The 70,397-nt window shown below is 53.4% G+C and overlaps 7 protein-coding genes across 7 annotated transcripts in view; 4 read left to right on the plus strand and 3 right to left on the minus strand.

Annotated features, from left to right (window-relative positions):
- Positions 1-7,225: 7,225 nt before the first annotated feature.
- On the plus strand, positions 7,226-7,855 carry VOLCADRAFT_67442 (uncharacterized protein; the record flags this gene model as incomplete). Its single annotated transcript, XM_002956729.1, has 1 exon — positions 7,226-7,855. The coding sequence occupies one exon, from the start codon at positions 7,226-7,228 to the stop codon at positions 7,853-7,855; it is 630 nt and encodes a 209-aa protein (XP_002956775.1).
- Positions 7,856-16,903: 9,048 nt separating this feature from the next.
- On the plus strand, positions 16,904-29,511 carry VOLCADRAFT_119509 (uncharacterized protein; the record flags this gene model as incomplete). Its single annotated transcript, XM_002956730.1, has 16 exons — positions 16,904-17,161; positions 17,450-17,635; positions 18,326-18,396; positions 19,377-19,488; positions 19,943-20,046; positions 20,522-20,577; positions 20,620-20,687; positions 21,063-21,239; positions 22,199-22,411; positions 22,943-23,041; positions 23,516-23,711; positions 24,237-24,307; positions 24,821-27,099; positions 27,554-27,596; positions 28,145-28,579; positions 28,849-29,511. The coding sequence occupies 16 exons, from the start codon at positions 16,904-16,906 to the stop codon at positions 29,509-29,511; spliced, it is 5,031 nt and encodes a 1,676-aa protein (XP_002956776.1).
- A 2,602-nt stretch (positions 29,512-32,113) lies between these two features.
- On the minus strand, positions 32,114-42,605 carry VOLCADRAFT_107389 (uncharacterized protein; the record flags this gene model as incomplete). Its single annotated transcript, XM_002956782.1, has 14 exons — positions 32,114-32,280; positions 32,595-32,939; positions 33,098-33,366; positions 33,723-33,797; positions 34,517-34,602; positions 36,420-36,630; positions 38,960-39,029; positions 39,066-39,198; positions 39,580-39,672; positions 40,077-40,160; positions 40,507-40,793; positions 40,930-40,999; positions 41,380-41,469; positions 42,561-42,605. 14 exons carry the CDS (start codon positions 42,603-42,605, stop codon positions 32,114-32,116), a joined length of 2,025 nt encoding a protein of 674 aa, XP_002956828.1.
- Positions 42,606-46,157: 3,552 nt separating this feature from the next.
- Positions 46,158-48,594, minus strand: VOLCADRAFT_97813 (uncharacterized protein; the record flags this gene model as incomplete). The annotated part of the gene is made up of 6 exons (XM_002956783.1): positions 46,158-46,339; positions 46,456-46,748; positions 46,920-47,202; positions 47,458-47,579; positions 47,750-47,906; positions 48,429-48,594. 6 exons carry the CDS (start codon positions 48,592-48,594, stop codon positions 46,158-46,160), a joined length of 1,203 nt encoding a protein of 400 aa, XP_002956829.1.
- Positions 48,595-49,123: 529 nt separating this feature from the next.
- VOLCADRAFT_97814 (uncharacterized protein) lies at positions 49,124-51,241 on the plus strand (the record flags this gene model as incomplete). The annotated part of the gene is made up of 3 exons (XM_002956731.1): positions 49,124-49,410; positions 50,237-50,425; positions 50,611-51,241. The coding sequence occupies 3 exons, from the start codon at positions 49,124-49,126 to the stop codon at positions 51,239-51,241; spliced, it is 1,107 nt and encodes a 368-aa protein (XP_002956777.1).
- Positions 51,242-55,872: 4,631 nt separating this feature from the next.
- On the minus strand, positions 55,873-61,674 carry VOLCADRAFT_107390 (uncharacterized protein; the record flags this gene model as incomplete). Its single annotated transcript, XM_002956784.1, has 11 exons — positions 55,873-56,410; positions 56,717-57,058; positions 57,537-57,805; positions 58,143-58,217; positions 58,442-58,527; positions 58,856-59,060; positions 59,618-59,862; positions 60,116-60,208; positions 60,592-60,675; positions 61,063-61,331; positions 61,608-61,674. 11 exons carry the CDS (start codon positions 61,672-61,674, stop codon positions 56,262-56,264), a joined length of 1,884 nt encoding a protein of 627 aa, XP_002956830.1. The 3' UTR covers positions 55,873-56,261.
- A 5,067-nt stretch (positions 61,675-66,741) lies between these two features.
- Positions 66,742-70,397, plus strand: part of VOLCADRAFT_97816 (uncharacterized protein) — a gene marked incomplete at both ends in the record, with an annotated part of 6,465 nt that continues 2,809 nt past the window's right edge. The window contains 5 exons of the mRNA XM_002956732.1: positions 66,742-66,778; positions 66,932-67,218; positions 68,308-68,400; positions 68,969-69,213; positions 70,067-70,271. Of these exons, the coding sequence (XP_002956778.1) occupies positions 66,742-66,778; positions 66,932-67,218; positions 68,308-68,400; positions 68,969-69,213; positions 70,067-70,271 (867 nt within the window). The remainder of the gene's footprint in view (positions 66,779-66,931; positions 67,219-68,307; positions 68,401-68,968; positions 69,214-70,066; positions 70,272-70,397) is intronic.

The raw sequence follows: 70,397 nt of genomic DNA on the forward strand, positions 1-70,397 counted from the left end.
TTGACGCTTTCTTCCCGCGTCGCCGCGAGATATCCTTTATATTGGTGTTTATCTTTTATTAATTAATTGTCTTTCTTCTTTCTTTGTTTTCGCATTTCTATTTTGAAGCAGCCATTAAGCAGTTCAATTGTTCTGTGGAGCCCTGCATGCCAAATGACCTGCGGACGCGCCCGCCCCTGTGGCGTTTCACAGTAGCGGGGGCAACCCGCTGGCCGGTCCGCACAGCAGCCAATGTGGCGTCCGTCAACGCACGCCCGCGAATTTTCCGCACGCATGATGCTTATCCCGCCAGCGCACCTGGCTCTTGAAGGTCAGACCCTTTGTTGCGCGGCCCGCTGAGGGCTTCGCATTTTGGGCATGTTAATGAAGCCGCTTCGGCTCCCTCGCAATTTTCACACGCCCGCGAATTTTGCGCACATACGCGTAAAGCCCGCGTCCCTGGCATTTGAGAGCTGGCCTTTGCGCGGCCGACCGTGGCCTTCGCATTTTGGAGTTGTATGGAGTTTTTATTCTGGCAGTCGTACCCTGTAGTGAGAGCTGCTTAAACAGGCACGAGCGAGACGCCAGGAGGTGCTTAGAGCGTTGCCATGGGTCGGTCTGAAGTTGCCGAGCATGAAGGAACCAACCCATAAAGGATCATGCCGTCTGCTTATGAATCTATAATGTAAGGGACATGCAACGACGTTAGAGGCAAGGGCTGCGGCGTGAGGGGAAGTCAAACTCGAAACCATGGAAAGCTATCTTCGCGCTCCGATGTATCTGAATGCTCTCCTTTGGCCAATCAATAAAGAATTGATGTAGCTTTTACATGCAACCTTTAGCGAAGTGAGATATGTAAATTGATCTCACCCTGCAAAAGTGCTGTTCACGGATGACCGGCCCTATTTGCCGTTTAATGCCACTTACTAGCAGGAGGCGATTACCTTGATGGTGTAGTGTTTTAGAAATCTGTTAACATGGTTTTGGAATTTTAATATAATATTGTGAAACTGCAGTGCATTCGGGCCTGTAGGCGGGCCGTATCCTGGCAGTTTTATGACGCGGCCTGTGGTCAAAATAGGGCCGGTCATCCGTGAACAGCACCTCAAAGCTATCTTCGCCCACAGATATATCTGAAGTCGTGTTGGTCTATTATTAGAGAATTAGGTAGCTTTTAGACGCAATTTAAAGCGGGGCGAGATATGAAAATTAATATGTTAGGAAGCTAACTTCGCCCACAAATTTATCTGGATTAATTCCATTGTTTCATCAATAACAGACGCAATTTCAAGCGGGGTAATATAAGATGAAATGTTACACCATGACTGACTGACGGCCTTACGGACTGACGGCCTGACGGACTGACTAACAGCGGTTAAAGTGAACGTAGCTAGGTCCCGGCCGGCCGGCCCCGGCCGGGGCCTCGCCCAAAAATCAACGGCCTACAGTTACTTGGTCTTCGATACTTGCCTGGCTACCTACAGCTCGCGGCGGCCTCGCCTGTCACAACAAAGCAAACAGCTACCTTTTCGGCCCGGTCAGGGCCTAAAAGCCCCGGCGCTCGTCCTTTCTCGGGACGAGCCGCCCACAGTGTAACACCCCAACAGCTACCTATCCACACATCCCATGCGATTTTCCTCGCCCTCGCACGCCTGACGACGCGAACAACGTTTACTGTTCTGCTTGTACATTTATTCGGCGAGAAGAATAAGAATGATAATTAGAATTAGCTCAGTCAAGACCTATGTCATTATGTACACTTATAGCACATCGAACGCCATGCACCACGTGTCATACACATCGCGCCATCATGTAATTGTACGGCAGCCTGTACATGCATGTACGACGTAACGGCGGCCATGGTATGCGTGCACACGCTTCACGATTTGTCACTGTTGTCAGAACTGCTAGACAGAGGACGATGCTCATCGTCGGACGATGCACGTACGGCGCTGCTGTCGTACTCCAGGCGTTAAGTTATATTTCCAATTTTTTACCCAACAGGACCATAGAAAACGAAGCGTAGCATTGTTACAAAAGAACCGACGGCGGTTTTATCTCCATTCCTTCGTTCGTGCTTCACATAGCACCCGCTGCAGTACCTGGCCGCTGAACAACGCCACAGCCTCAGATGTCGGTGGTGAACCACCTTAACGCGTATTCATTTACGGTATGTGTGCCGTACGAACGACATCTACTACACCCGCCCACGCGGTTAACGACACCAACCGCCAGCTCCCAACCGTCGATTGAGCGATGATACTGGACAATCAAAGAATAACGCGGCCACATCGACACAAGCAAAACAAAAACCAACACCGACTTGCCATCAGTGGACATGTTCCTGGGCATTTCACGGCGCCCTTAAACACGTGCAGCAGCTTGCTTTATCATTCGTACTTTCCCCGCGGGCTGCCCCTGCAGCGGCAGTTGTCGCCGTTATTATTACGTCCCCGCACTACTACTAATTATTACAGCCAGCCACACAGCACCGGCATCATGGAGCTTGCGGCTGCAGGTAAAAACTGTTTTAGCCGGAGCTTTGGTTTTAGCTTTTTAATGTACAGATACTGGTACATAAAGTACAGCAAGAGCTGATAGATGAAAATGATGAAAAAGCGCAATAAATACTCGAGAGGAAATGTATGAAAGCGCAACAGAAGATATGACTGAAGTACACTCCATCCACGCTACCTACATACGTACATACATACATACGTACATACAGATGTAGCGAGAAGGCCTTGACTGGCTGCTTTCATCTGGCTCATTGATTGGCCCCCCCCCAAGTTGAAGGTGAAGATGAAGGTGAACGTGAAGGTGGACGTGAAGGGAAAGGTGATGAGGCCTGCTGACTGCTGATAGGTTGATGGCCATCTTCCTCGCGATTGAGAGACGACTCGTCATCCTACTTCGGATACCATTCCACGTCAGATGTAGGCAGTGGACCGCGCACCATCTATAGCTAGCTGGCGCTTCCCTTTTTCACAAAACATTCTAAATATTTATCTAAATTTTTTTCGAAGTCTATAAAAACGGCAAAAGGTGGTTTTAGAGCAGCGATATTCGTGGAGGTATGAGCCCCAGCAGGGCAGTAATTCAGCTCGCCCACATGTTGTATGCTGTGCATGAGAGAACTTGATGCGACAGCAAACCGGCGGCGCCGACGAGACGCTGCATGTTGGCCCGGAAGCAAAAGCCCCATCCGCCTGCACAAGCTAAGCTGGTCTACCTAATAACACACATCAGCGATGACGCGCGAGTAGATCGTGCGCGTCCATCCATCCATTCATCCGTCCGCATCCACATACGAGGAGCGAAGAGGGAGTGAAACTTGCTGACCCCCCCTCGAAGATGGTAATAACGGCGGAGACACATATACACACATACACACATACATACACATATACACACATACATTCTGAAGTCGGATGGGGTGAATGGATTAGGGTGGCCCTCTCGCAGGGGAGAGCAGGGAACTGCCTCCAAGGGAAAGGGGGCCGCTGGTGAAGCTATACCACCCTGTAACAACATCATACATATATACACACATACATACACGCATACACATGTGTAGCAGCAATAGCCGTACGTAGCGAAACTAGCTGGTGTCTGCAGACAGATAGACAGGCACAACAAAACGCAACACGCAGCAGACCTGCAGGGTATCTACCCTACTCACGAACGCGAAGGCGGCTTATGAAGAACATGAAGAACATGAAGCACATCATGGCATCAACATCGAGCCATTCTTAGCTGCGGGAGCCAACACCACAGCAGGGACTCGAGTGGGCATGTACGACAAGCAATCCCACACCATACGGTACGGCATACCCACCGACACACACACACACACATATACAGCGCCAACTGTGAAGAGGCGGCATGTGCGGCGCGAGGGTAGAGCTGGGGGCCCCTCGTCCACTGCCCGGCTGACGGCTGACTCGCCATTTGCAACGACGAACAGAGGAGGGGGGCCGGCGGACGTACGGAAGCAGGGGGCCCCTCTCGGCTATAAGTATGTAGGTATGTAGGTATTCATGTAAGTACTTATGTAAGGCAGCTTCCTATTTCCCGGTAACCACCACAACACAACTAACACAACCACCACAACTAACACAACCAGCGGCCCCCGTCTCCAGAAACATAAGCCCGGGGGATTCGAACGGCACATTACTAGGGCCCCCAGCGGCTGACGCGGCGTCGTACGACATCCAATGTGTCCAGGAACACCAAAACCTGCAGGGTACGGCGTACGACATACACTTAATTGTTGACAGGTTTTACAGCCACGTCCAGGCTAAGCATCCCCCTAACTCCCCATCTCCCCCTTTCTGTTCCTTTCTCTAGTTCCTCCGCGATCGGAAGCCCCCATTCCAATTTCCGATTCAGACGATTCATGCAATCAGACATACGTGTAGCCCCCACCTGCCACACTGCCGTACCTACTGCCGTACCTACTGCCGTACCTGGGCTAGTACCATGATGAATACGAAAGCACCCAGCACCAGTCCCCCGCGAGAGCAGCCGCCGCCGCCGCCGCCAAACAGACGTTGCAGCAGTCCATTATTGGCACCATCGCCGCCGCCGGCACCGCCCCGCCGGCCGCGCGCTGCGCCCTTCGCCACAGCCCTCCGAGCCACAGCCCTCCCCGCGGCTCCATCATCATCGCCGTCCTCACCGTCGTCCTGCTCTTCCTGCAGTTACGGCAATGACAACAGGGTTTAAACGACCTTTTGTTTCCGTCGCAAATGTTTCCGTCGTACTTGTCGTACCTGCTCGACCCAGAAGGTGAGGTTAAGGGTTTTCTCGAACGTACGGAAACGAAAAGACAAAAGCTTCCCGAACGTGAAGCTAGCTTGAAACGAAAGCCGTACATTCCCGTATATCCGTACATTAACCGTTAACCACCCCGTAAAGCCCCCCCAGGACCGTACGGCCCTTCATGTCAACAGACGGCGAACAGACCCCCAACACCCCCCCCCACACACACACAGCCCCCCGCAGGTCAGCTCAGGGAACACCACCGGTACGGCGGCCGCCGAGAGTCGACCGCACAGCTAATCACCAAAATGACCTCTCTCGGAAATATTGCGAGCAGCTGAAATACACGCACGCACACACACACACACACACACCTCGTCTTCTTCTTCGTCGTCGTCCTCCTCCTCGTCGTCTTCGTCATCATCATCATCTCCATCTCCTAGGTCGTCGACATCCACAACTGACTGTACGTACATACACGGCACAATTCGTGGCACCGCAAGTCATGTACTAAATGAAGTAAAAAAGCATGTACGACAAGACATGTAACCGACAGTGGGTACATCAGGATGGCTGTGAGGTGTAGGCCGTACTCTACCGTATATTCCTCTGTTCCATTGCTTACCTGTACAACTAAACGCCGTACTTCAGTTTCCTCAGCGGAAGGTGACGTGACATCGGACACACACACATACATGCATATATACATACACACACATACGCAACGCAGGAGCTGTCGCGTGAACAGCCTTTTCCTCTCTCGCACATACACGAGAACACACACACGAACACACACAGACATACAAACGCACGCACCTGCTCCGCTAACGACCCGGCGAAGGGCACCAGCAGGTTGATAAGCTCCCCAAGAAACGCCTCCTGGGCCTGATGGCGCCCCGGCGTTGGCGGGGGACACGGGGGACACGGAGGGAGATGTGGGAGCTGTGGATGGAAAAGTGGACGACGAACCACAGACGAGTGATGCAGCAGCAGCTGATGATGATGATGGTGATGATGATGATACCAGAGGTATAGGCGGATACTACTCCGCAGGATTTTAGAAGTTGCTTACAGATATACATACTGCATCAGGAAATTACCAACCAGTGGTGACTTGGGCAGTGGTCATCGCGGGAGAGGGGGGGAAGGAAGGGGGGAGAGGCAAAACACCTCCCTGTGGGCCTCCCTGGACATGCAACATGCGGGGTCTTCGTGTGCGGTGACGAGGGGGGGGGAGTGAATGCGGTGGGGAGTTCTTCGAGGGGATGTGTGGCGGTACGACAAGAGGTTGGCGAGAGGCCGAGAAATCCCCCTAATGGGGGGGAGGGGAGCCAGTAGTTTAACGGTCCCACGACTTGCCTCGCCATTATCAACAACCTTCATTACTTTCATTGCGATTATCTATACAGTATATACCCTCAATCATCGTTGAATTTCAAATGTACAAGTACAAACTTTAAAATCTGGACCAACCGCAGCGGCAGTAGCAGCTGCGGATTTTCACGAAATAATATTAACTTGTAAATCAAACAAGACGGGGGTTGTGCACGTGTACAGCACAAGTTCAAATACCTCCCAACAAATGAAAAAGTGCCCATCTGTCGTACAGACACGCTGGTAGTGTACGAACCTGGTTGGCTTCGTGCAATGCCCGGGCGGATTGGCCTCCAGGGAGGGCGAAGGCTCGCGCAAGCGCACCTACATGCCGTACAGGGGTACGGGGAGGGTCAGGAGATGGCGAGGGAAGGGGAGGAAAGGGGTGGGAAGGATAACATGAAGCAAAAAAGAGACAACTGCCAACAACCGCCGACGACCGCCAACAATCGCCAACAACCGCCGACAACCGCCAACAACCGCCGACAACCAAGCATTAACTACCGGCGTCCAAAGCCGACATGAAAGGATGATGATGATGAGGAGGAGGAGGTTAATCCCCGGGGAAGGGAAAGTAGGGAATCCGGTAAGGCTGAGGGGAAACTGAGGGGAAGAGGGGCTTTGGAAAAGGCACGTACATACACACACGCACACACACGCACACAACTACACGCACACCAAGCATTCGCAACCGGTAAGCTCACCAGGCGTGTCGTCGAAGATTGCGAAGAAGGACGGCACCTTGCGGGGGCGGGCGGCTCGGCCGGTAGGAGGCCGCCGGGGGCCCCCCGCCTCCCCCCCTTCGCCCTCGGCCCCCTCCCCCTCCGCCCCCTCCTCCCCCTTCTGGCGCTCTCCGCGCGAGGGAAGTTTGACCGTCAGGTCTCGACCCGGATGCCAGTCGATTGTGTCGGACTGCAGTACGGCGGTACGTCACCGTACATGGTGTTTTGTGCGCGTGGCGAAGCGCGGTGGTGTATTTGTATTTGTAAAATGGGGATGAAAGGGGGTTGGTTGCGTAGAGTACGACATACGGCGTGGCACAACGTGACGTGGCGTGTCGCGATGTTTTTCGTACAAGATTGTGGCAGGCGGTTGATGGTCGTTGGGAATGTTCATTTACTGCCCCCCGGGAAGTGGCATAAAAGACTTCCACGCTCATCCTTGCGTCCCCCCCCCTTCCATCTCCTCCATCCCCGTCTCCCCTTCTCCCTACTTTTCCCTATCCGCCCTCTCATCCCGGCAACGGCAACGGCAAAGGGCAACGGCAACGGCAAAGGGCAACGGCAACGGCAAAGGGGAACGGCAGTGGCAAAGGGCAACGGCAACGGCAAAGGGCAACGGCAGTGGCAAAGGGCAACAGCAGTGGCAAAGGGCAACGGCAACGGCAAAGGGGAACGGCAACGGCAAAGGGGAACGGCAACGGCAAAGGGGAACGGCAACGGCAAAGGGCAACGGCAGTGGCAAAGGGCAACGGCAACGGCAAAGGGGCAACGGCAACGGCAAAGGGGAACGGCAACGGCAAAGGGCAACGGCAGTGGCAAAGGGCAACGGCAACGGCAAAGGGGAACGGCAACGGCAAAGGGCAACGGCAGTGGCAAAGGGCAACGGCAACGGCAAAGGGCAACGGCAGTGGCAAAGGGCAACAGCAGTGGCAAAGGGCAACGGCAACGGCAAAGGGCAACGGCAACGGCAAAGGGCAACGGCAACGGCAAAGGGCAACGGCAACGGCAAAGGGTAACGGCAACGGCAAAGGGCAACGGCAGTGGCAAAGGGTAACGGCAACGGCAAAGGGCAACGGCAACGGCAAAGGGGAACGGCAGTGGCAAAGGGCAACGGCAACGGCAAAGGGGAACGGCAGTGGCAAAGGGCAACGGCAACGGCAAAGGGCAACGGCAACGGCAAAGGGGAACGGCAGTGGCAAAGGGCAACGGCAACGGCAAAGGGGAACGGCAACGGCTCCCAACCTAACCAAAAAGGAACAAGAACATACCTTGCTAGACAACACACACATCCTGTTTAGGCTACCCCCCAGAGCATGCATCGTGAAGCTTTTCCGCAGCACAGCGTTGCCAAAATAGGGGTTGGGCAGAAACTCCAGCTCCCCTACAGTCGGACATACATACGGGCTTCATCATCACATCAAGACATATAACAGATTAAATTCTTATATGTGTTGTACTATGTCCCTAATTTATTGTGCAATCTGTTGTACGATGTGTTGTACTATGTTCCTAACCTAGCTTGTGCAGCTCTCAAGGGGGCTCCTGGGCCTCCGCTGGCTCGTGTGTATGTGTATGGGGCACTCCTCGTTACACCCGTCTATCTATCCGGGCAACGGGTAACGCAACCGAGGTAGGGTTAACACACATACATACACACATACATACACACATCCCTCTTAACCAGCTGCGAACGCCCCAAACCCCCAAACCCAACCCCCCGCTCACGGCTAAGCCGCCAGTGAGGGGGGGGGGGGACTCACAGTCCAGTTTGCGGTACGGGTCCTCGGGGGTGGGCATGCGGCTCGTGTCCCAAACCAGTCGTACATCCGCAAGGTACGACAGTGCACGTTCGTCCCGGTGCTGGACCAACAAGGAGCCGTACGGTACGGCACGTAGGGCCCGCAGCCAGAAGGCGGGAATGGACATTTTCTTTCCCGGGTTGCCTGCGGATATGGTTCGTGGAGTGCGTGTGTGTATCATCACGTCGTACAAATTGACAACGAGGAAGAGGAAGAGGCCACCAGAATTCGAGCGTAAGTACCTTTAGCCTTATTAGCATTGGCAGCAGTAGCAGTAGCAGCAGCAGCTGTAGAGAGTAGCAGTAGTCGTAGCAGTGGCAGTAGCAGTGGCAGCACTGAGTAGCAGTAGCAGTACATGCCGCCGCCGTGCAGACCACAGCCGTGTACCAAAACGAAAACATGACGCCACAACACACACACACACACACGCCCTCCCCCCCCCACTCACCCGCGGGGCCCACCAGCAATGTCCTCCTACGGGCGGTCAGCTGCCCCACCTGCCCCATCTGGGCCACCCACGCCTCCCACTCGCCGCGCTTCAGTTCCGCGGCCAGCTCGTCCAACTGCCGCTGCTGTACCTGGGGGGGGGGGACGGGACGGCGGGAGTAGCAGTTTGATAGGAGGACGAGCAGTTCGATAGGAGGACGAGCAGTTCGATAGGAGGACGAGCAGTTCGATAGGAGGACGAGCAGTTCGATAGGAGGACGAGCAGTTCGATAGGAGGACGAGCAGTTCGATAGGAGGACGAGCAGTTCGATAGGAGGACGAGCACGGCATGAGAGCACATTACTGTTCAGTGTGGCGTTTGGTACGGGTGGGGAGGACAACGCCCCCAGCGGGCTAGAAGTGTCTCCACAACTTTACGCACAACGATACGCACATACATACGCACACACAAGACACGTGGTAACCGCCACTTACTCACACCATGCATACTCACACCATGCATACACATAGCATACCATGCATACACATTTACTGGCAGGCGGCTGGCAGAGGTTAAGGCCTGACTTCTGCTCCCGGCCGACCCGGGTTCAAATCCGCCTGCCGGCTCCTCGGGTGTTTGAGGAGTGTTGAAATGGGAGGTGGCCCCCCATCATACGGACGATGTAGGACGTGATAATATCAACTTGCGAGCTGACCAGGAACTAAGTTGAGGCGCCGTTGATCCGCTAGATTTGGTTGGATGCTGGTGGTGAGTTGCCGAACCCAACGAATACATTCTAAAGTCGGATGGGGTGACGGATTAGGGTGCCCCTCTAGCAGGGGAGAGCAGGGACTGCCTCGGGAAAGGGGGCCGCTGGCGAAGTTAACCACCCTGTAACAACATACATAGCCCTAGCCACCACCCCCTCCACTAACACCCCCTCCACTCACACCCCCTCCACTACCCCCCCCGTTACCACTCACCAGCAGCACGTGCAACGCCTTCTGAGCACCTAGAGCAAGTGACGCCACGTCACCCGCCGGGCTGCCGCTCACAAGCTGGAAGCCCTCCTCCTCCTCCTCCTCCCCCTCACCACCAGCAGGCGCTCGGGCCTCAGCCTGCGGAAAGCATCCATAGCCCCCCGACCGGCGCAGACATGTACGTGTTTTTGTCGACCCTTTCGAGTCAACTCTCCCCGATCCGACCCGACCCGTTTTCGTGAAATTGACACGTTAACATTATTTTGGTGCGCATTCATAGCAAGCGAGGGAGTAGTGAGACGCCGTATAATACAAATTTCGTAAAGTGTCTTTTTGTTTGGTGTTACGGGTCAACCAGAACCCCAGGGGGTACACCGGTGTGACTAAAGGGGGGGGGGGAGACGAACCACACACGATTGAAGCTGCTGCCAGGGCAAGAGAACTGACCGAAAGGCGTCCGTGGCGACCGTGACCTCGGGATGACGAAGTGAAGATGATGTGTCGGAAAAACTACCTACCTAAGCCGCCAGGACTAAAAAAGCGGAATAGAATTGCCAATCCGTAAAGAATCAAAGAATGTCTAGGGAGGGAGGGGGGGCCGCCGTGGAAATGCGAACCACAGACGAATGGTGTTGATGGGGGGAAGGGGGGGAGGGCACGGGGGCCCCAAGACGAAGGCCTGAGAAACCCAGTGAGACTTTACCAGAAGGAGATGGTGTGGGGCAGATGGAAAGGAAATATTAAAAAGCAAGCTCCTCACAATCCATCGATACCCGCCCAGTACTTCATCTGACCAGGCCGGCCGTTGCGCGAAGGAAACGTCAAAAAGGCCAAAGGCAGCAAACCCAAGTCAGCTCAAGTGCACATGCTGCACAAGTGATCACCACACAAAATGTCATCATGAATAGCCGTAAAGTATCATGGAAAAAGACGAATTATCGCTTGCTTCAATTTCATACGGTGTCCTTTCCGTTCCTTAATGCGCGATGAACCTCACGCACATACAGACAGACAGACAGATAGACGCACATACACGCAGACGCACCTTTCTAGGAGAAGTCGTTGTGGGCGCCGGCGCCGGCGGAGTGGCTGTACGGCCGCCGCCCGACAGGTACAGGTGAGCCGCTCGAGGTATGACCCGCTTGATAATGACGTCAAGTACCTGGGCATCCAGCGCCCGCCGCTGCTGCTGAAGCTGGGCCTTGCGCGCGGTGGCGGTCTCATTCCGGCCGCCATCGCCACCATCTCCTGCCTCCTCTTGCTCGTCCTCCTCTTGCTCGTCCTCCTCTTGCTCGTCCTCCTCCAGGGTGGGATCCAGCTAAGTTGAATTAAAAGAAAGGCAACGGCGGAGAAAAGCGGGAACATAAGTAAACTAAATTTTTAAAAAAGTGGAGTAAACTGATAGTAAAATCATGATAAAAGTGCAGTAAATCAATTTTGATGAGTTTTAAGTTTTTTACCATACGTAACTGCACAAAACTTAACGAGGAGGCTAAAGGGGAGTAAAACCACATTACAAAAAGGCAAGGTTGGCGAGGAAGGGATGGAGAGAGTGCGCGAGAGAAGGGGAGCTAAACGAACGGAAACGTGGTGGTGTAGCAGCTGTCGTACGGTACAAAACACAACGCTAAAGTACACGTATACGCTAAAGCTCATTCCCGGCACCTCCAAAGGCCTTTTCAGCCGCGTAAGGCCCCCCATCACCCCACCGCCTCTCACCTCCTTCCGCTGCCGCAACTCGCCATTTGAGAGGGGTAAGAAGAACCGGAAGAATGACGGACAGGACCGCCGCCTGTGTGTGATTGTGTGGGGGGGGGAGGGGAGGGGGAGGAGGTGTTGGCAAGGCCCTCTGCGCGCGGTTATGGTGGGGGAAGCTTGCATATAAATAGTAATTAATATTTTATTTTCGTAATATTTCATTGATAATCTAACTGTTTACATAAGCATTTACATTGTTTACATAAATATTAAATAGTTTCTTTGTTTAAATTGAATTATATTAAATGAGTAACAAATAAATAAATAATAATTGGCTCTGTCTCTTCGTTCCCACCTGGTTCAAGGACAGACAGGGCCATCATTGACAATACAACGGTGGCCCCAAAAAAAAGGACTCAGGGAAGGAGATGTAAAGGAAACTAATACGTGGGAAGGAGATGTAAAGGAAACTAATACGTGTGAAAATAAAAAAGAGGTACAACTAAAAAGGGCAAGGAAGTTCTAAACCAACGACAACCCCCTCCTTAGAAAACAAGCACGCCTCGACTACCTATTCAAAGCTATTCCGCACCTGACGCTGCCAGCAGGCTGGGATGTGGTACCTAGCTCCTCAGCCTCCCGCCCGCCACTTTCCTCCTCCTCCCCTTGTGCTCCTTCTTCCACCTCCTCCTCTTGCTCCTCCTCTTCTTGCTCGTCCACCTCTGCATCCCCCGGGTCGGGCAAGTCGGGGGCAGGGCCCGCGTGCTTGCCGTGATGGCGCTTAGCGCGAGATGGAACCGACGACGAGCCGCTGGTCCCGGCAGCAGCAGCAGCAGCAGCCTGCAGTGAACGATGGTTACAGCAAAATGGTTACAAACCCTCATGTCGCAGGTCTTTACCTTAATAAAGAATTACATTGCGTAGCGTTTCGAAATTATCGTGCATGTGTGTGTGCGTGTGTGTGTGCTGCGGTACCTGGCGATCTGTCCTTTACTAAAAAAATGTTGTTACATAGGTAAATTTCGCACGGGGAACATTCGCCAACAGCTCAGGACTTGGGAGGTTCACACGAGCAGTTGATAACACGACAAGGAAGTAAGAGTACAACGACAACGACGTAAAATAGGGGAAACGATGACCGCCATTGCCGCGTGCGTTCCTTGGTGGCAATGAATGGTGGTTATGAATCTGTGGACCTGTCCTATAGGTCATACACCTGTCTGTGTTCTTTAACTCAGACAAGCTCCTAAACCCAGACGAAGAGACGGATTCCATGCACCTGAGCGCAACGTTAGCGCCACAGAGGCCGTGCCGCTGGCACGGACGCGCACCTTTGGATATAGTTTTTAACTGCATCCCAATAGTTCATCCGTTGGCCCCGAGAAGATCAATCGCACTAGTGGTATAGTGGTAGCATAGGTCCTTGCCACGGACCAGACCCGAGTTCGATTCTCGACTAGTGCAATATTGGTATATGTGTACTTCTTTGCTCTTTTGTTCAGATTTGAACCCGACCAGCAGAAGGTTCTGGGTTTGATTCCTGGGCAGACCCCCGACATTGTTCGTCCCGATCAATGGGAGCAGTAGGTTTACGAATTGCTCTGCTGAGGTGTGGATGAGGTTTAGTTGGTGGACTGAGTTTCGCATGCTGAATTGGTGGCGATGGATTACCAGTCTCTACGGATGTCGGGTGACTGGATGAGGAGGACCAAAAACCACCGTCGGTTGTACGATGGAATCAACTATCAATATATATAGTCTATGGCCTCGACGGACACCCCCGCACTCGTGCGGCACTTGTAACTTATAACTTGTTATGGTGTGAGTATCAAGTCCCCCTCATTACAAGTCTCCCCCATTACACGCTAGCTACGCTTTGCTAGAGCCGTTGCGCCCTCATACCCCATGTCCCCCCCCCCGAACTCACCTTCTTGCCCTTCTTGCCCCCACCAGCACCGCCCGCCTTCGTTTCCATCGCCCCCGCCTCCGCCTTCTTACTCTTTTTCTTCTTCTCCCCCGATGCCGCCGCCGTCTTAGCAGCGGAAGCCGCAGCCGCCTTCTCCTTCTTTCCCCCCACCCGCTCAATCCGCATGAACAAGCTGCGCTCCGGCTTCCAGTCGATCACCGTGCCCTCATCTCGCCAGCTTTCCACACCCCTCATTAGCTCATCCAGGCCCCGTTCTCCGACGGGCGCTGCGGCGGCGGCAGGCCCAGCAGGATCCGCATCTTCAGCTTTGGACTTGATGTAAGTGCCCTTGCGAAGAACCTGTGCATTTTGCACACACAGCGTCACACACACAGCGTCACACACACAGAGTCACACACACAGAGTCACACACACACACCGGACGCGTGCAGAGCAATGCAGACGCCACCGGAGGTTAGGGTCGCGGGGGCTATCGGGGGCCGAGGGAGAGACAGGTATACAAAAACATCCGGACATGGGGATCGAGGCGGGGTACTACAGAGAGGACATGAAAATGTGGACGTCATCTCTGTTATTTCAATTTTTAGTTTATTACATACAAAAATGGTTTATTTCCGGTACCTTGTTATGGAAGTATGGGTTAGTCGCGAAGTGGAACTCCAGCATCAGGCCCATAGGCCCCGTCACGTAGCGGATGTCCTCCACGTACTCCAGTGCACATCGGTCTCGAGGAGTGATGAGCGGCGCCAGCTTCTCCTGGTCATTGTCGTACACACAGCGGGAGGTGTATACCCCATGTCGTACACACACAGCTCTCGGCAGTTCATTATTAAAACATCTGGAGGAGTGGTTAAGAGTCAATAGTTAATACACGGCACAAAAAATGAAAAAAGCCAAAAAAATTCGCCTCGTACCTCGTTGCATAACGCATTGAGCCAGAAGAACGGCACACCGCGCGACGAAGAGCACTTGCCGGCGCCGCCGCCACCACTGCCGGCAGCGGTGGTCTTCACGTCTGGTGTAGCAGACGCCGCTACAACAGACGCCGCCGCCGCCGCCGCCGCCGCCACGGCCGCCGCGCCTTGGGGCTTGAAGCCCTACAAGTGTGGCCGTGGTAAGTGGGCCCAGGATATTACTGAATATGAACAAACGAACGAACTATCTGACGTTTCAATAACTTCCAAGTTAAGTGCGACTGCAGGTGATGCTGGTGGTGGTGGTGGTGAGCTCAGTTTGCCAACATGATCTAGCGCTGACTGGTTAAGAACTTTGGCCGGGGAGCAAACGTCCTAAGGGGGGGAAAAGCGTAAAGCGTGTGTTTCGCCCGTCCCAAACTGCTATGCACATGCAGTATGTCGTTTCTTTCATCCCTAATGACGGCGTGCTGTGATGGGTATTTGTGTATTGTGTATTTTTGTGTGTATGTATGTATGTATGTATTAACAGGGGGGACATACTCCACGCGCCCGTCTCTGATCCTGTCTCCGACCAGACAAGAACAGGAATCACCACGACAAGCCAACCTGGTTCACATTCAGACTTTGGAGACGTGCGCGTACTTCAACACACTGTCCCGCGAGTCGTGGGTCATCACCCGCCCCCACATTTATGGTCTGTCTGCTCGTGCTGTGTGCCATCCCTCTCCAAGTTTACTCTCTTTTCACAAAATCATATAATTTGGCTGCCTTTTGGAATGATGTTTTTGTTTCCCTTGCTTCAGAATCACGCCGTGATAATCCTTCTTTGGCCTTTTTTCAAATTTTCTGTATCCTTAGTCCTGTCCTCACATTCCCGGGGCACATCATCAGGGCCCCATCAGCCGCTCTCATCAGCTCGAACATGGGCATCGACATATATGCAGGAAACCCAACCCGGCGGCCCTAACCCTCCAGACAACCCGCCTTGATGAGCTCTTTTAAACTGTACGATAGACCACGGCAACAAAATACGAATGTACGACAAAAATGCACCATAATGCATCGCACGGACCAACCGCACCTTCAGCTCTTCATCTGTCGGCTCGGATCGACCGGTGACGATCTCAAACCTTCCGTACAGATGCATCGTTGGGATCGCGGCCATTGAGCGTCGCGCAAGGTTGGTGATGGGGGAAGGGGGAGAGGAGAGAAAGCGTCGTAATAACGCTTGCAAGTGCGGATTGAGGCGTGTGAAAGGTGCCATGAGAAGATGGGGAGGGTGCAGCAGCAGCTGCAGCAGCAGCAAAACAGCAGCAAAAGCGAAATGGCAGGGTCAAGGTGGCAAAGACACACTTGCAGTGACTGTCGGCTACCCTGCTGGCGGCAGCGAGTGGAAAGAAGTTGATGACGTGCAGTGACGTGCCATGGCGTTTCAGTTGGGAGCAACAGAACTTTGGTCAAACCCTTGAAAAGAGTGAGCTGTAATTTGGGCTAGGTTTTTCTGGATAATTTTTGCCAAGACAAAAACTCGTCCTCGTCGCCCTTATGGGTAAAGCAACCAGCTAGATGGACGTCAGCAGCGCCCTTTCCGGCATGCCAATTGAAGTTTCGGCAAACACGCATGTAGAAGCAATGTGCCAAGGGTGTCTCATGGCGCGGGCAAGGATTTACACGCGGTGGCGGGCGAATGCGGAACAAAAAGCCCTGGTTTCGGTCATCGCGCATACCGTCGCTGCAGCAGCGGCTCTCGTGCTCGGAGATATTCTTGAAGCAGTTCATACTGGCGTTGTTGCCGTCGTTTGTGCGACGCCTCAATTTCGACCTGTTCGCAGGTAATGTCGGTTGGCAGCTCGGCGGAACGGCTTTAAACAATTCTCGTCAAAGCAGTAACGCCGACAAACCTTAATTTCCTTTATGGCTGCAAAAATCCTCTTTTCCGCCATGTCGACTCTTATGGTTGCTTGTTATTTGTTTGCAGACGTTGCAATTTGCCTATCGAAAGTACAGCATTTTCGCAAGGAGCCCTGGCAGTAAGCTGAAGGCCGATATATGAAAACAAACTAAAAAGTGTTGCCTGGCATATGTATCCAGAAAGGAGGGGCCATCATATCGTACGGCGACCGGTGTCCCAATGTCGCAAACATGCGAAAGTGACTGGGAGTCATGTAAGGTCACTGTAGGTCAGCGAAGTTTTGATACAATGTTTCCGGTCACTGTATATCCCAGACCCATAGGAGGCAGTTAATATGATCAGAACAGCGTTCCGTTAAGACGGTCCGTGCATCGCAGTTTCCCCTCTGAATCGAGCCGCTGATCATGGAGTCCATTAAAGGACGTCCGGAGCATGTGGAGACGGTTTTCGGAGAGGCGATTGTAGCCCGAGACGAGTCTCTTGTAGTCCTGGCGAGTGCCTCTGGCTTAGGGCCACCAGACCTTTGCTGGCTGCAGAAAGCTCCAAAAAACGCGCTCACAGGATCTAGCGGCGAGGCGAAGGGTTACTATCACTGCTGCCTCGGCGTGGATGCCTCATCATCCGCTGCTGTCGCTGCTTATTTCGCCACGCTCACGGCCCTCGTGGAGCCACCAACCTTTCTTCAGGCGAGCAGGCGGGGTTGGAAAGTCGTGCATCATCCGCATCTTTCAGGGGAGCGGGCAAGGCGACAGGCTCCTCCCCCCTCCTCCCCGCGAAGCAAGGCTCATTGCACGTCCACCTTTCCTTTCCCCCCTTTCCCCCGCCCTAAAACTCACAGCGCGGGGCGTGAGGCCTGCCCTTACCAGCCGCGTCCCACGACACCAAGCAACCCACCTTTTCCACCTTCACAGCTCCTTTTTCATGTATAAAAAATTCCACAACACGCGCAGGGTCTGTTCAGCTCATCCGAGGTACGAATAGAGCGCGGCTTCTACTGCTGCTACGACCCGCTCACCCGCCTGGACGTGCGCTGCGAGCTGTGTATTCCGGGCGGAGTTGTGTGCGGGGCGCTGGACTGCGAGGGCAACGTGCACGACGTAACAGCGGAGCTCTGGAGGAACTGCGTGGTGCGGGGGGTGCGTGTGTGTGTGTGTGTGGACGAAAAGGCCGGGGGGGAAGAGGGGGAGAGCCGCTCTAGCCGTGTGTGTGTGTGTGTGTTTAATAATCCTCGGAGCCGCGATGAGGGGAAAACGGCGATGGTGGTACACTGCCGAATAACTCCGTACCAAAGCGACAGCTCCGAAGTACTACAGCGACATGTGGTGTGTGTGTGTATGTATGTGTGTATATAGGTTGGAAGTCAGGTTTTGTTCAAATAGATGCTAAGAAATGCAGAGAAGGATCTCCTTGTTAGCATTGGGAGCGCCGAGTCGTGTGGGAGCTGCGTATCGGCGCAGCTTGCGTTTGGATTGTTGTATGACAACGTCTGGCATGACGTCAGACGGACGCCGCACTCACTCAGTAGTGCTGCGATGCGCCACGCGACGATGCAGCGCAACGCATCAGTTGAATCAAAGGAAGAGTTATGCCCAGCTTGGCTAATTTGCAAAAGGAATTGTTCTTAATTAATCTGCAAGGAAAGCTAATTTGCAAAATAGAAAATGCGCAAATCTTGTTGGTTTGTGGAGTGCACAGTAATATTCCACGGGCAAGGTCTTCCCCGGCTCGAGGCGACCGGCACACAAGCACACGCCCTGCCCTACCCCGTTTGCCCAGCCGCCACAACACCTCTCCTCGTGCACATCACACCCCACGCCGTCCGGCAGGTAGCGAGCTTCCTGCGGGCCGAGCTGTACGACGCCGAGCTGGTGTCGTACTCGGAGGTGCCAGTTGCTCGGTGGGTGCCCTGTTTGTAAACTGGAGGGTAATTCGTCCCCGCGGGTTCGTTGTCCTTGTCCTGAAGGTTGGTTTGGTCAAAACGGTCAAACAGGAGACGCGCCTTTGATGGCGGGGTAGCGGTTCGCCTGGCGACGGCGACATCGCGTCCACTGCCTGTCCAAGAGTCTTTTATTAGGGGGCGATATTGTATGCTTATTAGACTTTAAAGGGATTGCAGCGTTTCTGGCTCCCTGCCTCGAAATTTCCTAGCTTTTTATATCCTTTTATCCAATGTAGCTTTGCTAAGAAGCTTGCTGATGGAAGAATTTGCAATGGGGCGCTATTGATATTGTGTTTTCGGGGGGGGGACTGTCGTACTGTCCTCGGAGCGACGCGAAGCAAGAAGGATTGGCAATCGCGGAAGTGCGAGGCAGCCAGGCATTTCGGCACCTGCCTGTAGGTAGTTAGTGCTGATCCGCCCTCTCAGCTCCTCTCTGGAGCAGGTGGCGAAAGGGGGGGGGGAAACAGTCGTGTTTTTTTTGTTTTAATTGTGTATTTCATGTATAGCTCCACTACCACCTGCATGCCACTCCCTTCGCAGCTCCGGTCTTTTGATCCTTGATTGGCGGAGCAGGTGAAAGTCAGGGGGCAGCACGAGCTCGAATGGATGGCAAAATGAGGGGTGGTTAGGGGGTTGGTACATTTCCTTCGTCCATCTGTCACTACTGGTCGGTAATTTCCTGATGCATTATGTATATCTGTATGCAACTTCTAAAATCCTGCGGAGTAGTATCCGCCTATACCTCTGGTATCATCATCATCTGCTGCTGCTGCTGCTGCTGCTGCTGCACCACTCGACTGTAGTTCGTCGTCCACTTTTCCATCCTACGATAGGAGGAGGCTCACGTTCCCACCCACCTTCCTGGTCATGGGGCTACCGCGCCCCCCCCCCCCAGCAGCAGCTTCACTCGTTTGTGGTTCGTCTTCCCCCCCCCCCAGGTACCCCCCACTCCCCACCCTAGCGGACGAATCGCGGCTGCTGGCGGCTGTGACGGGACTGTACGAGGACGGGGTGCTGCCGGAGGCGCTGGAGGCGCTGACCATCGATCAGGTAGAGCACAGCGCACGGCTTCCATAGATAGGTTTTTGCTCGGAAGGGTTTCACGTGTGCTTTTGTGCGCTGGCTGCTCTTGTGATGCCAAGGAAAGACTGCTGGAGGAGGTATGGGGGGGGGGGTGGAGAGGGACATGAGGGACTTGTTGGAGCTGGGTCTGGAGAAAGAGAGGAGGTGTTGCATGTGGGTTCGTATTTCTTTGGAACCTTTAAGTCCAGGAAGAGTTCATCGAATCCAGAATTCAGAAAGAAGAATTCCCCATTCGCGAGTTACGTGTGCACTTGTGCGCTGGGTGCCGATCACTCCTCCCGGTCGGCGCGAGTTTCCGTTGTCCGGGTTCCCTCCTGCTGCTGCTGCCGCCGCCGCCGCCGGCTGCCCCTCTTTACACATCCCGGGTTTGGGCCCCGCGCTGCCCTCCCCCCCTTCCTTACCCTTTTTGTCCTTTGGGTAGGCTGGCGGTGTATCGCCCGAACACGGCGACCTGGTACTGCACACCTTGCTGCACTACTTTGCCAAGAGGCAGCGCTGGGGAACCGCGATGGAGTTTTTCGCGAGGTAGGGCTGTTGGCCTGTTTGTCTGTCTGCTTGCTTTTAGTTGTTTACTTTTAGGGTTTTAGGGGGGTTTGTTTGTATTATAATTCCTGCGCCTCAGAGGTGCTGTTGCTTACCAATTTGGTATGTCTTTGGGGGGGAACCTTTTTGGGAAACCAAACCCCTAAGACACAAGAGCCTTATGTTACTTATGTTACTTGGTTGAAGTCTCGCTCCAACTCGCGACGTTGCGCGAGATGTACAGGGAGGTAGGGACTCGAGTGATGTGGAGGGGAGTTTACAGGGCCGCGGTAGTTTTTAAGTTTGTATGGTTTTGTGACACCTAAGGTAAAAGGGTGATAGGAGATAGCTGGCTGGTAGGCCAGTTGAATGGGTTGGGAAGGGGGAAAGAGGGCTGAAATCTCGGGCCAACACACGAGATCGAGTCGTAGCACGAACAAAAAGACCACGTCTCCCCACCTCCTCTCCGCACGGCCAGGCTGGCGGCTACCTACCCTACCGCGGCGCTGTACGTTGCTGCCGTACAGCGTGAATGTGGATTGTACAACGATGCGCTTTCGACGCTGTCGCGTGCAGTGGAGGAGTTCCCCGAGGATCCCGTGCTGCTGGCGGGTCTGGCGACTGACTGCCTCAACATGGACCAGGTGGGGCGGGGTCGGGGGCAGCAGGGGAGTAGGGACTTGGGTGATTCGGAGGAGGGGGAGGGATTTGGGTAGTGTGAGTAAAAGAATTAACTGGCGATGCAAAAAGCATCCACTGCCCAACTCCCAAGGAGGGGGAGAAGGGGAGGAGGAGGGGGAGGGGGGAAGGAACAGGGGGAGGCGGAGGAGGAGGAGGAGGAGATTGCTGTTGGCCGCAGTTGGTGCGTTGGATGCCGGCTGCTGGCCTTTTGCTTTTTGCTGCATATAAATAATATCACACCCTTTATGCCCCCTAAACATGATGTCCCACACTCTTCTTTTGTTTACGGCATCACATGATTTATGATGATACCACCCCTCTGGGCGGCTCGTCCTCAGGTTGATGCCGCGCTCCGATTCGCCATCAAGTCCGCGCGGCTGCGGCCCTTGCAGCGGGCTGCGTGGCTGGCGCTGGCGCGTGCACATGTACGACGTGGCGGCGGCGCTGCGGCGCTTGTGGTGCTAAACCTGGTGCCTCCGCCGCCACTTCCCGGCAGGGAGGGTGCCATGCTGCATGTGAGTGGGTGGCCTCCTTTTATGCTTGGAATGTGTGAAGGCTTGTGCGTGTCTTGTAGTGTGTGTGTGTGTGCGTGTATGTAATCGATGTATGTTGTTGGGTGGTGGATGGGGTGTAGGGTGTGTGCATGTGTTGCCGTACGAATGGTGTTGTTTTGAGCGCTAAGAACGCGGGTGTTCCGGTGTGTATAAGGATGCAAGTTGGTGCTGTGCGTCGTCGTGTGCGCTAGTGGGCCCCTTCTGGTGCCCGCCACCATACACATGGCCCACATGCCTCCGTGCCTCAGTCCACTCCGCGTTCGTACTTGCTCGCAGGTGGTTGTGCCCCCGGAACCTAAATCCGTTACGAAGCCTGCCGTACCACCGTACGATTTGGACGTTGCGATCGCTCGGCAAGTGTTGTCGGAAGGGGTAAGGAGCGGCAGGTGGGGGGTTGGTGCGTGTGTGTTTTTAGGGAGATTGTGGACGGTTACGGCCGAAGGCGAGGGAAGGAAGGCGGCGGGTCGCGTGGTTTTGGAGCAACCGGAGGCGCTCTGAGTTTGTGGTGTGCTGCCGAAGACCGGAGGCGCGCGAGGCGAGGCGCGGCAGTGGCGACATGGGCGGTGGTGGTGGTTGCGGTTATGGTAGTGGTGGTGGTGGTGACGGTGGTGGTGATGGTCGCCGTTCTGGAATGGTGTTAACCCCCGGGTGGTGGTGGTTGGCGGTTGGCACGGGTGTGACGCAACAGCTTTGGGTACACTTGCATACGACACCGGGCTCCCCGCCCGCACTCATGTACGGAAGTTGTGTAAACCCTACACCCATTCCCACCAGCCATCACCACCTCCGCGACCCCCCCAGCCCGCGCCCCCTCGCCTAGTCCAGGTCTATCCCCCTTTTGGATAAGAAAGCCACTATGACTTGTTCAAATATCTTTTTAAAATCCATTTTCCTTCTCCTCTCTTGTCCTCCTGTACCAGGCCCTTGTAAACCCTGGGGGCCCCTTGAATAGAACCAGGACCTCAGCTTCCGGCGGCGGCGGGACGGTCAGTGGTTTCGGAGCCGCCGCCTCTGGGCCCCTGCCTGGCTCCCTGCTTGTTCCCCGCGAACCCCCGGATGCGGGTGTGGCTCCGGACACAGCGCCGCTACGAATTACCCAGGCAGTGATGGCGGCTGTGTATACGGTGTTGCAGGTGTTGCAGGAGAGGGGGGGAGGGGGGGGCGTTTGGAGGGAGCGGGGGGAGGGGGGAGCGTTTAGAGGAGGGGGGGGAGGGGGGAGCGTTTGGAGGAGCGGGGGGAGGGAGGAGCGGGGCTACCAGTCGTATGCAGTCGTATGCAAAAAGATATAAAGAAATCCACTGCCGGGGGGAGGGGGGTCGCTGTCAGTTCAACGACCTGAGCTGCTGAGGGCAGGAATCGGCTTGGGTGGCTTGGGGTTTTGGTATGGGGGCGAAAAGGAGGGAGCTGGGGTTGCGGAAGCCAGGAAAGTAGAAATAAACATTAGGCAACTGGAAGAATATACGTCACGCAATTTCCGCATATTGTATTCTCTGAATTCAGGACAAGTTATATATGTTTTTTATTCCATTCCATGTCCATGTCCCGGCCGGGATTCGAACCCCGGCACGTGGCCCTTCTTGCTGCGTATGCTTTATTTCCCACCTCCTGTCCCCAAAAGCACATTCGTATCCCCGCATACCCCCGCACTTTCCTGCATATCACAGGAGCTTGTGGCAGTGTCCGGCTGGGATGGCTTCTTGAAGCTTCGCGCTTCCGTGTTCGTGATGCGGGCCGACTCGGAAGTCCTTCGAGAGCAACAGAGGGTGGGTGATATGTGCGACATCAAATAAGTATGTTGTCAAGCAAGGCCGTTGCCGATTTTGCCACCACCTCGTAGTCGCCCCAACCCTGTCACGAACACGGACACGAACACAACTGCGCCCTTCCTGCTAGTGTACTGCTGGTTTGGTTTCATGAACCCGTCCTTGCCGACAAAATGGAAGCCCCTTTCCCGTTCCTCCCCTGCTCCTTGCTTTGCTGTTCGTGCCTCCTCCGCGTCCGCCCCTCGCCGTCCTCCTCCCTCTCCTCCTCCGCCTCCCCACCCTCCTCACCCTCCTCACCACCCTCCTCACCACCCTCCTCACCCTAGTCGTGACTCTCGTTCGTCAATACCTACGATTCAATCCTATTTCGTCTACCTGCTTTTTACCATCCCCCTTCGCCACCTCCTTCCTTGCCACCGCTGCTACTGCTACTGCTACTGCTGCTGTTATTCCTGCTACTGCTGTGGCTGTCAGGAAGCGGAGGAGCGCGAGCGGCAGTTACAGCTGTTGCACCGGCAGCTGTCCGCCACCTTGCCGCCCACACCTAGCTGGGCTGCAGCGGCTCAGCAGCAGCAGCCGCAGCAGCAGCAGCAGCCTTCGGAGCCACCGCTCATTACGTTGCCCCCTCCCCACCCTCAGAACGGGGCCAGCGGGCGGGGTGCGCTCGAAGGTAGGTGGTGGTGGTGGGTCAGGTGGGTGGGGACCTAGGAGCACGGGGGTCGCATCGGCCGACGACGACGGGCCGAGTGCTCCTGCGGGAGGCATGGGGAGGAGGGCAGCCCGTCTCGGCTCATGCACGTGTTCTCGGACGTGTGTGCAAAAACCTCCGCATTACCCTACCTAGCTAGCTAGCTAGCGGGGGTGTGCATACCTACGTGTGCATACCAGAAGGTTGAAATTGTTTTTGTTATGATTGTTGTTGTTGTTGTTGCCATCCTTTACCTCCTTATTCCGCTTGTGGTGTTCTTTGTTGATGTGTTGTTACTAGCTAGTGTACGCCGCGGAGGAGGTGTACCACCCGGCTTTGGGACGTAGCCATATCGAGCTTCTTCCTATCCTTCGCAATCCTTGCGCCGCTTTGCCCTTTTTTCATCTGTGCTTGTGAATCTCTGGTTTTTTACTTATTGAGCGCACCCCAACCTCATGTGTATGTATGTATGTGTATGTGTGTATGTATGTGTGTGCTCTCGTTCAGGCGTTAGTTTTCATGCTGCTCTGGACGAGGCGGCCGTGATGGGGCTGGCGGAGTATCCCGAACACTTGGAGGTGCGGCCACGTGTGTGTGTATGTATGTATGTGTGGGTGGGTGGGTGGGGGGGTGTTTCTGGGGGCGGGCAGGAGGGGTTTTTTTAAGGGTTGAAGAGGTTGGGAAAAGAATAACGGGTTTTTAGGGCTGAGGAGAATGCATAGAAGCCACCGTACGCTTCAGACTAACGCCGCCTGGCTCTCCCCTGCCCTCCCCTTTCCTCCCGCGCTTTCCCTCCCTCTCTGTCATCCTTTTGCCAGCCTGACCTCTCCCTGAGGGCGTTTGCTCCTGTCCTGTATAAAATTGTACTTTGGGGAGATGCTGTGCATCCAGATTGCCATGTGTCGATTTTGTATTGGACCTGGGAGGCCTTGCTTACGGGGCCGTGTACTTGACCCGTAACAGATACAGTCCTGTTACATTTCCGTGTGGTTCCTCTCCGCCCCATGCGGATTCACCCAACCTCCGAGAGCCCATTCTCTACTTTTCACCCCCTTTGCGACTTCCGAGTCCCCTCCCCCCCCTCGGCGGAGACAGCTTCCATGTGTTTTTTTCCTTCGGCCTATCGTACGGGTATGCCGTACTTATCCCCAACCTTGGCGATTGTTAAATTGCCTTTGATTTCTGAAGCCCCTGTTTGTGTATTACATACGTGCATTTTCAACCTGAAAAACTTGGAACAGGACAACTATGATGACCCACGGGTCATAGCCGCGCGTGAGGCTCACAGGCGCCACCTGCGGGAAATCGCGGAGCGGCAGGCACGGCTTGAGGCGGCGGAGGGTGGTGCGTACGCGGATGACGAGTGGGACGGATCCTCTGACGGCAGCGGCGGCGGCGGCGGAGCTGGCGGCGGCGGCGGGCCACGCAGCTCGCCGGGCCGGTTCAGGAGAGGAAGGCATAAGGGCCGCCGTACACCTGGCGGCGGCGGAAAGCATCATTGGACTGCTCATCAACAACAGCAGCATCCGCCGCCGCCGCCGCAGCAGCTGGTGCAGGATGCGACGGCGATGGACGTTGCCGGCGGCGGCGAGTCGGCGGCGGCGGCGGGATTGAAATCCGACGTCGTGGCGGAGATGGCGTCGCTGGCACTTGGCGGCGGCGGCAGCGGCATCGTGGACGCCGGTGAGATTGTACGTCAAGAGGCTGCGGACGCGCTGCGTCTGGCGCAATCGCGCGCACAAGAGGAAGATCTCCCGCCTGCGCTCTTGCCGCCGCCGCCGCCGCAGCAGCAGCAGCAGCAAGGGCCCGGAAGCGTCGGTGGTGGCGGCGGTGGCACCGCCGCCGCCGCCGCCGGGTCGACCACTTCGACGTCAACGGGATGGTTGGGTTTCTTCTTTGGCAGTGGCGACGGGGGCGGCGGCGGCGGCGAGGTGCCATCCCAGCGGCGTGAGGCTGGGCCTCTAGGGGAAGGCGTTGAGCTGTGTACCAGCGGCGGCAGCAACGGCGACAACCACGACCGTACCTTTCTAGAGCTGACGCAGGTGACCACGGCGACAGCACGTGCACCGACCTTGGCACTGCCGTACGGTTTCGGGGCTGCCGTGCAATCCGGCCGCCGCCGCTGCAGTCTTCACGGATTACCCTCTCTCATCCGGAAAGCTACCGGGCGCGCCGCCACATCGCACTCGAGACGAGGAGAGCATGCTGGCTTGCCGCTGACTGGAGTTGGACGATGTCGTACAAGGCGGCACGGGCGGTACGGTAAGGCGTTGGGAGTCATAGTGGGTGCCGTCGACGGCGTTTACGGAGAATGGTGGGAGCCTGCGATTGCCGCGACGGCGGCGCCGAGGGAGTCGGGCGTGGTCGTGTGTACGGCGTTGGCACCGCTCGTACAAAGCCGGCCGGGAACCTGTCGCGGTGGCGATGCCGCCGCGGCACACTTCGCTGACCTTCGCTACGACGCTACCTTCAGCGGTAACCCTAGCGGACTGCTACTGCCCCCACATGCTGCCGCGGCCGCGACGGCGAAGAAGACAGCGACGACGGCAGCGACGACGGCAGCGGCGACGGCAGCGTTGGGCGCGACGACGGCAGCGTTGGCAGCGTCTTCTGCAGCCTCGCCAGGATTGCCTGACAATAAAGTGGCGTTGACGATGGCCGTGCTGAAACGCGTGGTATGTCGAATGATGAACACCCGAGTGGGTCGCAACAGGGCCGTCGGCGGCCGCCCCGCCGCCGCCGCCGCCACCGCCGCCGCTGCCGCAGTCGGCAGTGGCGTCGTTGGACTCCGCACGATTGGTCGTGTAACGCATCGACTGCAGCGGTGGTGGTGGCGTCGACGGCGAAGACAGTCGCGTGTGACGCCGCCGCCGCCGCCGCCGCCGCCCACAGCCCAATCATACGGCCCTTTCGCGCCGCTGTTGACGGCGCGAAATCGTGGCAGCGGCAGGGGCGACGGCCGGGATCCCAGGCGGCTTCTTGGAGCGCTAGGTATCGGCAAAAGCCAGTTGCGCTTGTGCACGGGGAATGAAAGGGCATTATATGGCATGCGGCGTGAATACATGTCCGTACGGCAATCCGTCAAACCATCCGTACATCGCGTTGGTCCCGGCCCCGTGGCCGAATCAGACGGCGATGCGGCGTTGACGGCGCATGCTGACGTTGACGCCGGCGACGTCACCGCAGAACCCCCCACGGCGTTTAACAGTATGGCGTCAGCTGCCGTCGCTGCCGGCCGCGGTGTTGACGTTGACGACGGCGACGACGACGACGGGTTTCCGTTGGTGCTCCAAAACCAGGATGCGGATCGGCAGGTGGTTTTGGAAGGGCTGGACGTAACGGAACTGGGTGCCAAGCGGCTATGCGCCAGGTGGGGCTTATGCTGGCGCTTAAACCTGAGATACCGGCAAACCGAAAAAATCGATAAATCTTTGCTATTAATGTCTTAGTGAGACCAAAGACGACCTGCTCAAGTCAGTTTTTAGTTTTTCCATTGAATCGGTTTTCTGTTACGGTTAACATTTGTACGTGAATCCCATGATCCCGCATGGGCGGCGTTGCGGCGCGTGCTGTGCCCGCGCTGTGGCCCGTGGTGTGGAAAACGTGCCGTAGACAAGCCGGTGACACGGCCATACATGGGAACCTCGCTTTGGAATTTGCAATCGGGTCTCTCTCGAGCTGTGTGTGTGTTTGTTGCACTGCACTGAACTAACTTGCTTCGTGTAAAGCAGATAGCGGCTGTTGCGCGCATTGTATCTGATCAGCCATGCCCGCTGACCAGCCGTCAAGTTATGGTCTGTCCGGTATCCGGGTGCCGTATACAGGTGGTTGGACGAGCTAATCGTCGCGCTATGGCATGACTTGCAGGTACGGGTTGCGTGGAGGGTGGGCGGGGCTGGGGGAGGGGAACGGCAGTAGGGGGGGAAGGTAAGTACACACACATAGCTCGCTGCCATACCTACCTACCTACCTACTGCCTACCTACCTACCTACCTACCTACTACCTACCTAACTACCTACCTAACTACCTACCTGCCTACCTAACTACCTACTACCTAACTACCTAACTACCTACACAGCGTGTTTCTAGCAAGAGAGCTTCGTCTTTGTACTATCAGCACACGTAATTCATATGAATTGGTCAAATGGCCCAGAAGCCTCCCACTCTGTAACAATTCAAATTCAACCGCCCAAGCTTGAATATGTGGTGCCCCGCTTTTTTCGCTTTGTTCCACCATGACGTCACAAGTTTCAAGCTCTCCACACAATAGCCGGGGGCGCGTCCGTAAAAGCCTGAGGAGGCCCCCCCCCATGGATATATCGTATATTTTTGTATTTTCCAGCATGTTTCATAGTTTTTTCCCCTATAACCGCCACAACTACCTTGTCGTACGCCGTACACTGCACGCCCGTAGGCGTTCCTCGACTGGAAGGCCTTGGATTCGGAGCTCGCAGAGGCGGGCTTTCGGAGCCATGCGGAAATTGTTGCGGGTCTGGCGCCCGCGCCGACCGCCGCCGCGGATTATCAACGCCGGCCCGGGGCGCCTTCCTCCTCCGCCGACACGCCGGCGGGTCAGTCTTCCGCTGCCGCCGCTGCGGCGGCGGCAGAGTCGGTGCCGCCGCCGCCGCCGCTGCCGACTCTTTCTGTCGCGGAATGGCTCCGTCGGGGTCTGCTGGCGGAGCGGCTCCATCACGAAGCGGACGCGCTGGCGGCGTACCTTGCGGCGGTCATGACGCCGCCGCCGCCGCCGGGATCTGCCGGCAGTGGTGGCGGCGGCGGCGGCGGCGGTGCCGTCTTCGCTGCCCTGCCGGGCAGCGGCCCTGGAGCCTTCAGCATGATCGCTTGGCAGGTACGGCTTTGCGATTTGGGGGTTTGGGCGCTTTAAAGATTCGTTTCGACCACGTACGTTTTTTTACGCGTGTTTCTGTTCGCATGTTGCTGCAGTTCTAATCCCTCACCTCTCAATAATCGTTAAGAAGCTAAAGAAACCTAAACTCCCGCGATCCCTACATGATGCAATTTTGTTGTTTTGCTTTGTAATCTTTTGTTTTCGACATAAAATCAAAAGACGTAGGCAGGTTTTGCTAACCAATAACCGCAACCGTGATGCCGCCGTAGGCTACTATGCGTCTGGCGCCGTCGGCCGACTCGCGGGATATTCCGGGAGCGCTGCGTGCCGTACATGCCGTAATGGCGTGGCTTGAGACCCGGGGATTTGGAGGCGTGGGGGCGTCGTCCGTTTCCGCCACCCTGCCGTTCACCACCGGCTTTGTGGCGGCACTGGCGCCGCCGGCTGGCGGCAGTGGATTGGCCGGGGCTGCGGCGCGAGCCACAGCTATCCTGCAAGGCGCAGCTGGGGTCCCTGGCGGCAAGCTGCAAGCTTGCCCGCTATCTGTCGTACAGTGTCTGTACTACGTTGCGGCGTTGCTTGGGGAATCTGGTGTAGAGGCTGTCCTGGCAAGTACGGCACCACAGGCCACGCCGGCGGCGGCAGCTATGGCAACGGCCAGGAGCGGAGGTGTGGCCGTACATCCCACGGCAGCGACTGTTCTGCGGTATGCCGTACGGTCGGCGGGGACACGGTCTGGTACGGGGCAGATGCCGTACAGCAGCGATGACGTGAATGGGCCACTCGCAGGGGCAGGCCTGGTGTCTGCAATTCCTGTTCGTACACACCACCATCACGACAGCGCCGCGTCCGCTGGCACTGCCGCCGCCGCTGCCGCTGGTGGTGGTGGTGGTGGTGGTGGTGGTGGTGGTGGTGACGGAGCGGCTCGTTGAACGGCAAGTACGAAAGTACGAACGATGCTGCTTTCATTTGAGATTGCGGTTGTGGTTTCCCCCCGATGGATGCCACCACTCGTTGCCTCCTCTCCCCCCATCCGCAAATCACGTCCATCCCCTCGCATCTCAACATCGCCTCACATCACCCTCTATGAAATACGATAGTCGCCCGGTGTTGGCGTTACGTTACGTAACGTTTCCTCCATTTCTCCTCCTCTGCTATCTCGTCTGTTGCTCCATCTCCCTCTCCATCCGCGCCTACACCCTCCTCGGGCCGCGCTTCTCTCCTCCTCCTCCTCCTCCTCCTCCGCACATCGTGTGTTGTGTGTCTCAGCCGCTCTGTGGACAGAGCCGGCCTGCGTCCTGATGACTTGGGGAGGTAGCGAGGTCCCACAATCCGTTGACAGGAGGTGTGCGTCCAGGAGTGCACGACACACACTCGCATGTGGGTTCGGTGTGCTTGGGGTCGTTAGTATTCCAACGTCGTTTTTCTGCTGTGTTTTCCTCCCCCCCCCCCTCTGGTGGCGGAACAAATGCCACTGGAATGGGTGGATTGGGATTGAATTAATGGAAGGAAGGACTCATGAGAAAATTATTGATTATCTTTTTCATTTGATTGTCTGAAGGGAAGATCATATGAATTGTTGGCGGTTGTGTTGGCGTTGGTTCTGGTCTTGGCGGTGAAATGAAGGTCTTGTAAGGTTGTGTGAAACTGTGTGTTAAGAGATGGTAAATGTCCATCTTGTGTTGATGTGGATGGCGGAGGTCATCATCCTTATGCTTAATTCCGTTCCACAGTTCGTTAGGAGCTTCTGGGGGGAAGGGGGGTCGGGGAGAGGGAGAGAGAGAGGGACGGGGGCAGGGCCGTGGACAGCTTTGCCCGCCCTTTGGGTTTGCGTGCCCACGGGGTGTCGTACCTTGATATGGTTAGAGAGTGAGTCGTACCCCTTAGCTTTAGCTCCAGAGTCTCTATTTGCACATGGTAGGTGTATGTGAGCGTAGTTTGCAAGAGCGGCATCACGGGGACGTCCCCTTGTGGGGCACTAAGATGCGTAAAGCGTTTGTGGATGTGTATATGTACGTATGTACGTATGTGCGTGCTTGGCGTGTGGATGTGTATGTTTCGGTCGGACACTGATGTGTGAGTGCGGGAGTGAGGAGGTGCCGAAGGAGGGGGAGGGAGAGGCAACCAGTATAGGATGTTCTCTCTCCTCTTACACGGCACACACCATGCGAAACGCGGACTTTTATAGGGCTGTCTGCTGCAGTGGGGGGGTACGTCAGCCTGCCTTCATTTCCCCATCTCTCTCCTTCCCCTACACGGCCTTCTTCCGGGTCCCCTACTTCCCGCCCGCCGAATTTTCCCGCTCCGAAACCCCTCCTTTCAGCCATTTTGCTCCACTGCCACGATACGTTAAGAGTGCGGACAAGCAGCCCGTGCTGCAGGTCGCGGATCGGGCCGTTGTACACCCGGCCGGGCATCTGCAGATTTGGGCCCCTTTGAGCACGAGGGGCTCTCGTCCATCATCCAAGTAACCCGTCATTCATCTTTCAGCTGTGTAGCAATGGAAATGGAAAGACAGCACAACAAACTGATTGCGGGACTGCGAGTAGTAGGTGGTCGCGGCACATTCTGTACACACATGTTACACCAGGGCTTCCATGGAGGGTGAATCCCACTACTACACCAACCAAAAGATGAGCCATGCATGCATCTAACTGAACCATAGAGATGTGAACATTCCACAACGTGACACCTCTGCCGCTTCTACACAATCATATACACACGAATATGTACACGCGCACTGCTGATGCAAAGGCCGCCCTACACACCTGGATGGGCATATATATACATCTAGGTCGCAAAGGAGTATGTAAGACCTCGAGGGCCTGCAGGCTCAAGCCTGCCCCATGGCATGATCAATCGAAAAATGTGCAACCAGATTAGATGCGAAGCTTATGTAAGCTCAAACAAGAATGAATGGATTCCGGTCTCAGGCCTTTGCCCATCCATTTATATTCTTGACCGGTTTCAGCTAGATATGCAAGCTAAGGTCTCCATCCATCCAATTGTCACACCAACTAATGATTACATACTGTATTCGCCGGGCAACAAAAAAGATTTTTATCCAATAGTATCTCAAAGTGGCACTTCACGGGTGCTGTGTATCCAGCGCTGCCTGATCAGGCCATTCAGCGCTGCATGATCAGGCCACGAAAGTCATGCGATGAAGTTTGTGGTGAGGAGTTGAATCAAGCCATTAATTGACAGGATATTAATCGCGCTTTACTCCGTTTAAAGATGGAATGAAGACGAATAATGAGATTCCTATGATGAGTTGTTTTGTACATAAGGTTCGCCTTTGCTCTTCACTCATCCCCCCCTATAGAGATCATGACTGAACCATACCAGCGATCGCTGTCGCGACCACACAGTAGCTGGCAGACGTATAACATGTACAACATTGAAGCACCCGTACTACACATCATACACACATACTCGTGCACATCCATGGCAGCTAACTTCCATGCATGCATCATCGACAGCCGTACTTGCAGCTATTACCGGATTATCATTTATTTATTTATCATGCGCACCCTACGGCTTCACAGTCCAGCGCAACTGGCGCCGGCCTTTGCCGTTGCCGTTACCGTTGTTTCCGTTACCGTTGCTTGGAGTTCCAATCGTCACAGACGGTACACGCCATAGCAGGCAGTCTCTGGAGCACGTGGTGCCATTCTCCACGCCATTGCACCTCCCATCACCTGACATCACATCACAGGGGTACAGAAATAGTAATAAGTGTATGTGTGTGGATGTATTTCTCAGTTATGGCCACGCTATACATGAAAGGAAAGGCAAGTTATGACTGTACATCACCTGCAAGACGCTTATGCAGCAATTGAAGATTATAGGTTACACAGCGGTAAGCATGTGCAGGTTTCCTAATTAGGGAATGCATTCGTTTATCTGCTGCATCACTGGTTCCACAGTACGTAATAACAACAACCTTTCCTTTCGGTTTGAGAATTTGGAAAGTCATGGCTGCTTGTACGACACTGTACGGAGCCGTATTTACCGCAGAATGTTGTGTCTCTGCAGCGCCCGCAGTCGGTCGGGCATGTATAGCACGTCTCAGAGTAGCCCCGGCGTGAGCCGGTGCACTTGCCATCACCGCAATAGGCACTGCTGCAAAAGCCGCAATCCGTGCAGCCACTGGTGCTGCTACTGTAGCACTTCTCGCCCAGCGCCGGCTCGCAAATGCCATTCCGGTTGCAAGTACTGCATCTGCCACAGTCGCCTGGGCAACTGGCGCAGGTCTCTCCGCCCCCGGCATTGCACACGCCGTCCCCGCAGCACGTCAAAGTACCGTTGCTGAGGCGCGTGCCGCAGTCCGCCTGGCATGTAAGGCAGGTCTCACCGCCTGCGGGTGTGTGGAAAATGCGGCCAGTAGGATACGACAGCACAAATGTCGACGCTCGCGTCACACCAGCCACGCATTACTGTAGTAATAAAGCCAGCCAGCCAGCCAGCCAGCTGTTCTTCCTCTGCACACATAGCCGCGAAAAGCAACCTGCCTACCTGAGCAAAATCCATCTCCACACACAACGCACGCTCCGCAATCCGCAGCACACGAGGAGCACGTCTCGCCCGTAGAGCAGGTTCCATCACCGCACACAACCGGGGCAGGCGGCGGAGGCGGTGGGGGCACAGATGAGGGTGCCCAACGGAGGCCGATGATGTTGTCCCCAGACCCCGACATGAAGCCGACATTCGCACTGTAAGAGATGCGGAAGAAGCCATTATCGCCCCAACCGGTGCCCCAGCTGTTCTTGGCAATCCAGTACGACCTGCACAGTGGGAAACATGGACACGCACATGTAGGGGCTTTGCGGCGGAAGCTGGGTTGAGGGTTTTAGTGTCTTCAGGTTTCAAGATTTTTAGGTATGAGCCCACTGTAACAACCACACACACATTCAAAATGCAGACTGCTACTGTTGAGGTCGTTTTAACATGGCATACCATTAGGTCATAGCATCACGTACCAGTGATAAAGCACGGAACCGCGTCATGGTCACACGCGAACATGCTTCAATTCCCATCGTTCGATGTACGATGAGTCAGTACAGTACTGCTCAATGCAAATCTATATTATTGGTATGCAGCCTCAGCAAAATAGCCTTTCCTAAATTTTACTCATCCTTACCCTGTGTCGTTGTAGCCGATGGTCACAACCTGTTGGTAACCAGCCAGAGGGCTCACACCGTCCCAGACGTACGGCCTGTATGTACAAGTTACAAGTTACAAGTGCCGCACGAGTGCGGGGGGGTCCGTCAAAGCCGGGAGGCCATGGACTATATATTGAAAGTTGATTACACCGTACGACCGACGGCGGGTTGGGTCCTGCCAACTAGACCCCTCCTCATCCAGTCACCCAACATCCGGAGAGACAGATCAGCCACCACCACCATCTCAGCATGCGAAACTTAGTCCATCAACTAGACCTCATCTCCACACCTCAGCAGCGTTAGTAAACCTAGACCTCCCGAACAATGTCGGGGGTCTGACCAGGAATCAAACCCGGAACCTTCATATACACAAAGGCGCCACCAGACCAGACCATGTAGTTATGTAGTTATCAGTCGTTCATGCGTTCAGCACATGCCACAAGGAGGCAAGTTCAAAAAAGGAGTTAGGAGCTAGGCACCCCTCATTCAGGCATTTTTATATTTACTACCGTACACACAAAAAAAACTAGATATTCCAGGAGTCGGGCTGCATGATGACAAACTATTACCGTCGTCGTCTGTAAATGTGTGAGTATTCATACACCATTTAGACTATCTATTATACGTACCATGTACGGCGCAACCTTTAGGCCATTCGACTTATATAAGATCTACTTATTTCTCGGTCCTACCTACGACCTTGTTTATCGATGATAGAAAAAACCTACAGACGGGAGTCAACCTGCTGTGAATTTGTGCAGCATGAACTTACTTTGAGCTGACAGGCCAGTAGAAGAAGTCGTTGTATACAGCAAAGTACGTAATTACAGCGCCACTCGTACGGATGTGATTCTTCGCCTGCGCAATACATTAACAGACAGCATCAGGCAGCACAGCCGTGAAGGGCTTTCTTCCCTGCTGCATCACGCTCCCTGCTTGGATGACTACTAAGTTTGCACAGTAGGTGTAGTAGCTGGCCGCTGAAAAGCCTCTCGAGATGCTGGTGGAGCGCTTAGCGCGCATTTGTAGTTGTTATGTGTGCCGAACTGTGTATCAGTACTACTGTAATACCAGGCAAAGAGTACTCAGTTGGGAGATGCCAGGGGAGCTGATCCCTCTTACAACTACAGCAGGGAAAAACTTGATCCAATTTTTGATCCAATACCGAACGAGGTTTATGGTGGGTGCATATTCGTCCAAACTTTGCGTATGTATGACCAAACCATGAGTGTGTACGTACAGGTGTAGGGGGGGGATATCACCTATGTCTTAGCTGAAGTCTTGGACAGGCTCAGGAAGCGGAGTGATGCGAATAACCTTGCAGAGGGGCCCTTCGAGGCATGCCTAAAGGACAGAGCAGTGCAGCTTCAGATATCTTTCATGCGGCAAATTGTAGGAGCTGCCGGACCAACACACCGCCTCCTGTTTGCAGAGCTGTCGCAGCTACCCCTACACTACCACGTTCTCAAGCAGGTTGTGAGGTTTTGGAACCATGTCCGTTTACAGCGTGGGTCTGTGGCACACCAAGTTTTGCGACAGGAGGTCGCAGAGTCCCTCTCCAACCCCGAAGGGGCCGGATGGGGGACACTACTCCTCCGTTTTCTATGTTTTTTGGGGCACGACGTATGGAAAGAGGCCCCGCAAGGGCTACACGAGGTAGACGAACGAGTGGAGTGGCTGATGAACAGGCCAATGCCAGAAGGTGTGATTTTGGAGTTCAAGGACCGATTAGTGAGTGGTTGGAAGCATACGCGTTTAGATGTCCAGCCTGACGTGTATCCGTCAGACGGCAAGCAACCAGGAATCCACATGGCGAAGTATAAGCATTGGATGGGTCTGGCGGCCGAGCAAGCGGGCAGGAAGGAGGTGCTCCCGCATATCACAATGTTTATCCCGCATTCGGCGAATCGCAAGCTTATGCAGTTTAGGCTTTGCTGTTGGGCACTGGAGGCTAACAGAGCGCGTAAGGGACGGCGTTATATACCTAGGGAGGAGCGAGTATGCCCTTGCTGCGGCACTGATAGCCACATCGAGGATGAGAAACACATTTTGCTGGACTGTCCGGTGTACGACAAAATCAGATCTGATATGGGCTTTCCACGCTTCGAACATATGAAGGACGCTATGAAGTGGGAACCTGAACGCCTGGCAAGGATGCTGGAACGCATATGGTCCCACCGCAACTCTATCGTTCCCTTTGGTCGTTAGTATCCTTCATCACTTGTTTCGTTGGAAGTGCGAGGTAGGATGGTGCTTATAGGCGATTTGGCAGCCCTTGAGCCCTCGGCTCGTACTGGGGTGGTTTGCAGGTACAGGGAACGCACCCACGACCATGTAACAACAACAACAACCTATGTCTTTGCCTAATTGGTGCCAGTAGAATCATGTGGAGAGGTTTACTAGGAAAACTGCATGATGAACGTGTGGAGGACCATATCCACCAGAATGCAGTCCGACATATCGAAACCGGAACCGGGGTCTGGGTTGGGGCATTCCAGGCGCTACTGTGTCGCAGCGGACAGCTTCAAAATAAAGCCCGCACATATATCCTGAGATGGGAATCCTTGATATCTCGGGTAAGCCTTTGCGCCGCGCTGCTACACATACACTGTCAGACACTCTGTCCACGGAAGTACGGAAGTATGAAGTACGGAAGTACGGAGGTACGAACGTACCACGGTGAGATCTGTGATGTAGGCCTTTTTGAAAATACCGCCAGCTCGCCTCTCCGGTGCAGAATGAAGTGTGCAGGTCGGCACGCTTGGGTTGTACGGATAATTAGCCTCGTATGGTATGGTCTTGACTGCAAGGGCCTTTGTGGCTGACGTTGCATACCAGCCGTTATCGCAGGATGCTGCTGTGTCCACGCCGTTGCAAAAGAAGAGCCTGCGGGTGTAGCAGCAGCAGTTGCATACAAACACACATAAATCTCAACTCAGGGAGCGTTGTGCAATTGACGACTTGCATGTATTTCGGGATCACTTTGCCACCTTGTTAAACCCAGGAGTTGGGGATACGGGTGTTGAAGGTGCACATCGGCTCCTTAACTATATATTATTTCTGGGGCCCCTTTGGGAGAGGGTGCTTGGCAAGCATGTCGGACTGTCATGGACAGGAGGGCACGGGCAGCTAGCATCCTGGATGAGCCTTTCACCTTGGAGGAGGTAGCGCGTGCTGTCGGTAGGTTACCAAACGAGAGGGCTCATGGGCACCATCGGAACGTTACCGTTATGCACGCCTCCCACGGGTGGATGAGCAGGGCAGGCAGGGAACGGAGGTGAACTGTATCGTTCCAGCGCTGGACGTTTTGTTATTAGAGCACATCAGGGCAACTGGTGACGTCACCAGTTGTGGAAAGTCGACTTTCCACAGCAGTTTACCAAAACGGTGGTATCCCCAATTTTGAAGAAGGGTGACCATTGGTGGCAGGAAGTTATCGGGGCATTGCAGTTGGAGGAGCACTTGTGAAATGCTATGCGTCAGTGATTCTTGACCGTCTGGTACGTGTTGAGGAACCTGCGGCACCCATGCCAAGCGGGTTTCAGGGGGGGTGTTGGCACCGCTCATCACCTCTTTGTCAAGCAACACCTGGTCAGGCGGCATCGGATCACGGGGCAGCCGCCGTTGATAATAGTACAGATTGACTTTGAGAAGGTATTTGGTAGGGTGCCTCACGAGCACATGTGGCTTCGATTGCAGAAGAGGGGGATTAGCGGCCCCATGCTAAATGCTCTGAGAAAAGCGTACGAGAAGGTGTCCATGGTGATTAAGGTAAATGAGAAAGTGGGGGGAGAGTTTGAGTCTAAGCAAGGCGTGAAGCAAGGGTGTCCTTTATCTACGGCCGACGTGTGAATGCGGTGCTTTGCAACCCAAGATCGAGCATTTCTGTTGTATGGCTGCCAGGTGTAGGGCCCTTTTGCGCTGGCAGAGGTCGTGGACAGGGCTTGAAGGCGGCGGGACAAAGCCAACCTTGCGGAGGGCATGTTCGAAGCCCGTTTGAAGGACATTTGAAGGATAGCGCAGTCCAGCTGCAGATTTTATTCATGAGGCAGGTAGTGGGGACGGCACGGCCATCCCACAGGCTGTTGTATGCGAAGCTGGCTGGACTCCCCTTACAGTATTACATGGTGAAACAGATTCTCCGTTTCTGGAACCGCCTTCAAAAGCAAGTGGGGCCCATTGCTCATGCAGTTTTACGGCAGGAGATAGCGATGCCCTGACCAACCCGGAATGGGAGGGTTGGGGAACTTCAATGTTGCGACTGTTTTCCTTCGTGGAGTGCAATATTTGGAGCGGAATACCGCAAGAAGTCATGGGGGTAAAGGAGCATGTCGACTGGTTGTTGAGTAGGCCTCTACCCGAAGGAGCGATGATAACTGCACTAAGAGAGCGTTTGATGAGCGGCTGGGACCATACGCGTCCGACTGCCCTGCCAGAGGAGTACCCATCAGATGGGGAGTGCAAAGTATAAGCACTGGATGGGGCTGCCCTTTTCGGGAGCCGCAGCCGTCATGTGGCCAACACATGCTAAGGTTTTCATTCCTCGTTTAGCACATCGTAAGCTAATGCAGTTCCATTTATGTTGCTGGGCTCTGGAGGCAAACAGAGCACGAAGGGGCAAGTACCATGTCCCCAGGGGGCAGCGGTTTCGCCGCTGTTGTGGTACTAATAGCCGAATCGAGGATGAAAAACACGTGTTATTGGAATGCCCAGCTTATAATGACATCCATGCTGAAGAGGGATTCAATCATCAACAGAGCATGTCGGAGGCCATGCAATGGGAACCAGTACGTCTGGTGAGGATGTTGGAACGTATGTGGGCTCACTGAAACTCAGTTACCCCGTGGTAATTCCTGTTCTCCGTGGCTTTTAGGTGTATAGATATTGCCGTTGGGCCTTCGGCTCGTATGGGTAGTCTTACAGGTATGGGGTCATGCAACCCCAACCATCGACAATCATCTTTGCCGGTTGTCAACAGCAGTGTATCCAGATCAACAGCAGCGCAACTTTTAGTCACATCGGCAGCTAGAAGCATTAACAGCAGCATCAGCACTTGTAGTTGCAGCAGCAGTGCATGCAGCTGCAGTGGTAACAGCAGCAGGGACAGCATTATTCGCGGGTTAGCCACAGCAGCAGGGAGATATCATCAGCAGCGAAAGCATTATCAGCAGGGGCAGCATTAGCAGGATTAGCAGCTGCTGTGGCACATACGTACCAGTGCTCCGACAGGTCGATGTTGGCTGCAGACATGTTGCCAGCCACCGCCACTGCCGTCTCAGCTAAGCCTGTGGTGGCGAAGGCCACACATGAGCCGCAGCTACCTTGATCTTTTACTGGAGAGACATAATTATACGATCCATTCACACGGGAATCCCATGCCGGATATGCCACCGCTTTAACGACGTCCGTGTAGGTGTAGCTGCCCATCGTGGAGCTAGATTGGGCCAGAGGGGTCTGCAGCAGATACATGGTGTATCGGTTAGCCAACCCGCCAACCGGCCATGGCATTAGTTAGGTGTACAGTTGGTGGTTACAAGCAGTGGTTACATACAGTGGTTCCTAACAGTTGTAATGAGTTGGGAAGTGGTCATGGCAGGTCGTAGTGGTAGCTTCAAACCTCGATCAAACACGCTAATAATGCGCGGATCTTCTTGGGTGGTACCGATTTATTACTTCTCCAGGGTTTAGGGTTTAGGGTTGGGAATAATGCCTTTCCAAGAACCACACTTACGGATATGGCCAAGCAGAACATTTAATTATTGCGGGATCCATGCAAAAAGCGACAGCGCTTATGAAGACGAGAAGGCACATAACGAACCCACTCCATGCACGAACCTTTGCATCAGTGAACGCCTTGCTGATGTCGTCCCGAGACAAACTCTCCGCGTTACGAGGGTCGAACTTCTTTCCTTTCAGCTTTGCCGAAACCTGACAGGGTAAGGTTCATTGTGCAAAAGAGTATGTCTGTTTGAATGTATGTGCACGCCTTAGCATAGTTAGAAACAGGGTTTACAGTTTTTACCCACAAGCTGTAAGCTAGCCGTCAACCAGCATGGCATACATACACACCTAAACCTACAGTCGAAGCCACACAGTTACCCGCAGTTGCTCACCATACATACTCCAACGCACAGCCTGCTATGGTATGCCGGGCAGTGGACATTTATGTGCCCGTGGCACCTCAATTACATACAGGGACTCTTTTTCAAGGACGTAAAAGCACTCAAACAATGACACAGGCATATATTTACGACAGCTGTACTCACGCGTACCTAGCGCATTCAGACTTGATCAAGACATACATACACTCCTACGCGTGCATAGCTGCATACCTTGCTCGCGGCCGCCGCGGCTGCCATCATGTCCAGGGTCTTCTTTGCAGCCGCCAGGCGCATAGTGTCCACATTTTCGCCGTCCTGTGCGGGGTGGCGTCAGAAGGGCACAAAAAACGCCTACATCAACATGAAGCGCTAATACTGAAAAATTGCGATTCTGCCCGATAAAAAGTTAGGGTTAGCATCACCTTCCTCACTGTTGCAGAGCGAATGGCGTCTTTTTGTATACGTACACAGGCACGTGGCGTGTTAGTGGATAAATGCGGCGGTGATTACATATTGGCATGCATGGGGAAGGGCCATGTGCGCGTGCGGGTATGCTTGAGGAAGGAGCGTGATTGAGAGCGGCGCGTGTTTGGGACATAGCCATGTTTAGGCACCGGGCAGCTGATAAACAAACAGCGGGCATAACATCCTAGCGACTCACGGGCAGGCACAGGCCTGAAAGAGTTCGCTTGGAGACGTAGGTGCCGTCACATGGCTTCACGTCAGCAGCGCTACCATCCATGATGGAGAACGCGGGTTGCATGGGGGCAATCAGCAGATCACCAGCGGCAGTGAAGGCGTTGCATCGCGGGGTCCTCCTGCAATCCGCTGCGAGGCTGGCGGGGGTCGCACTCGCGGACGCGGAGCTGCTAGGTGACAAAATGTAAGCTGCCGGGATTTCTTGCAGCTGGTAGAAATCGTAGCCGTCAACTGCTGGGCAGGTGGTTCCTGTTGAGGAAGACGTCGCCAAGGAGGCGAGCAAGGTTGATAGGGCGAGAAATGAGAAAATGGAGAGTTGATGTGGAAGAATGATATGGGCGGTGATCAGCAGGAAACGATTCCGTGGAGTAAGTTGCGACAGCACCTGGAGGGAATGTGTGAAGGGTCATACATCTACAGGGACGGATTACCACCCGGGAGAGAAGCGCATATCCCTGTAGTGGGGGGCAAAGGAGTGTCATCCAGAGGGGAGGAGGCAGCAGGTTGTGCGGTGCTGCTTACGCAGCTGTACTATCCGCAACAATAATGCGGTCGGAGGTAAGAAATGACGGTAATGAAGGTGACAGCGGTAACGAAGGTAACAAAGGTAACGAAGGTAACGAAGGTACTGAAGGTAACGAAGGCAACGAAGATAACAATTGAGGGCATGGAGGGTAATTGCCTTGGCCGACAGACATTGTGGCTGTTGGTGAACGTGCAGGCCTGAACTTATACCCGACCGCCATGCTTATAAGCGCTAGGGAACACACAGCGGCAATAAACTGGACTGCAATACAGCGGTGATGCCACTTGGGTACCTACCTTGGCTGCTTACGAGTCCCCAAAGGTAGAGCATTGCAGGAATAAATAAAGCTATATTCCTAAGCGTTGACATAACTCTGGGCGCCATGGCTTCTGTCAAATCCTGAAGGTGGCATCCATGTATGGCGACGACGGGATCCAGAGGTGAAGCTCTGTGCGCAGGTATGCATATGAGAACATAGAAGCCACCTTTGACTGAAACTTACCTAAGCGTGCCTCGCACAGCTCGGCGGGTGGAATTGCCCTAGAGCTGCGAGTGAGGTACTGTCTTACTTAAGGCGCAGCAAAGCTTAAATTATTCTCCTCAGAAACGTTTAGGATATTTGAAGTAATTTTGGCCACGTAGGCTACCGCAAACAGTGGGCCCCTGCGTTTTATAAACCTATGTCGTACGTTAAGAAACCCTCAATATTTACCGTACTTATGCCTACTGCACTCACAGCGCTCTTCTGCAGCTCACATGCTTTCTGGGGCTTACACACACACCAAGCAGATATCTAGCTGGGTGTGTGGTTGTTACAGTGGGATCCAGACTCACGAAGAGCAAAAATGTCTCCTGCATAGTATTCATGATCTCACGGCCTTATGAGTGGATTGTTGAAATGACCGCTTGCGTGGTTTGCCTGCAGAATTCACAGGTTAGATCTCGACTATTATCTTTAGGACTTACAAGAAAATGTCCATGTGTGCTCCGGTGTAGCGTGCATCAACGAATCCGCATACCGCTTCCTCTCGACTGCTCCAATTTAAGTTTCAAAGTTGATGACGAAATAATAGTTTCTGTTGGAAATGACTGACACTCTGTTCTAAATGGTAACTATGACTGACACTCAAATACTGGAAAATGGTTACAGCAGTAAGGGGATGTTTCCACTTGGATTAAAAATCGCGGATTAAGGTTAGCGCAATTAGTTAGCGATTTCCGCCTGTATTCGCGCGCTTCGCGGATTAAATATAGATTATGCTATGAAATGAGCATCTTCAAGCATTCTTCAAGCATTCTTCAAGCTCAAACTTGGTGGGAAAAAATTGCTACCTGGTGGCCACCACCTGCACGCATCAAATTGACAATCTCGGATTAACACTTCTTACGACGCCTCATAAAAACTCCGATTAATAGGTTGGAAGGTTATCCTTTATAAAGGCTGTAAGTGTTCCTAGTTTTGTAGAAGCTTTTTGTTCGGCATTACGCACCACACAAGGTGCTGCAAGGTTCAAAAGGTGCTGCAAGGCCTTCATGTTGATACTCGATAGTCTTTTAAATGTCTGGCAATACTCGTTTTGTATTTTATGCACGGAATGGCAAATGCTGTACCTCAATCCGTTCCTTAATCCAGACACGGATTGGCGCAGATTGAAAATACCTTAACCCGTGACTTTTAATCCAAGTGGAAACACCACCTAATAGGACCCAACGGGGTTCCGCCGCTTTGCTGGTCTTAACAGTTACCTTAAACATTTAGTGCAATATCTGTGTAATCTTACTTGATAAATTATAAACAGCTTGGAATTAAGCAAGAGGCATGCAGAGGGCTATCCGAGCGAAAAGCGTACAATCTCGTCTGCCCTGTAATCCATGGGTTGCCTTACTGGAATGAAAAGGAAATATTGAAACATTATAAAACAGAGCAATGTTAAGGAGGGTTACCGCGCGATGCACCTTGCTTGCCATGTAAGCCATGAACAAATCAATCAAGGTCATCATAATTATGTTTCTTTCTCAGACGGATATAAAACTCTGAACTCTGGTTGTGAGTGCTGCCACGTGCGCTAATGCCGGTGTGGGAGGCAATGCCTGTTCCTGCAGTAGGCTCCCACAAGTGGTTAGGGTTGTGCCGGTATTAGAACATTAGAACTAATATTAGAAAAAATATAATTAGAATCTAATAAGAATTTTAGAAGACCCCGTTTAGAACGTATTAGAACATCCTAATGTCGTACGGACATTAGAACGGCCGGAAAGCCGTAGCTTTAAGGTGCATCAGCGGTTCTACTGCGTGCATTTTACACGAAAATGTCAGATAGAGGTGCGGGGCCATCAAAGCCACCCCTTCCTCATCGGAAGGCGGAAGCATCAGGGCCAATGTACAAGTATGGCAACAAGGAACTTGATGCAAAAGCGTATGCAGAAGCTCTGACCTCCGCAAAGAAGAAGGGTCTTGCAGCTTATTGGACTTCTTTCAACGTTCTGCGGCCGTTTTTGCATTCCCCTTAGCGAGCAAGCACTCCCCGGCAGTGATGTGGTGATTTTGTGCAAATAGGGACGTAAATGGACAGGTTTGGCGGCGTTCTTGGTTGTTTCCGCAGCGGTCTGGCGTGGGTTTGGCTAGCAGGCACCAGATTAGCCCTTCCTCTCTGTGTTTTTGCATTCCCCTTAGCGAGCAAACACTCCCCCGGCAGTTATGTGGTGATTCTGTGCAAGTAGGGACTTAAAAGGACAGGTTTGGCGGCGTTCTTGGTTGTTTCCGTAGCAAGTCTGGCGTGGGTTTGGCTGGTAGGTACCCTCCCCAGGCACCCGACCGGAGTAAATTTAATTGGAAATGCGTGCGTTTACATCTGTGATGGCCTATACAAAATTTCAGGTTCAACGGACCCCTCCCTGAAAAGTTGTCGAGCGTCTTCTAATATTAGATCCTAATTTCTAATTAGAATCTGATAAGAATTTAGATTAGAACGGAAAGCATTCTAATGTCAGGAACAACCCTACAAGTGGTGTGGCTGCAGGCTGCACAGGTGCTGGAGCAGGCCCGCATTGCGGTGGGGCCACATCTGGATCCACACACACACTGGTGGCCCGTATGGTTGTGCCCCCCATACTGCTCATACAGTGGTGGCCAGTGCAGCTGCAGCGTGGCAGCCCACTTAGGTAGCAGTGGCTGATGGGTATTAGAACCAAGTTGTGCCTGGAGGGTACGATTGCAGTGCGTGAAATGAACCAAGCATGCTGGCCATACTCTGAAGCAAGCTGTTTGTATTGCCAAGGACATGACATCCTTGTGTGTAGAGGCTCAGCACACCGACCCATTAGCAAGCATTATAATACAATAGCTAGCGGCACATGAGGACTTTATTCGGCTAATTAGGTATCTGCAGCAGGCCAATCTGACACACGATGGATGCCTGGGAGCTGTAAAAAGCATCTGATGGTATCAGGACAAACTGGTACCGAAGTCTGTTTTTAAGCCTGTGAGCCCGGCCGCATCTGCTGGATTGAGTGCCAGTCAGCTTGATCGCAGAGTCTGTGGACACCAGCACACGGTTAACTTGTGTTGCTGTGGCCACCCAGCACCATGCACGGTTCTGTATCCACAGTGTTGTGCTCAGCCGCTTTGTGGCTTCCATGGATCTAGCTGCAGAGCTAACTATACATCCTTAGCAGCCTTCATGCCGGTATGCAGGCCATGTTTTTGGACCTAGTGGTGCAGTGCTGGCTTCAAAGCACAGCACTGTTGCCTGGTCCGTTACCCACACCAGGGGGTCATCCAGTGCACCCCGCCTTCCTACAGAAACCAGCCAAGCATTGGCACCGTGTTATTGGTGGGATGTCATGCCCTGGAATGCGAAACGATTTTTACACCTGCCTGTACGGCTGTTCCCAAGCGGGTGTACTGGGGCCGCGGGACATTGAGGCTGCCATCATGGACATGGGAGGTGACACAGAGTAAGCGGTGGCTTGGTGTAGCAGCCGGTACACAGTACGGTGCTATAAATATGTGCAGAGTGCGACCGCCAGCAACCCGAGAGACCTTTTCAGTGGTCAGCTGCTACATTTGGTACCCGGCATGGCGGTCTGATAAGTTCATGTGGGTCAGGCAAAAGCAAGGATAACGTGTTGGATACCCTGAGGGAATTCTGTGTGCCGACTGATCCACTTAATAGGGTCTGAAAGCTCATCATGCACCTGTCGATATCTGGTCCGCCTGACAAATGTTGACCCACATGGGAATCCTGACATGGCACCACAGGCACATTCTTCCAGGAGAACCAGCTTCTGGCATACTATGGCAAAATTGACTCCATCTGGTCTGTTGTCAGTAGTTTCTCCTCCTCAGCTGAACAGCTGTGTGCCATGTGTCAGGCCCAAATCACCAATTGAAGTGTTCAGCCAATGCTGCTGCACTGCGAGTTGCTGTGACACGGTGAGTCATGGTCGAACTAGGTGTCATTGTCCCCTTCTGTTTTGCCGAGGGACTGGAGTTTGCAGGGCACATTGAGCTGTTTGAGCGGCTCAAGGCAGTCACATCCGCATTGATCACCGAGCAGGCAGATCAGCTGGTGCTGGACAGGGAGATTAAGAGGCAGGCATCCCTTCTCCAGGCTGATAGAGAGAGGCTACAGGTGTACACATCACGCAGTGAACTCGTCCGGCTGCTCGAAACATCACAACGAGGTATGATGCAGTGTCAATATGCATGAGTAGTGTAGGCTTGCATGTGTCTGCACATGCCGTGACTTGTTAACCATTGGATCTCAGTTGCCCGTTAATTCTGAACATGGCCGGTCCACTTGTGCACGATTTCATGTCTCTCAATCTGAACGGGCCATCCCTCAGCAAGACATTCAAGGACAGGGAGCACTTGGTGTGGTTTCAGCTGGGAGAACTAGAGGCAAACCTACATAATGTGCATTGGTGTGAACATGTCCAGCGGTTGTGGCGCCATGAGCACTCTGGGAAAACGGGGGTCATTTTACCTATAAATTTGGGTCAATCCACCCGTCATTTGACAGAAATTATGGGTCTGTGACATGTTACACGTCCCGTAATTTGAGCACAAGGATACGGGTGAACATTTATGCACCCATGGCCATAAACAGGCCGATTGGCACAACTGGAGAGGCGTGGCTGCCAAAGGCAGACAGCTTGTCAGTATAAGTCAGGTACAGGCTTTGGCGGTCCTTGAGGGTCAGCAGGCTGCTTGCACACTGGCTTGTCACGCCAGCCATGTTGGCCAGGGTGTCGATGGGGTAATTGCCTTCACGGTTGGGGTGGAGGAAGAAACCCGCCTCCAGGGAGAACCAGAGGTGCATGCCTGCCTCGGCATTTGAGGCAGTCTGGTGCGGGTCGCCCTGCTTGCGCCTTGCCTTGCACCTGTAGCTGCTGCCACACCACCCTGAGCTGTCCCGGCGGCCGCTGTGGTCACTGCTGCCCCAGTGTCTGACCATTTCTGCATGTAAAGTGCCTGGAGCCCACGCAGGTCCGACAGACTGGCGCCAGCACCCTCACTCCCACCCACAACAGAAAGGCTGGTTAGCATCTTGGATGCCACGTTCACCTTCATGGCGAGCTTCTGCATCATTGCATTCCTGTCCTGACCGTCCTTAGTGCTATGGTTGACCCCCTTCTTTTCTCCGTGTTGGTTCCCCTTGGCATGTGTCAGATTCCTGTGGTTTGGTGAGGGGAGGAGCTGGGCCTTATCCACTAGCACCTAGATCATCATGATTCCGGTCTGGCAGTTTGATCAGTTGTCTTCAGAAGGCCCTTCAGTTGGTCCCGTGCATGTGTGGTGGCTGGCCTCTGCATCCCCGCCATGCTCCATTCACCCAACCACTCACATGCGGACACTGCTCCAGAGATGCTGCAGCAGGTACTTCTGGTCGGGTGCCACCTGCCCAATGCCCGGAACGAGCCAGGGGGCCTTGCTCCTCTGGCAACCCTGCACAACCTGGCTGGTCAGCAGGTCTGTGTGGGCAGAGAGTGCGGCCTCATGTGCACCCACGGACACCAGGTCTAGCCACATCCACACCATCACCACCAACTCCCCGTCTGGTGTCGGTGCCCCAGAAAAGGGCAGGTCTCCATTGTACTCGGTAGTCAGGAGCATGTAGCAGATGAACCCTTTTGGGTGGTTGGCAGGAGAGATGCAGGGGAGGGGGGGTGGCACCACGGTGTGGCCAAGACATCATTTGGCCTCATTGGTGGAGCAGCGTACCAAGCAACAAGGCTCAGGGCCAGTGGGCCTATGGAGTCGAACGTTCAAGCGCCACCCCCCAAGGGGCTAAAGGGGAAAATGCGGTGTGTGGGCTCTTGGAACATGTAGAACATGTAAGTCGAATCTGACATTCAGCACCCAATAACAGGACACAGGCTCACTGGTGATCAGGTCTGTGTAGGCCAGCCCGTGCATGCTCCCAATTGGAAGCACCCCATTGTCCTCCTTGTCCAGCAGGTGAAGCTTCCTGTGCTGATGTCGTGTGGCCATAGGCCCTCGAAGCCTGGCGGGGTCCGGTTTGGCCATGCCCCAGCATTAGTCAGTGCTTGGCACAGACTTCCAGTTCTAGTCTTGAGCAGTACAAGCCAGGGTAGCTAGGGCCTGGAATCCAGTACAACCCAGCAAGTGTCACCCAAGTGGAAATTTACTAGGTGCACCAAAGTCCAAGCCAACAGGGTGGGGAACATACATTGACACTTCAGCTCCTTGAAGGCCTTGCAGTTTTCCTGCTCCATGATCCCACACACCACAGCACGGTCGGCTGTGGTAGCATTCGGGTTGAGCAGGGTCGCCAGGCTGGTGCTGACGTCCCGCCTGCCACCACTGCTGCCTGCGGTGGCAGACAAGGTGCCAGGGCCCACAGAAGCCGATGAGGCAGCCTGCCCTGAGTGGCCCCATAAAAGGCTGCAATCGAAGCGTGTGTTTGCAGCCCTGCAGCATCGAGGGTGGCACTGTCTGGACTGAATGACACAAGCGAGCAAGCTATGTATTTACAAGTACTCCCCCACCCTTCATGTGTCGATTGCTCGGTAATCCGCGAGGCCCCAATCTTCTGTGGTGATTCTGGCTGCTGATGACGCTGCACTCTGCCTGAAATTGACCAAATCAGGGCAGTGCTGTCCTCCTCATAGGATAGCATGCCACAGGGCAGGCTCCCCCTGAACCGCTTGACTGCAGCATTGACATCCTCGTGCGTGGAGAACTTCCTCAGAAAGCTTGTTCTCAATGCTGTCCCGGTAACATCAAAGAATGGAGGCGCTACCTGGACCTCACTGCCGTCTGTGTAGGGCATTGTTAACGAGACAACATCGCCTGCTGACCTGACGCCTGCAGCACCGGCCATGGAGCTCACCCTTTCCCTTGAAGTAATAAGTTGCATTCTGCTTCTTGAAAATGCTCGCTGATATCATGTTACCTCCCAGCTCAAAACTAAGCGGTATCACGTTTTGGCTCTGCTGATCATAGGATTCCCCTAAAGCACACCGGAGTTCAATACTTCCGGGAAAGTCTTGTTCCATTTTCCAGCTTATGGAACTATAGAGTTGCACTTGTCCAGGTCAAGACGGCGCGGAAGCTATTGGTCCGTCCTGTATCCTAGAGTCGTGGCTAGTGTAAACTGTATCAGGTATAACAATGGAATACAAGAACATAGAGAGCGAGGCAGGTCGTGATAAGACTTGGCTGATGACATGCAAGTATACAAGTACGGCGCCCATACTAGAATACCGCCAACTCGCCATCAGTACTATCCCTGCGAGGTTCGCGTGGATCTTCGTTTCTCTTCGCTGTTCAATCTGTTCTGTGTATCCCTGCTGGTCGCTTGTGGTGCGATCACTGCAGATGATTCGAACTCATCAGCTTCTTATCGGGACGGCAGAGCATCAGTATCAGCAGGTCGTCGATGGTCGTCGCAGGTCGTCGCAGTTCTGGGTCTGCCCCAGGGACTCGGTGATTAGAGGCCCGCTTGGACACAAGTATGTCTTGCCATGCAATGCCACCCTGGGGACTTCCCTCAAGTTGCCGGGTGACGGCGGTAAACTGGACTTCATGTTTATGAAGCTGAAGGTGTACTCCGTCTACTGTGTCCCTGAGGGAGCGGTTCCTGGTGGGTGGGTGAAAGCTACGGTGCCGAGCCTAAAAGATGTGTACGGGGGGAGCATCAAGGAAAGCCAGCTCTATTTCCTCCTGTCCTATGAGGGAAAGGAGCAGGAGTTGTGCAGACGGCTCCCCACCTTGTCTGCGGACGAGGTCGAGAAGAGCATGGTCGTTTTCAACCCTTTCGGGTGGTGGGGTCTTGCTCGACTCAGATGTGTTTATCACACCCGAGCCGTACGGTGAGTGGCCACCGCCCGTTGAAAGGGTTGAAAACTACCATGCTCTTCTCGACCTCGTCCGCAGATAAGGTGGGGAGCCGTCTGCACAACTCCTGCTCCTTTCCCTGATAGGACAGGAGGAAATAGAGCTGGCTTTCCTTGACACTCCCCCCGTACACATCTTTTAGGCTCGGCACCGTAGCTTTCACCCACCCACCAGGAACCGCTCCCTCAGGGACACAGTAGACGGAGTACACCTTCAGCTTCATAAACATGAAGTCCAGTTTACCGCCGTCACCCGGCAACTTGAGGGAAGTCCCCAGGGTGGCATTGCGCAGCAAGACATACTTGTGTCCAAGCGGGCCTCCAATCACCGAGTCCCTGGGGCAGACCCAGAACTGTGACGACCTGTGACGACCATCAACGACCTGCTGATACTGATGCTCTGCCGTCCCGATAAGAAGCTGATGAGTTCGAATCATCTGCAGTGATCACACCACAAGCGACCAGCAGGGATACACAGAACAGATTGAACAGCGAAGAGAAACGAAGATCCATGCGAACCTCGCAGGGATAGTACTGATGGCGAGCTGGCGGTATTCTAGTATGGGCGCCGTACTTGTATACTTGCATGTCATCAGAAGTCCACGAAAGCACGCTCGGGCGCCACATGATCGAAGTCTTTGGTGAGCCCGTGGAGACTGAGCACATATGCTACATGAACAACCTGCCGGTTGCTAGGGCAATGCGAGATGGCGCTGGCGAGACCATGTGGTGCTTGTCACGCCCCCATGATTCAAAGCAAGCTCCGGATAACATAACAACACTGCGTGCGCTGTTGTTGCAGGGCGTGTACTGATGCCGAGGCGCTGAATCCATCAAGGTGCGACCTGGTGGAGCGCCTCACGTCCTCGGTGCAGGCTTCAGTACCGGAGGTGTTTGGGAGTGACACCTTCACCGACAGCGGTGGCGTTGGTGCCCATCACGTGTACCACGGCAGCTGCCAGCTGGCTTGCGACATGCTGGTGGGCAGCAGGTGGGTCCGTTCCGGATCTATCAATGACTACAAGTAGTATTAAGGCTTGTCTACCTTCACCTCACAAACTGCTCAACCGCAACTAACAATATTGATACTGCACACCTGTTGCAAACAAGGTCGGACTTCACCACGCCGATCTGTAACTAACGCCTGGTGTCAAAACCGTGATGCCCCTGCTGCAGGCACTCCCGCTCCTGCTCCCATGAGGATTACCCGCTCCAGGCCCCAAGCGTTATCATTGTAGCATGGGGGCGGAAAATAGTGTGGGTTGCACCGGGGTCGTTTTCCCAGCTGCTCTGCAGCCCTGCCTGCTCCATGAGGCAAGGGAAGCTGCTGCTGGACTCAATGTACAACATCACACCCTCATCCTTGGAGGACCTCGTGAAAGAGTTTGGGGGGGCCATCTATGAGTTAGGCCCTGGTGATGGCACCGTTGTCCCGCCTGGATGTGTCCATGCAGCCTATAACACTGAGCCATGCTTGTCCATTAACGTTAACTGGATGTTCTGCAGCCAGGACCAGTGGGCTGCATGCTTAACCGCGACCAGCCTGACGTGCCTGCAAACACGCAAGTATGGCTTCAGGGCCCTGGCCAGGGAAAGGCTACCGCAAGGCTCTGACACTGACATCGAGGCGCTTGCTGCAGACCTGGAGCAGAAGGTGAAGTCCGTGGCAGGAAGCACCGATTCGGTCCTGGGATGCCACCACTTCGACCGGGGCTTCACGTCCTGGATAGGAGACCGGCTGGCCTCACACATGTCCATCGTGGCTGCACAAAAGGTGTGGGGGAGGGGCTTGGGCTGGGGGGCGTAGGAGGGATGCAAGCGTGAGTGTTGGGGTGGGGGGCCTATCTGGGGATATAAGTTGAGATGCGCCTGATCATGCCCCCCTGAATACAGGCGGGGTCCCCATTGCCCTCGAGTGACTGGCCCATTTGGCACGGCCCCCGTATTCTGTACCCTACTGCTTGTAGAGCGGTTAAATGGTTGCCTCTTCAAGGGTTGTGATGGTGGTTGCCCTCCTCCGGGGAGACGTTCCTGGCCTGGACGGTCTCCTCGTGACAGGGGCCAGTGCCAAATGGCGGGGGTCAGTGCAAAGAAGCGGACCTATGGAAGCTGACAGCGTACCTGGTGCAGATGTATGCATGCACTATATACAGCTCGGCCGTTGCATTGACCAACCGATGCTAGATGGGTGTTTCAGTACTAAGACTGGGGTAGAGGCTGACAGGTGAAGGCACTGCGAAAAGTGGAAGGGGGTCGTTGATTTGGGCTTGCATCCTCTGCATGTGGATCATGACACCTAAAATGGTGTGTGCACATAACACGGGACAACCGCCGTTGATAATAATGCAGATTGACTTTGAGAAGGCCTTTGATAGGGTGCCTCGTGAACACCTGTGGCTTCGGTTGCAGGAGAGGGGGATTAGCGGCCCCATGCTAGGTGCTCTGAGAAAAGCGTACGAGAAGGTGTCCATGGTGATGAAGGTAAATGAGAAAGTGGGGGGGGAGTTTGAGTCTCAGCAAGGAGTGAAGCAAGAGACGTCAACAGTTACGGCTATCAGGCCAGGTAGTACCTGCCAAAGATAGCGCTCGCTATCTGGGCTTGGTATATGGGCCAGAACGGCCTTTTAGTGCGTGCCGTCAGCAGTTATGCCATGCAGGTCGGTCCGCTATGTTTTCCTTAAGTGCAAAGTTGGACAAAATGAAGCTGTTTGCCCCCGATGTACTAATGCGGTGTTTTGCAACCCAAGTCCGAGCAATTCTGTTGTATGGCTGCCAGGCGTGGGGCCCTTTTGCGCTGGCAGAGGTCGTGGACAGGGTGGGAAGACAGCGGGATAAAGCCAACCTTGCGGAGGGCATGTTTGAAGCCTGTTTGAAGGATAGCGCAGTCCAGCTGCAGATTTTATTCATGAGGCAGGTAGTGGGGACGGCACGGCCATCCCACAGGCTGTTGTACGCGGAGCTGGCTGAACTCCCCTTACAATATTACATGGTGAAGCAGATCCTCCGTTTCTGGAACCGCCTTCAAAAGCAAGTGGGATCCATTGCTCATGCCGTTTTACGGCAGGAGATAACCGATGCCCTGACCAACCCAGAATGGGAGGGTTGGGGAATCTCAATGTTACAACTGTTTTCCTTCTTGGCGTGCAACATTTGGAGTGGAATACCGCAAGAAGTCGTGGGGGTAAAGGAGCGTGTTGACTGGTTGTTGAGTACTCTACCCATCAGAAGGGAAGCAACCGGGAGTGCAAATGGCGAAGTATAAGCACTGGATGGGGCTGCCCTTTTCGGGAGCCGCAGCCGTCATGTGGCCAACACATGCTAAGGTTTTCATTCCTCGTTTAGCACATTGTAAGGTAATGCAGTTCCGTTTATGTTGCTGGGCTTTGGAGGCAAACAGAGCATGAAGGGGCAAGTACCACGTCCCCAGGGGGCAGCGGTTTTGCCACTGTTGTGGTACTAATAGCCGAATCGAGGATGAAAAACACGTGTTATTGGAATGCCCAGCCTATAATGATATTCGTGCTGAAGAGGGATTCGATCATCAACAGAGCATGTTGGAGGCCATGCAATGGGAACCAGTACGTCTGGCGAGGATATTGGAACGTATGTGGGCTCACCGAAACTCAATTACCCCCTTTAGACGCTAGTCTGGGCTGATGTGCGGTGTTTTCCTTTCCTCCGTGGCTTTTAGGTGTTGTAGTATTACCCTTGGGCCCTCGGCTCATATGGGTAGTCTTACAGGTATGGGGTCACACACCCCCAACCATGTAACACACACACACACACACATAACACGTCTTCGTCGCAATTAAGCCCGTGAAATTTTACGGGTGCTGTGCATTACGGCTTGGGGGATTACGGGTCAAGACCTTGTGATTACGGGTAATGTAACCTGTGGATGACTTCCAGCACGGGCAACCAACAAAATGTCACCTATGTTCTTCCTTATAAAAGGAATGCTTTGGCAACTTAAAAATAAGCATGTTTACTATTGACCGGTAATTATATGTGAAGACCACGTGATTACGGGTAAACATGAATTTACGGGTGAAAACCTTCCCCAGAGTGGAGGTGTAAGCTTTGCATAAGTATAATCGACGATCAAGAGGGTTTCATCACGGAATCCCCATGATCCCCTGGGCACATAGGTGCTTCACGTCCTTGGTGAGTTCAGGCAGCAATGCGTCCCACTGGTCATCAGTGAAGATGCAACGGCCATGCCTGTCCTCCTAGATATCGTCAAGTGGGACGGCAAAAACCTTGTGTATGGTCTCAGTGGCGGCGTGTTGCTGTTACCAGTGCGGAGGACCTTATCACGAAGATTAACGAGCATGGTTTTTCGGCAAGTCATTCTCCGAGTACATGGCTGTGTCAGCAGCACCGCATGGCCTGTACATGGCAGTGAATCGACGCGACGGTAGCTCCACTACAGGGCTGCACAATCGCTCACGTCGGCGGTGGTACATCTGGCTTAACACAGAAGCGCCAGCCACACCAACAAAAGGTCGAAGAATGGGTGCTGGCCGAAGTGCTGGCCGCTGTGGACGCGGCCATTGGACTTGGGCAGCACCTATCGAAGTCCGGGCATCGAATCGAAAGCACCCGAAAGAAGACCTCCTTATACTGAATGAATGGGGTGTTACACTGTTCTGGGCCACACCACAGTGCAGGGCATGCCCTGCGCAGGGCGCGTGTTTACATCTCTTAGGGTTTTAGGGTTTCAGTCCATATTCAGTATGACTATACGGGTTGGTCAGTTCCCTGCCACGCACTAACAAAGTCATTATAGTGGAAGAGCTTCTGGGACTGCTGTCTAGGTGTATGGCGGCGGGGAAATCAACAGCGACAACAATTGTACAGCTTCCCCTTTAGGGGAGCTGCAGGACTATTTAAAGTGTCCTTGTTAGCACCCACCATCAATACTCTCTGCCGGCCGTTGCTGGGTACCTGTTAAGTCTTGAAGCAGGAGAGTATGGGGGCCACCACCTTGGCTACCGGGGTACCGGTAGGCCCCAAGTAAGCGGTGCGAACCAGTGTTATATCACGACTTTTCAGATAAGAACCGATCGGTTGATGCAGATCCCGTGATATACCCAGGATACGACAACCAGAGGGCTGCAGCAGGCCTGTGGGAGGACTGATGAAGATGACTCGACAGACACCCATTTCCGCACGCTTTCCTACTCCACCTGCAGCCTGCAGGTCGCCTGCGTATGGCCTGGGGCTTTATCTGAATAAAGCTGGGACCTGCGTCCCTGGTTCGTCTGTTCAACCGAGCGAGGTCATGTTTGAATGAATTACAGATAACGTAATCTATACGCCCCCCAGTCGTACTGGGGGACTCACCCGCGTGAGGCCCACGTGGGTTCTACAACTGCTATTTGTTCACTTATCTCAATCGGTATCTTTCAACATCACCATTCTGTGGTGATACTACACAAGACTTGAACGTCAGTTTCCCTTAAGAGGTCAACGCCAGTTACAGCAAGTCATCAGCTGACTGCAGTCCCTTCACACCCAGCCAAGGGCTCAGGCTGGCACCATAGGTCCGAAATTCATCAGAGACCGACAAGATAAGATCAGCATTGTCAGGGAAAGGAGACCGCGATAGAAAGCATGCGAGGAATGAAAAGCAGGCCTGCATGTGTGTTAATTCCATGCACACAGCTAAGAATGAAGATCCACACATACCAACGCGCACCCTTCAGCGACCCGTGAAGTAAAATCGGGAACGGTAAGGTTGCGCCACGAAAGTGCAGCAGGGAAACGATTCTATATACATCTTACAGCGACGTTCGCTCGAGGATATAGCGCTTGTCCGCAGTGGTTCAACACAGGAAAAATGTGGGTTGCTTGGTAAGAAAGCAACGGTGCAAACAAAAGCACCTAACCGTTGAGAGCCGAGTTGAATCGCGCTGTACATCATAAAACCCCCGCTCGTATATCCGTCTATATCCTCTAGCGCTAAGCCGTGAACACCGGCGGCAATTTTTCCCAGTATGGAATGAGACGTGCGTCCGGAAGACGCTCGGACTCAAAAACGGCCGAAGCCCGTTCATCCTCGTCCCTGCCTGCTTGACCCGTTCAGACATGCAAACGCGAAAATGTACACAAAACAGACTATCCGACCACGCGTTTACTACACAACAAACCAACCCTAAACATCTTCATATACTAAATAAATTGCTCGATTAGCGTTGCAGTTACACACGCATGTCGGTCGAAGGAGCCCTTCCATACCGGCAGCCAGTAGTCGTTACGCACATGCCATCAGCATCACCACAAACCTTTACAGCATTTATTTCCCCACATGTTCCGCCACACTCTTCCAAAAAAGGACGCATACCCGCGATCGCTGCCCCTAACAATTAATATTATTTCCGCCACGGTTCGATTATGCAGGAGGATTAATTGCGACATGCACCAGCAGCAGGCTAGTACCCATGCCCACGGACGCCACCCACTAGCTAAGACAAACTCAACATCCGGATTTAATTATCGACTAATGGCAGCAAATTAACCCAAAGGGCAACAGGCTGCGAGGGTCACGCACATGACATCAATCACTAGGGCCGATCGGTCTCATTAATCCATAGCATGAATTTTTCATACCTGCTGCCATGATACATATACTTATTGCCAGTTCGCCCGGCCGACTGAGCCTCACGTGATGCATGAATTGGAGTATTAAAATCACTCGCATGAAGCCGAATTAATTTCGCTCCCCGGTGCCGCAGTACACTGGTACGCACGGCAACCGTAGCCAACTGCAAGTCGTTCCTCTTCACTCTCGCAGCGAAAGGGAAGCTGGCGGAGCCATGGCATACTCAGCTGCTCAGCGCTCGGCGGCCGGCATTACCGTTGCTAGTGGCAGCCGCAGAAACGCCAGGAAGCACGCGAGTCTTCATAGTCTTGCTACAGTCACGGGAGCAGGTGCCAGTCGTCTCCCCGCGGCTGCTGCTGCAAATACCGTCTCCTGCAAGAATGTGCGCGTGAAAGAAGAGGATGGCGGAACGGAACGCAGTCAGACAGCAGCGAGTCAAAGATGGCTTATTAATCTGTAGACACGTCCAAACATTTTCGCAGGGCCCGGGATTTCCATCCTTTGATAGTTATTTCTAAAACTCACACCTGGTTCACATGCATGCGGTGTACTGCACTGTGTCGTAAATGAAAGCAGGATGGCTAATGTCCCAAGACTGTGGAAATCCGTTTGTTAGTTGGGTCCGTACATGTCTGTACATGTTGATCCGTTCGCTTACCCGTAAGATACCGTACTTACCGCAGAACAGCGGATCTGAACAGCCACCGCAGTCCAGGGAGCAGGTTCCACACGATTCAGTGTAACCTTTCCTGGCGCTGGTGCACTTGCCATCACCGCAATAGGTACTGCTGCAAGAACCGCAATCCGTGCAGCCACTGGTGCCGCTGGCGCACTTCTCGCCCAGCGCCGGCTCGCAAATGCCATTCCGGTTGCAAGTGGAGCAGACGCCACAGTCGCCTGGGCAGCTGGCGCAGGTCTCTCCGTCCGCAGCATTACACACGCCGTCCCCGCAGCATGTCAAAGTACCGTTGCTGAGGCGCGTACCGCAGTCCGCCTGGCATGTAAGGCAGGTCTCACCGCCTGCGAGTGTGTGGAAATTGCGGCCAGGAGTATACGACAGCACAAATGTCAACGCCCACGTCACACCAGTCACGCACTACTGTAGTAAGCCAGCCAGCCAGCCTGATAGCCAGCCAGCCAGCCAGTCAGCCCGATAGCCATCCAGCCAGCCCGATAGCCAGCCAGCCAGCCAGCCAGCCCGATAGCCAGCCAGCTAGCTAGCCAGCTAGCCAGCCCGATAGCCAGCCAGCCAGCCAGCCAGCCCGATAGCCAGCCAGCTAGCTAGCCAGCTAGCCAGCCCGATAGCCAGCCAGCCAGCCAGCCAGCCTGATAGCCAGCCAGCCAGCCAGCCAGCCCGATAGCCAGCCAGCCAGCCAGCCAGCCCGATAGCTAGCCACCCAGCCAGCCAGCTAGCTAGCCAGCTAGCAAGCCCGATAGCCAGCCAGCCAGCCAGCTGTTCTTCCTCTGCACACATAGCCGCGAAAAGCAACCTGCCTACCTGAGCAAAATCCGTCTCCACACACAACGCACGCTCCGCAATCCGCAGCACACGAGGAGCACGTCTCGCCCGTAGAGCAGGTTCCATCACCGCACACAACCGGGGCAGGCGGCGGAGGCGATGGGGGCACAGAGGAGGGTGCCCAACGGAGGCCGATGATGTTGTCCCCAGATCCCGACATGAAGCCGACATTCGCACTGTAAGAGATGCGGAAGAAGCCATTATCGCCCCAACCGGTGCCCCAGCTGTTCTTGGCAATCCAGTACGACCTGCACAGTGGGAAACATTGACACGCGCATGTAGGGGTTTTGTGGCGGAAGCTGGGTTGGGGGTTTTAGTGTCTTCAGGTTTCAAGATTTTTAGGTATGAGACACACTCAAAATGCAGACAGCTACTGTTGATGCCATAACATGGGTTACCATTAGGTCATAGCATCACGTACCAGTGATAAAGCACGGAACCACTCATGGTCACGCGCCAACATGCTTCGATTCCCATCGTGCGATGTACGATGATTCATTACGGTACTGCTCAATGCAAATCGAAATTATTGGTATGTGCCTTCAACAAGAAAAATAACCTTTCCTAAATTTTACTCATCCTTACCCTGTGTCGTTGTAGCCGATGGTCACAACCTGGTGGTAACCAGCCAGAGGGCTCACACCGTCCCAGACGTACGGCCTGTATGTAGACATCAAGTGTGCATGCGTACAACACACGCCGCAAGGAGCCAAACGCAAAAAGAAGTTAGCAGCTAGGCACCCCGCATTCAGGCACTTTCTGATTACTACCGTACACACAAAAAACTAAGATAATCCTAGTATACGACGACCATGTTTATCGATGATAGAAGAAACCTACAGACGGAAATCAACCCGCTGTGAATTTGTGCAGCATAAACCTACGTTAAGGTGGCAGACCAGTAGAAGAAGTCGTTGTACACAGCAAAGTACGTCATGACAGCGCCACTCGTACGGATGTGATCCTTTGCCTGCGCAATAGATTAATAGACAGCAGCATCAGGCAGCACTGCCGTGAAGGGCTTTCTTCCCCACTGCATCACGCTCCCTGCTTGGATGGCTTCTAAGTTTGCACAGCAGGGAAAAGCTTGATCCAGTGTTTGATCCAATACCTGATCCGAACGAGGTCAATGGTGGGTACCATGGCCATATAAGCGGATTCGATCAAGCGAACCATTGCACAGCAGGAGGAAAGCGGCATGCATGCATCTACACGACTACAACGAAACGCGCATTTTTACAGCAAGAATTACTTAGGGTTCATGCGTGTTGGCGTGCGGCGCCCAAAGCACCACTCACCATGCTAATGTCTAGGTAGACAAAGCGGGAAAAGTTGCCCCCAGCGCGCTGCTCAGGAGGCGACATCAATGTGCAACTGGGCGATTGAATGTAAGGATAGTTTTTCTCGTATGGCATATTTTTCTTAACGATGACGTCGGCAGCCTGGTTGGCATACCAGCCCGTGGAGCAAGAGGGGGTGTACAAGCCGTTGCAGAAAAACAGCCTGCAATGCATATGACGTCGACGGCAATGGCGAAACATCAGAAGGAACAAAGTGTTCGATTGCCAGGGTAGCTGTATTAGCACAGTGCAGTCATGATTTGCTCCAATAGTCATCACGTTGTCATCAGACCATCTGACCATGACACGAAGTTAGTATACCGCCGGCGGCCCTAGCCTGGCGTGTCTTTATTATTCAACGAGAAATTCGGATTTTTTCCTTATGCCCGGACCATTTGAGATCCAATAACACGATAGTGGGCCTACCAAGTGAAACTGTAGTAGCCGTCGTACGGTACGGCACACACATCATCTGTAAATACACGCTGAAGCGCTCTGCCTCTTGAGGTAGGGGCCTTTTGAGCGGCTAGCTGCTACAGAAACAATTGTTTTGCAATCTATCCATCCATCTATCTACCTACCTATCCACCAGTCTATCTATCTATCTATCTACCTACGCCACGCCAAAGGTTCACACATTATGTGGTGCAAAGCATGCATGCGTGCCACGCCATGTACTACTGCCCTCCCCCCGGGTCCTGAGACTTTAACGCCACTTACCACTGCTCAGAGAAATCATATGTGTTCACCAAAGTGTTGTTCCCGGTAGCGACAGCAGCCTCTGCTGCAGCAGTTGCAGCGAAGGCGACGCACGAGCCACAGCCGCCCTGATCCTTGACAGAGCTAATATAGTTATATGACGTGTCGTTGGCTGTCCGGGAATCCCAAACAGGATATGTCAGGGCTGCCAAAACGTCGTTGTATGTGTAGTTTCCACCCGTGCTGCTCGACTGGGCGAGGGGTACCTAAAACCACAGGGCGAGGGGAACCTGAATAATCAGCCGTGCAGTGGCAATAAACACGATACCCATCATGCGGACCAAAATATAGCCTTGTCCTCGGACTTAATTGCTCAAAAAGACACGAAAGATCACGAAACATTCCCTGGCCAGGAAACGTGCCGTTTCTGTGCCCATACAGGAGAGCAGCAATCCAAACGAAACGGGACTTAAATGGCTCATCACTGCTACCCGGCGACTATGCCATACGTTTACGTACTTTGGCATCTTTGAAGGCCTGGAGCACTGTTGCCTTCGGCAAAGTTTTTGCCGTGCGTGGGTTCAGGCCCTTCGCAGCCAGCGACGCAGCCACCTGCAGTATTTGCCGTTCATACAGGACACCAGTACTTAGTAGTTCAGATAGTGTTAGGAAAACGCAGGAGAACCTGGAAACCACGGACGTGTCTCAACGACATCAACGCTTATCTATCGATCTTGCAGTTGATATATAAAGGGCTTCAGGCGATACATACTATAGCCACCCTAAGATGATGGTGGATCTTTGCCATCGTGGGATGGAAACCCGTTATTCAATGCAGCATGTGCGTGGTCCATGTTCACTCCCAAACGTGGAAGCCATCCTGCGATAATAATGTGTTTTAAAGCTGTGGACAGAGCTATTCGACCGAATATTAACCATCCCTCTAAGTACGGTGTCCGACCGTCGTCGAATAAAGCGCGGAACCAGCGGCGCACCTTTGACGTGACAGTTTTGAGGGTCTGCATTTCCACAAATTTCTTAGCACCCGCCTCGCGCATCGTATTTGCGTTCACGCCGTCCTGAAGGGTCAAGATGCGTCATCATGTAAACCGCATTTGGGAGTACCAGCCGCCGCCGCGGCGTTGTTAGCTCGAATTTCGAGAGGGTTTACATATCATAACCGCGATGGTCGACATTTTTTTAGCGTGCACGAGAACGTCACCTCCAAGCATATGCGTATTTATCGCGCGCATCAGGTTTTTTTCACAAAAGGTCAGTGAAGTCAGGGTGTACAGGCCGTACCCTACACATGTTTAGCTTATATCCAAGGATAGACAGGTGCGTGATCTTCCGACTTCGGGTTGCTCCAACAGAAACAGGTTTGGATTAACGCATATCGGCAAATAATCGCACCATCTGGAACTTATATACATTCTGGAACTTATATACAAACGTAAAAAGCTCACCGGCAAAACCAGCCCAGTCAGCGTACGGCGTGCAACATATATTCCATCGCAGTCGGACACATCCGCAGCACTGGGGTCCAAAACGGAGAAGATCGGCGCCATTGGAACGATCTTGAGGGCTCCTGTGGTGTCAAATGCGTTGCAGGCCGGCGTGCTGCTGCAGGAAGCCGCGATGTCCACAGGGTTCTTTGCTGACACCGTCTTAATAGTATATGCGCCCGAAACTTCTTGAAGTCGGTAAAACGCGTAACCACCGACATTGGGGCATGCTGAAAGGAAGGGATTAACAGAAAGGGGAAATTTCAAGCCATGACGTCTTGGTCCAAAAAAATTCATACGAAAAATGTAATTACAGCATATCAAAGCGATTTGCTGCTGAAGTTAAGCTTCAAGCTCCGTTGCGTACAGGTGCGCGGCCGTTTTTCACACCAGCTAAACTTGCGGATGTATGACTGGCACACACTCAGGCAATCAAAACAAACATAATGTAATGATTTTTGGTTGTTAACATCGCGGGTCGTCGATCCGCTCTTGAGCGCACTTACCCTGCTGCTGCGCTGCTGCCAAACGGAAGACGCAAAATATAGCGAGAATTAAAGCCGCTCGCTTCATTGTTCGTGACTTGATTTGTCGCCTTGTTCTATAAAACGAATGTCAGAGCAATGGGATAACATGCTCAACTCTTGTAACGTGCCGCCGGTATAGGTGCAGGTTTAGCTTTTGCTAGGAAAGCAATCGCAAGTAAGCTCTCCAGATGCAGAAGGACCGATAGACTCACCCGAATCGTATAATAAAAAGCGGATTACAAGGCAAATAGGAAGCTCTATGTTACTGAAGAGGCGAACTCTTGGACGATGTTTCAGAAATGAATCCCAAATACAAATTGTTATAAGGCCAAACGGTCTTCAATGAATAGATGTAGTATGAACGCATAATGCAGGCTCATGGCTTTTATAATCCATGGCAGCGGCCCCATGATGTACGGCATTTGTATTGCCATGTTCCGTCAACCCTAACCTGCCAGCTTCAGTTTAAAGCACACTGCGGCTTGCCTGCATCAGACATGAAGCGTGATTGTATATTTCAGGCCCTTTTTAAATCTTCTTATTGTTATTTTTGTTGGGCGAAGAGGACGGTTTCACTCTTTGTACTGCCGTACATGAGCCCGCGCGCAGGTTCGTCGGTCTTCCTTCATGTATTACAGCAGCTCAATAACCTTACGATGACCTGCTATCAGCCACTTCCTGAATGGTGCAGCTAAACTCTGTTTGTCTGACCCTGGGACGTTTGGTAGCCAGCAGGTAGGTCGCGCGTGCCTGGAAGATGCCTTTGCTAAAAGTACTCGGAAATCTACGAAATTTCCATGACAACGGAAAACTTATCCTCCTCATTCCACTGTTTATTTTGTAATAACTCGCTGGGTGTTATGCAAGGTACGTAGTGGTACGTAGTATACTTTTCCTCATTCATCACGTAGAATCACGTCATTGTGGTACTGCCTTATCACGCGATTTATTAGTCAAGGCGAAACGCGGCTAGAAGCCTGCAACTTACTGAGCGAGGTAAACGCGACTTCTGGGGCTTGCTGATGCAGCTTCAGAGATCCAGAAGTTGAATTTACTGCAAGCGCAAGACCTTCGGGGCGAAGTCGTACGTTCGAATTATAAAAAACTGTTGGGCCTTTAGGATTGTCCATCCATCGCTTCGCTCCTCCTTTAGCGAAGCCTGCTACGCTGATTAGATTCGATCGAGATTTGGGATCCTGATGCCTGAAGATGCCAGTCGGTACAACCGAATGGGAGAAGCCGTAAAATGATGCCCTTGCACGGATAGATGTTGTTGAGAATGTTCGACATACGAAAGCGCGATTGGGCATGTATTAGAACGAGCGACGGAATTTCCAAAAGCCGACTGCTATCTGTCGGCTTTCAGCAAGCTGACACGCACAAGCAGGCCCTGACTTTGGGGACACTACCAAAATGAAAACCGCGGTGCACTACACGTGTTTTGTGGATAATTTTTCATGAACGCTCTCAGACGCAAACGGCATTATTACCTGTCGTAAATGAACATCGATCTGCCGCCAGCAAGTAGGATTAACGGTAGGTTGGGAGGTGAGGCAGGGTGAGGCTGGTCTTAACAAGTTCTGCCTAGGGACGCCTATCTGCTACACGAGGGTGTCGCCTAAAGATTTTACTGGTGAGCAAAGATTTTACTGATCGGCCGGCAGGAGGCCGGATGAACTTTCACAGCAGGAATATTAGTTTCTGCAAGCACCGGAAAATTAGTTTCTGCAAGCCTTCATTATTAGCCCAAATACCACCAGATCCCCAACACCCGGACTGCCCAGGCTCTCGAAAACATGACTGGGTGGGCACGGGCCTTCCTCAATTCATTGCAAGTAATGAACTCCGAGTAATGAACTCCGAGTAATGAACTTCGACGTTGAACGGACCAGCGGATTACACATGCACCTACTGACCGACTCCGAAACCAGTCAAAGCCAATAGGATATGGGCTGTGATGGGCTGGCATCCCTTCAAACTGCACAGTATTTCCCACTGCTTGCAGCATGCCAATCTTCACAAGCCTCCCAGGTAACGCACGCAGGTTTTGGTTGGGGTGAAAGTAGACAATCTCACACTTGCGGAAATGAACGGTCATGCCCATGCTGTGGACCACACTGTGAGGGTCTTGAGAAGGCACAGAGCTATGGCTGCCTCCCCGACACCCGGGCGAGGCTCTGGGGACCCTAAGGCACATTAAGCGCCGGTAATTGTTGTTAGCAAGAGTTAGCATACGGTACAAGAAGTTATAGCTGCTGCAGTAGCTGCCGTATAGTACGGCACACACATCGTTTAAAAATATGCGGAAATGGAGGCTCCTCGCATTTGGGAAATATTTCGCCCATCCTAAGCCGAACGCACGGGCGGTCTACGGCACCAGCGGCACCGAAGAACAACGCAACTGTTTCGACGGATTTGCTAAATGGCTTGAGCCCGGTTTCTGTCCATGTTAGTATTGGCTTTAAAACCTTACAATGATGAAGCATTGCCGACGTAGAATTTGTCACTGATTTGCAAACACGGATAACCTTACGCCGTAGATATGCCCCTTTCATAGTTTTGCATACGGCGACGCAACGTGAAGCAACTATCTTAAATTTGTTGATGAAAGTGCCCTAGCGCCATTCGTTCTTCTACCGCGCTGTTGAATGAAGACCGAATAGCAACCCAAAGATCGCGGCTTTTTCAAAATGCCTACATTAAGTTTGGCTTGGTCAAAACTAACTCGCGTGTGCGCTTTCCACCAAGGTAAACGACAGAATCGGCATTGGGTTCGTACATGAGCTTTTGTGTGGTGTGTGGGGCTCAGTTCTGCATTGCAACAGAGCCCGTTGCGTTTTTATAAAAAGCTTGTGTTAGGTTTTAGGATGCCTATGGAGCAGCGTCCTGACCGTGCATGGTGACCGTACTGCCAATCGTACTTGTGCCGCACGACTTTGGAAAACGCAGGCAGCGCTCCCTTTCTCTGTTGAAGCAGGTGGAGGTGGCCTGAGCCTCCAGGTTTGGACCATACCCTCTCCAGAAACCTGACATCGAACCATCCATAAAAGAGCGCAAACCGGTAACAAAGGCAACAAGCAGCATGAGATGCATCAGATACATCTGAACGCGAGGAGAATGTCGGAAGGGGCAGAACTTTGAACAGAAACGACCTCTGCGTATGCCAAAAAGTATGGTTGCTGATGCTTGTTGGTTTCAGTAAAAGGAAGAAGGCTTTTCTTCTGTCCGTCGCCGCGATTATTTACAAAATAAATAAAGGCGAGTTACCGCGCGTCATCAGGAAACTGCTTGTGCTTATTAGAAGCTTCAGGTACCCCGTGCCCTGGTCACTTGCCTGTGCCGACTTGGGCCGTCGCCTGGCCGGCAGTGCCCCTTGACCTCACTCCTGCAAGCAGCCATCCCAGCATCGTTCATTTTGTGGATGTTGGAGCCTTGGTTTAATAGTGATTGGCTTAATCACCATCTTCGTCCTTATCCCGGCGCAACTTTAGGACCCCACGCACGCACCCGGAAACATGGTTTCCAAGCGGGCAGATGACCTTCTCGAACGCGTTTGGGGGAAAGTTGTATGACTGGGAGTCACATGCTCTTCGCATTCATTGTTCTCTATTCCTGAGAAGAATATAAGCACCCGTGCTGGAAGGACGGTAGACAAAAAGCCCACCCCGTTACATTCACCGTTACATCACTGCTTCTAAACGGCCCACTTGAATAGTACCAACAATGGGATGCTTGTATGGGAACGCAGATAACATACAAAGGAAAGGAAGGGATACGTGAATGAGCGTGAATATATGTGTGGTGAAAAGGTGGAGTTAGGCACTCCGCTCTTTCCAGGCGTTTCCCAGCCTGGAGGAAAGGCCTGGGGCTCCTAGCTGCCAATCACAGTCACCCAGCTTGCTCATCAACCCTGCTGTAAGGCTGCTGTATTACCCGCCGACAGGTAGACGTCAGCAACTACTTGGGTTTTTATGTGTTGGCCGAGTTCCTCAGGGACTTTGCATGGGTTGGTGCGAACAGGGAGATTGCCTTGTTTGGCTGGGGACACTTTAGGAAAGGAGGGAGGCAGCGGAGGGCTGGGAGGGGGGAAAGGGGAAGGAAGGGGGCGTGAAGGGGAAATTCCTGTGTGTCGGGTTTTCGTGCGTCCCGTTACATGTCATCAACGTTCCGGGAGGACGCAATTGCTAAAATCAAACCCTTGGAAGCTGCTAATGCCAGTTTACTGACCGTACAATGTAAAATATACTTATGCCAGTGAAAATACTTATGACAACATAATTAGAAAAACGAAAGTACGCGCCCTAGATGTCGATCAAAGATTTTATTTCGGATATCCATGTAACGGGGTGGTTTAACAGCCTGTGTCTTCATGTTAGCATACTGATAGTTAAACAACGTAATCCTTACTTCAACAACCAGGAACTGCTTCAAACTGTATCTGCCGTGGCGCGGCGTTGCACAACGGTTAGATGTAACCCTTGCCTATATCCGTCTATGCAGCTGGAATTTTTTGATACTACATAGGAAATTATTACTTTTTGGAGTTGCTGTTTATACAATTGGTTGTAACGTTCTTATGTTCGGTTGTGCCGTTCTTGCCGGCTTCCGCCCTGCGAGGGTCGGCACAGCCTCAGTAACCCAATTGCGCCGAAGTATTACGCACTAAGAATAATGAGCAAAAAAGGAGCATCCATTGCACTACACACGCATTTATTTCTTCGTGGATATTGGCAGAGTGTTGCTTAGGGGTTCCCTATCCATCTTCTCTGCAGCTGGAAGAAAATTAGCATGAAATGGTATGCATTGCTTTTGTTGGTACTCGCTTCGAGCGCAGTGCACCACGTCGTCGCAGGTATGGAGCCCGACCAGCCGCAATTTGTGATTGTGCTAAACTTGTATTCACAGTTAAAAACGGTCTTTCCATTACAAAAGGAAGCGGAGTCCTAGGCTGCTACGATACAAATCATCTATCGTTGACATTACATTTGTTATGTCGGCGGTGCTTCTGTATCCTTGGCAGCCCAAGTCAAAACAGTTCCTACTATAAAATAAACCTCATATACAAAACAACTTTTAAACGCAAGCCGAGGAGCTAGTCACGGCGCGCGAAAGGATGGCTCGACTTCTTCGTTCTTTCTGGGATCCTGAAGGTGAACTGTTAAAGGAATGAAACCGGCTTTATCTGTCAGACAGCACTGGAACTCGTCTTCGTGATCCCAGCCAACATACACCTGCCCGTCTGAGCTACTCCCCGCCGCCTGTATGTTGCCATGTGCGAATCCCCGACCTCTTCCTGGCCCTAGTCACCTGCCCTAGCGTCCGTGGATATGTCTTCTACCGCTGGCAGGAAGTCTCCGATGCGCTGACCCTGGCCATTATTAATCCTCCTGGGACGCCAGCCAGCCTTGTCGTTGCCTGTAATGGAACACGCTTCTGCAACGCGTTCAACACCTCCGGCGCACTACTGCTCCTACCCATTGTGGCTGTGTTCTCACCTCTGGCCGGCACCGAAACTGGCAGTAGTGGTAGCAGAGCCCAATGCGACGGCATATACGTCGGCCGGCGGACACTCTCAGGGCTCACATTGCCGGTCGGTATACGATGCATGAACGGATACATGAACGGATGCATGAACGGACGCATGAACGCGTGCCCTAGGAATTCATGGTTTCACTGCGGCCCGCAAGCTCTTGGTTTTAACTGGCTGGAATCTTATGTGGTGTTGATTGGTTATTAGGCTATGGGCTCAAAACCGGGGGCAAAGGGCATAAGGATACAAAGGCGAAACCCTAAACCCTACAAAGCATGTCAGCTTTGTGTCCCCTGCACCCGATCTAGATGGTGTGCAGAGTTCGACAACGGTTGTACAGCCGTTGTGGGGAACACAACATTACACCTTCGTGTGTATGCATCCACGCATACATGGATGAAGTGCACTATACTCCAATTCAGCATGCTGCCGAGGAAATCTGTGTAAGCTGCTGCGTGCTTCTTGATTTCCGGGCCGCGGCGAGAAATGGATTGCCTTGCTTGGCTGTGTGATGGTACGCATACCGTATACATACAGACATACAGACATTCAGACATGATAAAGAAATGTAGATATATGCACCTGGCTCACCAGCTCATCCAGCCAGCACTTCTTTGCTTTGTTTGTCTTACTCTTATTTTCTTCATACTATTTCTCAACAGCTCGAGTGTGGTACTTGCTAGCTAGCGCTGGGTGGAGAGGCGGGTGTCGGCACTCCACCAGGCATTAACTGAGGTCTGCACTTTGCTTTCGTTTTTGCTTTCACCTCGCTCTGCCGCTTTCTTGCTCCTTATGTGTCCACATGTGTGTTCACCAGGCGGATGTTGACTTTGAGTTGGTCCGGGATTCGGCAAACCGGAATGCCAAGAACATGCAAGCCGCGATTGTGGCAGCCCAGCAGGCAGGTCCCACCTATAGTTATAGATGAAGACGAGGTCCGCACCTAAGTAATCACAACCTCTTCACACAGACATGCGGGGTTTCGACTTACACACACACTTGTTCGTTACCATGCATAAATATTATTAGCCAGATCCGCTATATCTCAGCCAGCCGGGCGTCAGCCAGCCGGACACCTCTCTTAGCCACACCACAGTCCACCACATGCATCCACCGGCGGAGGGCCCCATGTATACTTCCCGCCTGCAGGTGTCTGCCAAGCTGCAGGAGCTGGGCCACGATATACGGGACTTCGCCAGTTTGCCCCAGAGCACGCTGAGCCAAGCATTTGCAGCAGCAGCCGTAAGTAGTTATGTAAACATACAAGTAAATTCCGGATGAATGCGGAGCGGGGGATGTCCGTAAAGGCCGAGGGGGGCCTTGGACGGACATTGTATTCGGTGTGCGACGCCAAAAATAAGGGTTCACAGCCAGGTGATAACCTCTATTGCACGTGCTTTGGGTTCGGGGTTCATGCATGCCTGTTGGTACCTAAGTGGTTCCCCTTACTTAAGGCCCCTTGCTTTACGTGGTGATTTCCTGTGTTGATGACGTTGTGGGTTGGTTGCGCCGCCATATCATATGTAGTTTTGCATCTAATTTTGCATCATTAATAGGTGCATAGCTGGAGTTGGGTGCATCGCCCCGAAATAGCCCTCTGAGCTTGCCCAACCTTTGCGTACACAAAGGTGTATGCCTTCCCCTCATTGCTCCCCCAACCACCGCAACCTTACCTACCACACAATGCAAACAAGGCCTAGGTCGGTGCCGAGCGAGGAAAGCCTAGGCAGCGAGTGACCAACTGTCAAAATCCATTACCTCACCGTCGACCCTGTACCCGGCATTCCTCGAACTGCCCGATCCAACATAGACCCCCCTAGCACAGACGAGTGAGGCCATGGGGAGCTATGCGTACGGCGACGTCCTGGCAGCCTTGTCGTTTCCGATCTGGGACTCCCGTAACGTTACCGGAACGTCGTACAATTTGATCAGCCCAGTGAAGGATCAGGGCAGCTGTGGCTCGTGTGTGTCTTTTGCTGTGGCCGCCATGGCGGAGGCGGCGGTTGGCGCCGTTAGCCTTACAACGGTTAACAACAACGACTTCTCCGAGCAATGGTAAGCTTGCTGTTTTGCTGTGCATGGTGGTGAATGTCGGTGTGCAGCAGTAATTGGCTGGTGATATATATATGCACTACGCCCATCAAATCGAAAATGGGCATGGAGGGCAAGGCGCCCTGGAGGGCTCATCTTTGCAGGGCATTGCAGTAGCTGACCGTTGAAAAGGCCTCTATAGATGCTGGTGGAGCGCTTTCTAACGCATATTTCGTTATGACGTCATGTGTGCCGCCGTACTAAGTACCAGCTACTACAGGCACGGAGGGCAAGCTTGCCCATAAGGCTCCCCAGGGAGCTCATCCTGTCTGTTACATATCGATTCGGGTCTGATGCTGACCGGGGCACCTAACCGTACCTCAGCGGGGAGACCGCCGAAGCACTCTGCTCCAGTTGCAGAGCAGCGTCCAGGTATCGAGCCATTGTCCGCTCACTGCGTCCGTGTGTTGATGGTGGCCGGATGGCGGTTACGGTCAAGCGGTTACGAGCGCGCGCGTGTGTTTGGCTGTGCGCGCATCATCAAGAAGACAGGGAAGCAGAAGCGTTGTAGGGTGCAAGCTTTGCTTGCCGCGCTGCACATGTCACCCACGTAAGTTTTCAGTACGGCAGTCTTATCCTGTACCTCCGCCATCGCTCCATCAGTGTGCGACATGCGTCAATACGAGAAAGCTTCCTGGCCCACGAATATAATATAAGTGTTCTCAACGTACGGCTGCGTGGGCGCGTCTGACCGCCTGACCGCAACGCGTGGGTCTGATTTTCATGCACGCCGCTGCCCCCCTTGTGCCCACTCTGCTGGACGGCCTCCCCGTTTACCCGTGCACCCGCGTTATCGTTTTGCCCTCTTCGTTTCCAGGCTCTTTTTCTGCAACGGCATGTTCGTCCCCTCATGCGAATATGGCTGGTTCGCACGGGACGCGACCACTGTGGTCGTCAACAAAAACATTCCATACGAAGTCAACTTTCCGTACCTGGGCATTCCAGGATGCACTCTCAGGTCGCCGCCGTTGCGATACGCTGGCGGCATGTTTTGGAAAACAACATTTTCAAATTTGACGTTGGTAAGAAAGATGGACATAATGCAGTGGCATCCTTTCGGGTTACATACGCTTGTGTGCGCTTTGGTGCCTGTTTAGGCAAAATTCCAACTGCGGCTGGCTGTTTGCTTTGGATGGTTCAACTTAGGC

This window comes from Volvox carteri, assembly GCF_000143455.1.
Source record: "Volvox carteri f. nagariensis unplaced genomic scaffold VOLCAscaffold_65, whole genome shotgun sequence".
NCBI lineage: Eukaryota > Viridiplantae > Chlorophyta > Chlorophyceae > Chlamydomonadales > Volvocaceae > Volvox > Volvox carteri.